This window comes from Scyliorhinus torazame, chromosome 5 (genome assembly GCF_047496885.1).
Source record: "Scyliorhinus torazame isolate Kashiwa2021f chromosome 5, sScyTor2.1, whole genome shotgun sequence".
Lineage (NCBI taxonomy): Eukaryota > Metazoa > Chordata > Chondrichthyes > Carcharhiniformes > Scyliorhinidae > Scyliorhinus > Scyliorhinus torazame.
The window spans coordinates 39,087,691-39,159,298 of NC_092711.1; positions in this window are offsets into that span (position 1 = coordinate 39,087,691).

Here is a 71,608-nt window from a genome sequence, read left to right on the forward strand (position 1 = left end):
CAATTAAAAAGCTGTTTCAGAGACCTCTGTGCTGTATATAGTTAACCATTTACTTCTCAATAAACCCTGGGAGCAGGGGTCAGGCAGTGTGGCCTCGGGAACCCCCAATTGAAAAGCTGTTTCAGAGACCTCTGTGCTGTATATATTTAACCATTTACTGCTCAATAATCCCTGGGAGCAGTGGGCAGGCAGGGTGGCCTCGGGAGCCCCCAATTAAAAAGCTGTTTCAGAGACCTGTGTGCTGTATATAGCTAACCATTTACTGCTCAATAATCCCTGGGAGCAGGGGTCATGCAGTGTGGTCCGGGAGACCCCAATTAAAATGCTGTGTCAGAGACCTCTGTGCTGTATATAGTTAACCATTTACTGCTCAATAATCCCTGGGAGCAGGGAACAGGCAGTGTGGCCTCGGGAGCCCCCAATTAAAAAGCTGTTTCAGAGACCTGTGTGCTGTATATAGCTAACCATTTACTGCTCAATAATCCCTGGGAGGAGGGGTCAGGCTGTGTGGCCGGTGGAGCCGCCAATTAAAAAGTTGTTTCAGAGACCTCTGTGCTGTATATAGTTAACCATTTACTGCTCAATAATCCCTGGGAGCAGGGTAGAGGCAGTGTGGCCTCGGGAGCCCCCAATTAAAAAGCTGTTTCAGAGACGTCTTTGCTGTATATGGTTAACCATTAACTGCTCAATAATCTCTGGGAGCAGGGGGCAGGCAGTGTGGACTCGGGAGCCCCCGATTAAAAGGCTGAGACCTCTGTGCCTGTATGTAGTTAACCATTTACTGCTCAATAAAACCTGGGAGCTGGGGACAGGCAGTGTGGTCCGGGAGCCCACAATTAAAAAGCTGTTTCAGAGGGCTCTGTGCAGTATATAATTAACCATTTACTTCTCAATAATCCCTGGGAGCAGGGGTCAGGCAGTGTGGTCCGTGAGCCCCAATTAAAAAGCTGTTTCAGTGACCTCTGTGCAGTATATAATTAACCATTTACTTCTCAATAATCCCTGGGAGCAGGCAGCAGGCAGTGTGGCTCCAGCTGCCCCCAATTAAAACGCTGTTTCAGAGACCTCTGTGCTGTATATAGTTAACCATTTACTGCTCAATAATCCCTGGGAGCAGGGGACAGGCAGTGTGGCCTCGGGAGCCCCCAATTAAAAAGCTGTTTCAGAGGCCTCTTTGCTGTACGTATTTAACCATTTACTGCTCAATAATCCCTGGGAGCAGGGGACAGGTAGTGTGGCCTCGGGAGCCCCCAGTTAAAAAGGTGTTTCAGATACTCTGTGCTCTATAAAGTTAACCATTTCCTGCTCAATAATCCCTGGGAGCAGGGGACAGACAGTGTGGCTTCGGGAGCCCCCAATTTAAAAAACTGTTTCAGAGGCCTCTGTGCTGTATATAGTTAACCAATTACTGCTCAATAATCCCTGGGAGCAGGGGTAGGCTGTTTGGCCTTGGGAGTCCCCAATTAAAAAGCTGTTTCAGAGACTTTTGTGCCTGTATATAGTTAACCAATTACTGCTCAATAATCCCTGGAAGCAGGGGGAAAGCAGTTTGGCCTCGGGAGCCCCCAATTAAAAAGCTGTTTCAGAGACCTCTATGCTGTATAAAGTGAACCGTGTACTTCCCAATAATCCCTGGGAGCAGGGGACAGGCAGTGTGGCCTCGGGAGCTCCCAATTAAAAAGCTGTTTCAGAGACCTCTGTGCCTGTATATAGTTAACCATTTACTTCTCAATAACCCCTGGCAGCGGGGGACAGCCAGTGAGGCCTTGGGAGACCCCAATTAAAAAGCTGTTTCAGAGACCTATGTGCTGTATATAATTAACCATTTACTTCTCAATAATCCCTGGGAGCAGGGGACAGGCAGTGTGGTCCGGGAGCCCCCAATTAAAAAGCTGTTTCAGTGATCTCTGCGCCTGTATACAGTTAACCATTTACTGCTCAATAATCCCTGGGAGAAGGGACAGGCAGGTTGGCCTCGGGAGCCCCCAATTAAAAAGCTGTTTCAGACATCTCTGTGCCTGTATAGAGTTAACCATTTACTGCTCAGCAATCCCTGGGAACAGGGGTCAGGCAGTGTGGCCTCGGGAGCACCCAATTAATAAGCTGTTTCAGAGACCTCTGTGCCTGTATAGAGTTAACCATTTACTGCTCAATAATCCCTTGGAGCAGGGGACAGGCAGTGTGGCCTCGGGAGCCCCCTATTAAAAGGCCGTTTCAGAGACTTCTGTGCTGTACATAGTTAACCATTTACTGCTCAATAATCCCTGGGAGCAGGGGACAGGCAGTGTGGCCTCTGGAGCCCCCAATTAAAAGGTTGTTTAAGAGACCTCTGTGCTGTATATAGTTAACTATTTACTGCTCAATAATCCCTGGGAGCAGGGGACAGGCAGTTTGGCCTCGGGAGCCCCGAATTAAAAAGCTGTTTCAGAGACCGCTATGCTGTATATAGTGAACCGTGTACTTCCCAATAATCCCTGGGAGCAGGGGACAGGCAGTGTGGCCTCGGGAGCTCCCAATTAAAAAGCTGTTTCAGAGACCTCTGTGCCTGTATATAGTTAACCATTTACTTCTCAATAACCCCTGGCAGCGGGGGACAGCCAGTGAGGCCTTGGGAGCCCCCAATTAAAAAGCTGTTTCAGAGACCTCTGTGCTGTATATAATTAACCATTTACTTCTCAATAATCTCTGGGAGCAGGGGACAGGCAGTGGGGTCCGGGAGCCCCCAATTAAAAAGCTGTTTCAGTGACCTCTGCGCCTGTATACAGTTAACCATTTACTGCTCAATAATCCCTGGGAGAAGGGACAGGCAGGTTGGCCTCGGGAGCCCCCAATTAAAAAGCTGTTTCAGACATCTCTGTGCCTGTATAGAGTTAACCATTTACTGCTCAGCAATCCCTGGGAACAGGGGTCAGGCAGTGTGGCCACGGGAGCCCCCAATTAAAAAGCTGTTTCGGAGACCTCTGTGCCTGTATAGAGTTAACCATTTACTGCTCAATAATCCCTTGGAGCAGGGGACAGGCAGTGTGGCCAAGGGAGCCCCCAATTAAAAGGCTGTTTCAGAGACCTCTGTGCTGTATATAGTTAACCATTTACTGCTCAATAATCCCTGGGAGCAGGGGACAGGCAGTGTGGCCTCTGGAGCCCCCAATTAAAAGGTTGTTTAAGAGACCTCTGTGCTGTATATAGTTAACTATTTACTGCTCAATAATCCCTGGGAGCAGGGGACAGGCAGTTTGGCCTCGGGAGCCCCGAATTAAAAAGCTGTTTCAGAGACCGCTATGCTGTATATAGTGAACCGTGTACTTCCCAATAATCCCTGGGAGCAGGGGACAGGCAGTGTGGCCTCGGGAGCTCCCAATTAAAAAGCTGTTTCAGAGACCTCTGTGCCTGTATATAGTTAACCATTTACTTCTCAATAACCCCTGGCAGCGGGGGACAGCCAGTGAGGCCTTGGGAGCCCCCAATTAAAAAGCTGTTTCAGAGACCTCTGTGCTGTATATAATTAACCATTTACTTCTCAATAATCTCTGGGAGCAGGGGACAGGCAGTGGGGTCCGGGAGCCCCCAATTAAAAAGCTGTTTCAGTGACCTCTGCGCCTGTATACAGTTAACCATTTACTGCTCAATAATCCCTGGGAGAAGGGACAGGCAGGTTGGCCTCGGGAGCCCCCAATTAAAAAGCTGTTTCAGACATCTCTGTGCCTGTATAGAGTTAACCATTTACTGCTCAGCAATCCCTGGGAACAGGGGTCAGGCAGTGTGGCCACGGGAGCCCCCAATTAAAAAGCTGTTTCGGAGACCTCTGTGCCTGTATAGAGTTAACCATTTACTGCTCAATAATCCCTTGGAGCAGGGGACAGGCAGTGTGGCCAAGGGAGCCCCCAATTAAAAGGCTGTTTCAGAGACCTCTGTCTGTATATAGTTAACCATTTACTGCTCAATAATCCCTGGGAGCAGGGGACAGGCAGTGTGGCCTCGGGAGCCCCCAATTAAAAAGCTGTTTCAGAGACATCTGTGCCTGTATATAGTTAACCATTTACTGCTCAATAATCCCTGAGAGCAAGGGTCAGGCAGTGTGGCCTCGGGAACCCCCAATTAAAAAGCTGTTTCAGTGACCTCTGCGCCTGTATATAGTTAACCATTTACTGCTCAATAATCCCTGGGAGCAAGGGACAGGCAGTGTAGCCTCGGGTGCCCCCAATTAAAAAACTGTCTCAGAGACCTCTGTGCTGTACAGAGTTAACCATTTACTGCTCAATAATCCCTGGGAGCAGGGGTCAGGCAGTGTGGCCTCGGGAGCCCCCAGTTAAAAAGCTGTTTCAGTGACCTCTGTGCAGTATATAGTTAACCATTTACTGCTCAACAATCCCTGGGAGCAGGGGACAGGCAGTGTGGCCTGGGGAGCCCCCAATTAAAAAGCTGTTTCAGATACTCTGTGCTGTATATAGTTAACCATTTACTGCTCAATAATCCCTGGGAGCAGGGGACAGGCAGTGTGGCCTCGGGAGCCCCCAGTTAAAAAGGTGTTTCAGAGACCTCTGTGCTGTATATAGTTAACCATTTACTGCTCAATAATCCCTGGGAGCAGGGGACAGGCAGTGAGGCCTCGGGAGCCCCCAATTAAAAAGCTGTTTCAGAGACATCTGTGCTGTATATAGTTAACCATTTACTGCTCAATAATCCCTGGGAGGAGGGGACAGGCAGTGTGGCCTCGGGAGCCCCAATTAAAAGGGTGTTTCAGAGACTTCTGTGCTGTATATAATTAACCATTTACTGCGCAATAATCCCTCTGAGCAGGGGACAGGCAGTGTGGTCTGGGAGCTCCAAATTAAAAAGCTGTTTCAGAGACCTCTGTGCTGTATACAGTTAACCATTTACTGCTCAATAATCCCTGGGAGCAGGGGACAGGCAGTGTGGTTACGGGAGCCCCCAATTCAAAAGCTGTTTCAGAGACCTCTGTGCTGTATATAGTTAACCATTTACTGCTCAATAATCCCTGGGAGCAAGGGACAGGCAGTGTGTTCCGGGAGCACCCATTTAAAAAGCTGTTTCAGAGACCTCTTTGCTGTATATAGTTAACCATTTACTGCTCATTAATCCTTCGGAGCAGGGGACAGGCAGTGTAGCCTCGGTGCTCCCAATTAAAAAGCTGTTTCAGAGACCTCTGTACTGTACATAGTTATCCATTTACTTCTCAATAATCCCTGGGAGAAGGGGGCAGGCAGGTTAGCCTCGGGATCCCCCAATTAAAAAGCTGTTTCCGAGATCTCTGTGCTGTATACAGTTAACCATTTACTGCTCAATAATCCCTGGGAGCAGGGGACAGGCAGTGTGGCCTTGGGAGCCCCCAATTAAAAAGCTGTTTCAGAGGCCTCTGTGCATTTTATAGTTAACCATTTACTGCTCAATAATCCTTCGGAGCATGGGACAGGCAGTGTGGCTCTGGGAGCCCCCAATTAAAAAGCTGTTTCAGATACTCTGTGCTGTATATAGTTAACCATTTACTGATCAATAATCCCTGGGAGCAGGGGACAGGCAGTGTGGCCTCGGGAGCCCCCAGTTAAAAAGGTGTTTCAGAGACCTCTGTGCTGTATATAGTTAACCATTTACTGCTCAATAATCCCTGGGAGGAGGGGACAGGCAGTGTGGCCTCGGGAGCCCCAATTAAAAGGCTGTTTCAGAGATTCTGTGCTGAATATAATTAACCATTTACTGCTCAATAATCCCTCTGAGCAGGGGACAGGCAGTGTGTTCCGGGAGCTCCCAATTAAAAAGCTGTTTCAGAGACCTCTGTGCTGTATATAGTTAACCATTTACTGCTCAATAATCCCTGGGAGCAAGGGACAGGCAGTGTGGTCCGGGAGCACCCATTTAAAAAGCTGTTTCAGAGACCTCTTTGCTGTATATAGTTAACCATTTACTGCTCAATAATCCCTGGGAGCAGGGGACAGGCAGTGTGGCTCCGGGAGCCCCCAATTAAAAAGCTGTTTCAGAGACCTCTGTGCTGTACAGAGTTATCCATTTACTTCTCAATAATCCCTGGGAGAAGGGGGCAGGGAGGTTGGCCTCGGGATCCCCCAATTAAAAAGTTGTTTCCGAGATCTCTGTGCTGTATACAGTTAACCATTTACTGCTAAATAATCCCTGGGAGCAGGGGACAGGCAGTGTGGCTTTGGGAGCCCCCAATTAAAAAGCTGTTTCAGAGACCTCTGTGCTGTATATAGTTAACCAATTACTGCTCAATAATCCCTGGGAGCAGGGGTAGGCTGTTTGGCCTTGGGAGTCCCCAATTAAAAAGCTGTTTCAGAGACCTCTGTGCTGTATATAGTTCACCATTTACTGCTCAATAATCCCTGGGAGCAGGGGACAGGCAGTGTGGCCTCGGGAGCTCCCAATTAAAAAGCTGTTTCAGAGACCTCTGTGCTGTATATAGTTAACCATTTACTGCTCAATAATCCCTGGGAGCAGGGGACAGGCAGTGTGGTCCGGGAGCCCCCAATTAAAAAGCTGTTTCAGTGATCTCTGCGCCTGTATACAGTTAACCATTAACTGCTCAATAATCCCTGGGAGAAGGGACAGGCAGGTTGGCCTTGGGAGCCCCCACTTAAAAAGCTGTTTCAAACATCTCTGTGCCTGTATAGAGTTAACCATTTACTGCTCAGCAATCCCTGGGAACAGGGGTCAGGCACTGTGGCCTCGGGAGCCCCCAATTAAAAAGCTGTTTCAGAGACCTCTGTGCCTGTATAGAGTTAACCATTTACTGCTCAATAATCCCTTGGAGCAGGGGACAGGCAGTGTGGCCTCGGGAGCCCCAATTAAAAGGCCGTTTCAGAGACTTCTGTGCTGTACATAGTTAACCATTTACTGCTCATTAATCCCTGGGAGCAGGGGACAGGCAGTGAGGCCTTGGAAGCCCCCAATTAAAAAGCTGTTTCAGAGACCTCTGTGCTGTATATAATTAACCATTTACTTCTCAATAATCCCTGGGAGCAGGGGACAGGCAGTGTGGTCCGGGAGCCCCCAATTAAAAAGCTGTTTCAGTGATCTCTGCGCCTGTATACAGTTAACCATTTACTGCTCAATAATCCCTGGGAGAAGGGACAGGCAGGTTGGCCTCGGGAGCCCCCAATTAAAAAGCTGTTTCAGACATCTCTGTGCCTGTATAGAGTTAACCATTTACTGCTCAGCAATCCCTGGGAACAGGGGTCAGGCAGTGTGGCCTCGGGAGCCCCCAATTAAAAAGCTGTTTCAGAGACCTCTGTGCCTGTATAGAGTTAACCATTTACTGCTCAATAATCCCTTGGAGCAGGGGACAGGCAGTGTGGCCTCGGGAGCCCCAATTAAAAGGCCGTTTCAGAGACTTCTGTGCTGTACATAGTTAACCATTTACTGCTCAATAATCCCTGGGAGCAGGGGACAGGCAGTGTGGCCTCGGGAGCCCCCAATTAAAAGGTTGTTTCAGAGACCTCTGTGCTGTATATAGTTAACCATTTACTGCTCAATAATCCCTGGGAGCAGGGGACAGGCAGTGTGGCCTCGGGAGCCCCCAATTAAAAAGCTGTTTCAGAGACATCTGTGCCTGTATATAGTTAACCATTTACTGCTCAATAATCCCTGGGAGCAGGGGACAGGCAGTGTGACCTCGGGAGCCCCCAATTAAAAAGCTGTTTCCGAGACCTCTGCGCCTGTATATAGTTAACCATTTAATGCTCAATAATCCCTGGGAGCAAGGGACAGGCAGTGTGGTCCGGGAGCACCCATTTAAAAAAACTGTTTCAGAGGCCTCTGTGCTGTATATAGTTAACCAATTACTGCTCAATAATCCCTGGGAGCAGGGGTAGGCTGTTTGGCCTTGGGAGTCCCCAATTAAAAAGCTGTTTCAGAGACCTCTGTGCTGTATATAGTTAACCGTGTACTTCCCAATAATCCCTGGGAGCAGGGGACAGGCAGTGTGGCCTCGGGAGGTCCCAATTAAAAAGCTGTTTCAGAGACCTCTGTGCCTGTATATAGTTAACCATTTACTTCTCAATAACCCCTGGCAGCGGGGGACAGCCAGTGAGTCCTTGGGAGCCCCCAATTAAAAAGCTGTTTCAGAGACCTCTGTGCTGTATATAATTAACCATTTACTTCTCAATAATCCCTGGGAGCAGGGGACAGGCAGTGTGGTCTGGGAGCCCCCAATTAAAAAGCTGTTTCAGTGATCTCTGCGCCTCTATACAGTTAACCATTTACTGCTCAATAATCCCTGGGAGAAGGGACAGGCAGGTTGGCCTCGGGAGCGCCCAATTAAAAAGCTGTTTCAGACATCTCTGTGCCTGTATAGAGTTAACCATTTACTGCTCAGCAATCCCTGGGAACAGGGGTCAGGCAGTGTGGCCACGGGAGCCCCCAATTAAAAAGCTGTTTCGGAGACCTCTGTGCCTGTATAGAGTTAACCAATTACTGCTCAATAATCCCTTGGAGCAGGGGACAGGCAGTGTGGCCAAGGGAGCCCCCAATTAAAAGGCTGTTTCAGAGACCTCTGTGCTGTATATAGTTAACCATTTACTGCTCAATAATCCCTGGGAGCAGGGGACAGGCAGTGTGGCCTCGGGAGCCCCCAATTAAAAAGCTGTTTCAGAGACATCTGTGCCTGTATATAGTTAACCATTTACTGCTCAATAATCCTTCGGAGCAGGGGACAGGCAGTGTAGCCTCGGGTGCCCCCAATTAAAAATCTGTTTCAGAGACCTCTGTGCTGTACAGAGTTAACCATTTACTGCTCAATAATCCCTGGGAGCAGGGGTCAGGCAGTGTGGCCTCGGTAGCCCCAAGTTAAAAAGCTGTTTCAGTGACCTCTGTGCAGTATATAGTTAACCATTTACTGCTCAACAATCCCTGGGAGCAGGGGACAGGCAGTGTGGCCTGGGGAGCCCCCAATTAAAAAGCTGTTTCAGAGGCCACTGTGCATTGTATAGTTAACCATTTACTGCTCAATAATCCCTGGGAGCAGGGGACAGGCAGTTTGGCCTTATGAGTCACCAATTAAAAAGCTGTTTCAGAGACCTTTGTGCCTGTATATAGTTAACCATTTACTGCTCAATAATCCCTGGGAGCAGGGGACAGGCAGTTTGGCCTCAGGGGCCCCCAATTAAGAAGCTGTTTCAGATACTCTGTGCTGTATATAATTAACCATTTACTGCTCAATAATCCCTGGGAGCAGGGGACAGGCAGTGTGGCCTCGGGAGCCCCCAATTAAAAAGCTGTTTCATATACTCTGTGCTGTATATAGTTAACCATTTACTGCTCAATAATCCCTGGGAGCAGGGGACAGGCAGTGTGGCCTCGGGAGCCCCCAGTTAAAAAGGTGTTTCAGAGACCTCTGTGCTGTATATAGTTAACCATTTACTGCTCAATAATCCCTGGGAGCAGGGGACAGGCAGTGAGGCCTCGGGAGCCCCCAATTAAAAAGCTGTTTCAGAAACATCTGTGCCTGTATATAGTTAACCATTTACTGCTCAATAATCCCTGGGAGGAGGGGACAGGCAGTGTGGCCTCGGTAGCCCCAATTAAAAGGCTGTTTCAGAGACTTCTGTGTTGTATATAATTAACCATTTACTGCTCAATAATCCCTCTGAGCAGGGGACAGGCAGTGTGGTCCGGGAGCTCCCAATTAAAAAGTTGTTTCAGAGACCTCTGTGCTGTATATAGTTAACCATTTACTGCTCAATAATCCCTGGGAGCAGGGGACAGGCAGTGTGGTTACGGGAGCCCCCAATTAAAAAGCTGTTTCAGAGACCTCTGTGCCTGTATATAGTTAACCATTTACTGCTCAATAATCCCTGGGAGCAGGGGCCAGGCAGCGTGGCCTCGGGTGCCTCCAATTAAAAAGCTGTTTCAGTGACCTCTGCGCCTGTATATAGTTAACCATTTACTTCTCAATAATCCCTGGGAGCAGGGCATAGGCAGTGTGGCCTCGGGAGCCCCCAATTCAAAAGCTGTTTCAGAGACCTCTGTGCTGTATATAGTTAACCATTTACTGCTCAATAATCCCTGGGAGCAAGGGACAGGCAGTGTGGTCCGGGAGCACCCATTTAAAAAGCTGTTTCAGAGACCTCTTTGCTGTATATAGTTAACCATTTACTGCTCATTAATCCTTCGGAGCAGGGGACAGGCAGTGTAGCCTCGGGTGCTCCCAATTAAAAAGCTGTTTCAGAGACCTCTGTACTGTACAGAGTTATCCATTTACTTCTCAATAATCCCTGGGAGAAGGGGGCAGGCAGGTTGGCCTCGGGATCCCCCAATTAAAAAGCTGTTTCCGAGATCTCTCTGCTGTATACAGTTAACCATTTACTGCTCAATAATCCCTGGGAGCAGGGGACAGGCAGTGTGGCCTTGGGAGCCCCCAATTAAAAAGCTGTTTCAGAGGCCTCTGTGCATTTTATAGTTAACCATTTACTGCTCAATAATCCTTCGGAGCAGGGGACAGGCAGTGTGGCTCTGGGAGCCCCCAATTAAAATGCTGAATCAGTGACCTCTGTGCTGTATATAGTTAACCATTTACTGCTCAACAATCCCTGGGAGCAGGGGACAGGCAGTGTGGCCTGGGGAGCCCCCAATTAGAAAGCTGTTTGATAGGCCACTGTGCATTATATAGTTAGCCATTTACTGCTCAATAATCCCTGGGAGCAGGGGACAGGCAGTGTGGCCTCGGGACCCCCCAGTTACAAAGTTGTTTCAGAGACCTCTGTGCTGTATATAGTTAACCATTTACTGCTCAATAATCCCTGGGAGCAGGGGACAGGCAGTGTGGCTTCGGCAGCCCCCAATTAAAAAAACTGTTTCAGAGGCCTCTGTGCTGTATATAGTTAACCAATTACTGCTCAATAATCCCTGGGAGCAGGGGTAGGCTGTTTGGCCTTGGGAGACCCCAATTAAAAAGCTGTTTCAGAGACCTCTGTGCTGTATATAGTTAACCGTGTATTTCCCAATAATCCCTGGGAGCAGGGGACAGGCAGTGTGGCCTCGGGAGCTCCCAATTAAAAAGCTGTTTCAGAGACCCCTGTGCCTGTATATAATTAACCATTTACTTCTCAATAATCCCTGGGAGCAGGGGACAGGCAGTGTAGTCTGGGAGCCCCCAATTAAAAAGCTGTTTCAGTGATCTCTGCGCCTCTATACAGTTAACCATTTACTGCTCAATAATCCCTGGGAGAAGGGACAGGCAGGTTGGCCTCGGGAGCCCCCAATTAAAAAGCTGTTTCAGACATCTCTGTGCCTGTATAGAGTTAACCATTTACTGCTCAGCAATCCCTGGGAACAGGGGTCAGGCAGTGTGGCCACGGGAGCCCCCAATTAAAAAGCTGTTTCGGAGACCTCTGTGCCTGTATAGAGTTAACCATTTACTGCTCAATAATCCCTTGGAGCAGGGGACAGGCAGTGTGGCCAAGGGAGCCCCCAATTAAAAGGCTGTTTCAGAGACCTCTGTGCTGTATATAGTTAACCATTTACTGCTCAATAATCCCTGGGAGCAGGGGACAGGCAGTGTGGCCTCGGGAGCCCCCAATTAAAAAGCTGTTTCAGAGACATCTGTGCCTGAATATAGTTAACCATTTACTGCTCACTAATCACTTGGAGCAGGGGACAGGCAGTGTGGCCAAGGGAGCCCCCAATTAAAAGGCTGTTTCAGAGACCTCTGTGCTGTATATAGTTAACCATTTAGTGCTCAATAATTCCTGGGAGCAGGGGACAGGCAGTGTGGCCTCGGGAGCCCCCAATTAAAAAGCTGTTTCAGAGACATCTGTGCCTGTATATAGTTAACCATTTACTGCTCAATAATCCCTGAGAGCAAGGGTCAGGCAGTGTGGCCTCGGGAGCTCCCAATTAAAAAGCTGTTTCAGTGACCTCTGCGCCTGTATATAGTTAACCATTTACTGCTCAATAATCCCTGGGAGCAAGGGACAGGCAGTGTGGTCCGGGAGCACCCATTTAAAAAGCTGTTTCAGAGACTTCTGCGCCTGTATATAGTTAACCATTTACTGCTCAATAATCCTTCGGAGCAGGGGACAGGCAGTGTAGCCTCGGGTGCCCCCAATTAAAAAACTGTTTCAGAGACCTCTGTGCTGTACAGAGTTAACCATTTACTGCTCAATAATCCCTGGGAGCAGGGGTCAGGCAGTGTGGCCTCGGGAGCCCCCAGTTAAAAAGCTGTTTCAGTGACCTCTGTGCAGTATATAGTTAACCATTTACTGCTCAACAATCCCTGGGAGCAGGGGACAGGCAGTGTGGCCTGGGGAGCCCCCAATTAAAAAGCTGTTTCAGAGACCTCTGTGCATTGTATAGTTAACCATTTACTGCTCAATAATCCCTGGGAGCAGGGGACAGGCAGTTTGGCCTCAGGGGCCCCCAATTAAGAAGCTGTTTCAGATACTCTGTGCTGTATATAATTAACCATTTACTGCTCAATAATCCCTGGGAGCAGGGGACAGGCAGTTTGGCCTCGGGAGCCCCCAATTAAAAAGCTGTTTCAGAAACATCTGTGCCTGTATATAGTTAACCATTTACTGCTCAATAATCCCTGGGAGGAGGGGAGAGGCAGTGTGGCTTCGGTAGCCCCAATTAAAAGGCTGTTTCAGAGACTTCTGTGCTGTATATAATTAACCATTTACTGCTCAATAATCCCTCTGAGCAGGGGACAGGCAGTGTGGTCCGGGAGCTCCCAATTAAAAAGCTGTTTCAGAGACCTCTGTGCTGTATATAGTTAACCATTTACTGCTCAAAAATCCCTGGGAGCAGGGGACAGGCAGTGTGGTTACGGGAGCCCCCAATTAAAAAGCTGTTTCAGAGACCTCTGTGCCTGTATATAGTTAACCATTTACTGCTCAATAATCCCTGAGAGCAAGGGTCAGGCACTGTGGCCTCGGGTGCCTCCAATTAAAAAGCTGTTTCAGTGACCTCAGCGCCTGTATATAGTTAACCAATTACTTCTCAATAATCCCTGGGAGCAGGGCACAGGCAGTGTGGCCTCGGGAGCCCCCAATTAAAAAGCTGTTTCAGAGACCTCTGTGCTGTATATAGTTAACCATTTACTGCTCAATAATCCCTGGGTGCAAGGGACAGGCAGTGTGGTCCGGGAGCACCCATTTAAAAAGCTGTTTCAGAGACCTCTTTGCTGTATATAGTTAACCATTTACTGCTCATTAATCCTTCGGATCAGGGGACAGGCAGTGGAGCCTCGGGTGCTCCCAATTAAAAAGCTGTTTCAGAGACCTCTGTACTGTACAGAGTTATCCATTTACTTCTCAATAATCCCTGGGAGAAGGGGGCAGGCAGGTTGGCCTCGGGATCCCCCAATTAAAAAGCTGTTTCCGAGATCTCTCTGCTGTATACAGTTAACCATTTACTGCTCAATAATCCCTGGGAGCAGGGGACAGGCAGTGTGGCCTTGGGAGCCCCCAATTAAAAAGCTGTTTCAGAGGCCTCTGTGCATTTTATAGTTAACCATTTACTGCTCAATAATCCTTCGGAGCAGGGGACAGGCAGTGTGGCTCTGGGAGCCCCCAATTAAAAAGCTGAATCAGTGACCTCTGTGCTGTATATAGTTAACCATTTACTGCTCAACAATCCCTGGGAGCAGGGGACAGGCAGTGTGGCCTGGGGAGCCCCCAATTAGAAAGCTGTTTCAGAGGCCACTGTGCATTATATAGTTAACCATTTACTGCTCAATAATCCCTGGGAGCAGGGGACAGGCAGTGTGGCCTCGGGACCCCCCAGTTACAAAGTTGTTTCAGAGACCTCTGTGCTGTATATAGTTAACCATTTACTGCTCAATAATCCCTGGGAGCAGGGGACAGGCAGTGTGGCTTCGGGAGCCCCCAATTAAAAAAACTGTTTCAGAGGCCTCTGTGCTGTATATAGTTAACCAATTACTGCTCAATAATCCCTGGGAGCAGGGGTAGGCTGTTTGGCCTTGGGAGACCCCAATTAAAAAGCTGTTTCAGAGACCTCTGTGCTGTATATAGTTAACCGTGTATTTCCCAATTATCCCTGGGAGCAGGGGACAGGCAGTGTGGCCTCGGGAGCTCCCAATTAAAAAGCTGTTTCAGAGACCTCTGTGCCTGTATATAGTTAACCATTTACTTCTCAATAACCCCTGGCAGCGGGGGACAGCCAGTGAGGCCTTGGGAGCCCCCAATTAAAAAGCTGTTTCAGAGACCTCTGTGCTGTATATAATTAACCATTTACTTCTCAATAATCCCTGGGAGCAGGGGACAGGCAGTGTAGTCTGGGAGCCCCCAATTAAAAAGCTGTTTCAGTGATCTCTGCGCCTCTATACAGTTAACCATTTACTGCTCAATAATCCCTGGGAGAAGGGACAGGCAGGTTGGCCTCGGGAGCCCCCAATTAAAAAGCTGTTTCAGACATCTCTGTGCCTGTATAGAGTTAACCATTTACTGCTCAGCAATCCCTGGGAACAGGGGTCAGGCAGTGTGGCCACGGGAGCCCCCAATTAAAAAGCTGTTTCGGAGACCTCTGTGCCTGTATAGAGTTAACCATTTACTGCTCAATAATCCCTTGGAGCAGGGGACAGGCAGTGTGGCCAAGGGAGCCCCCAATTAAAAGGCTGATTCAGAGACCTCTGTGCTGTATATAGTTAACCATTTACTGCTCAATAATCCCTGGGAGCAGGGGACAGGCAGTGAGGCCTCGGGAGCCCCCAATTAAAAAGCTGTTTCAGAGACATCTGTGCCTGTATATAGTTAACCATTTACTGCTCAATAATCCCTGAGAGCAAGGGTCAGGCAGTGTGGCCTCGGGAGCTCCCAATTAAAAAGCTGTTTCAGTGACCTCTGCGCCTGTATATAGTTAACCATTTACTGCTCAATAATCCCTGGGAGCAAGGGACAGGCAGTGTGGTCCGGGAGCACCCATTTAAAAAGCTGTTTCAGAGACTTCTGCGCCTGTATATAGTTAACCATTTACTGCTCAATAATCCTTCGGAGCAGGGGACAGGCAGTGTAGCCTCGGGTGCCCCCAATTAAAAAACTGTTTCAGAGACCTCTGTGCTGTACAGAGTTAACCATTTACTGCTCAATAATCCCTGGGAGCAGGGGTCAGGCAGTGTGGCCTCGGGAGCCCCCAGTTAAAAAGCTGTTTCAGTGACCTCTGTGCAGTATATAGTTAACCATTTACTGCTCAACAATCCCTGGGAGCAGGGGACAGGCAGTGTGGCCTGGGGAGCCCCCAATTAAAAAGCTGTTTCAGAGGCCACTGTGCATTGTATAGTTAACCATTTACTGCTCAATAATCCCTGGGAGCAGGGGACAGGCAGTTTGGCCTTATGAGTCACCAATTAAAAAGCTGTTTCAGAGACCTTTGTGCCTGTATATAGTTAACCATTTACTGCTCAATAATCCCTGGGAGCAGGGGACAGGCAGTTTGGCCTCAGTGGCCCCCAATTAAGAAGCTGTTTCAGATACTCTGTGCTGTATATAATTAACCATTTACTGCTCAATAATGCCTGGGAGCAGGGGACAGGCAGTGTGGCCTCGGGAGCCCCCAATTAAAAAGCTGTTTCAGATACTCTGTGCTGTATATAGTTAACCATTTACTGCTCAATAATCCCTGGGAGCAGGGGACAGGCAGTTTGGCCTCGGGAGACCCCAGTTAAAAAAGGAGTTTCAGAGACCTCTGTGCTGTATATAGTTAACCATTTACTGCTCAATAATCCCTGGGAGCAGGGGACAGGCAGTGAGGCCTCGGGAGCCCCCAATTAAAAAGCTGTTTCAGAGACATCTGTGCCTGTATATAGTTAACCATTTACTGCTCAATAATCCCTGGGAGCAGGGGACAGGCAGTGTGGTTACGGGAGCCCCCAATTAAAAAGCTGTTTCAGAGACCTCTTTGCTGTATATAGTTAACCATTTACTGCTCAATAATCCCTGAGAGCAAGGGTCAGGCAGTGTGGCCTCGGGAGCCCCCAATTAAAAAGCTGTTTCAGTGACCTCTGCGCCTGTATATAGTTAACCAATTACTTCTCAATAATCCCTGGGAGCAGGGCACAGGCAGTGTGGCCTCGGGAGCCCCCAATTAAAAAGCTGTTTCAGAGACCTCTGTGCTGTATATAGTTAACCATTTACTGCTCAATAATCCCTAGGAGCAGGGGACAGGCAGTGCGGTCCGGGAGCACCCATTTAAAAAGCTGTTTCAGAGACCTCTTTGCTGTATATAGTTAACCATTTACTGCTCATTAATCCTTCGGAGCAGGGGACAGGCAGTGTAGCCTCGGGTGCTCCCAATTAAAAAGCTGTTTCAGAGACCTCTGTACTGTACAGAGTTGTCCATTTACTTCTCAATAATCCCTGGGAGAAGGGGGCAGGCAGGTTGGCCTCGGGATCCCCCAATTAAAAAGCTGTTTCCGAGATCTCTGTGCTGTATACAGTTAACCATTTACTGCTCAATAATCCATGGGAGCAGGGGACAGGCAGTGTGGCCTTGGGAGCCCCCAATTAAAAAGCTGTTTCAGAGGCCTCTGTGCATTTTATAGTGAACCATTTACTGCTCAATAATCCTTCGGAGCAGGGGACAGGCAGTGTGGCTCTAGGATCCCCCAATTAAAAAGCTGAATCAGTGACCTCTGTGCTGTATATAGTTAACCATTTACTGCTCAACAATCCCTGCGAGCAGGGGACAGGCAGTGTGGCCTGGGGAGCCCCCAATTAAAAAGCTGTTTCAGAGGCCACTGTGCATTATATAGTTAACCATTTACTGCTCAATAATCCCTGGGAGCAGGGGACAGGCAGTGTGGCCTCGGGACCCCCCAGTTAAAAAGCTGTTTCAGAGACCTCTATGCTGTATATAGTTAACCATTTACTGCTCAATAATCCCTGGGAGCAGGGGACAGGCAGTGTGGCTTCGGGAGCCCCGAATTAAAAAAACTGTTTCAGAGGCCTCTGTGCTGTATATAGTTAACCAATTACTGCTCAATAATCCCTGGGAGCAGGGGTAGGCTGTTTGGCCTTGGGAGTCCCCAATTAAAAAGCTGTTTAAGAGACCTCTGTGCTGTATATAGTTAACCATTTACTTCTCAATAATCCCTGGGAGCAGGGGACAGGTTGTGTGGTCTGGGAGCCCCCAATTAAAAAGCTGTTTCAGTGATCTCTGCGCCTCTATACAGTTAACCATTTACTGCTCAATAATCCCTGGGAGAAGGGACAGGCAGGTTGGCCTCGGGAGCCCCCAATTAAAAAGCTGTTTCAGACATCTCTGTGCCTGTGTAGAGTTAACCATTTACTGCTCAGCAATCCCTGGGAACAGGGGTCAGGCAGTGTGGCCACGGGAGCCCCCAATTAAAAAGCTGTTTCGGAGACCTCTGTGCCTGTATTGAGTTAACCATTTACTGCTCAATAATCCCTTGGAGCAGGGGACAGGCAGTGTGGCCAAGGGAGCCCCCAATTAAAAGGCTGTTTCAGAGACCTCTGTGCTGTATATAGTTAACCATTTACTGCTCAATAATCCCTGGGAGCAGGGGACAGGCAGTGTGGCCTCGGGAGCCCCCAATTAAAAGGCTGTTTCAGAGACATCTGTGCCTGTATATAGTTAACCATTTACTGCTCAATAATCCCTGAGAGCAAGGGTCAGGCAGTGTGGCCTCGGGAGCTCCCAATTAAAAAGCTGTTTCAGTGACCTCTGCGCCTGTATATAGTTAACCATTTACTGCTCAATAATCCCTGGGAGCAAGGGACAGGCAGTGTGGTCCGGGAGCACCCATTTAAAAAGCTGTTTCAGAGACTTCTGCGCCTGTATATAGTTAACCATTTACTGCTCAATAATCCTTCGGAGCAGGGGACAGGCAGTGTAGCCTCGGGTGCCCCCAATTAAAAAACTGTTTCAGAGACCTCTGTGCAGTATATAGTTAACCATTTACTGCTCAATAATCCCTGGGAGCAGGGGTCAGGCAGTGTGGCCTCGGGAGCCCCCAATTAAAAAGCTGTTTCAGTGGCCACTGTGCATTGTATAGTTAACCATTTACTGCTCAATAATTCCTGGGAGCAGGGGACAGGCAGTGTGGTCCGGGAGCCCCCAATTAAAAAGCTGTTTCAGATACTCTGTGCTGTATATAGTTAACCATTTACTGCTCAATAATCCCTGGGAGCAGGGGACAGGCAGTTTGGCCTTATGAGTCACCAATTAAAAAGCTGTTTCAGAGACCTTTGTGCCTGTATATAATTAACCATTTACTGCTCAATAATCCCTGGGAGCAGGGGACAGGCAGTTTGGCCTCAGGGGCCCCCAATTAAGAAGCTGTTTCAGATACTCTGTGCTGTATATAATTAACCATTTACTGCTCAATAATCCCTGGGAGCAGGGGACAGGCAGTGTGGCCTCGGGAGCCCCCAATTAAAAAGCTGTTTCAGATACTCTGTGCTGTATATAGTTAACCATTTACTGCTCAATAATCCCTGGGAGCAGGGGACAGGCAGTGTGGCCTCGGGAGCCCCCAGTTAAAAAGGTGTTTCAGAGACCTCTGTGCTGTATATAGTTAACCATTTACTGCTTAATAATCCCTGGGAGCAGGGGACAGGCAGTGAGGCCTCGGGAGCCCCCAATTAAATAGCTGCTTCAGAGACATCTGTGCCTGTATATAGTTAACCATTTACTGCTCAATAATCCCTGGGAGGAGGGGACAGGCAGTGTGGCCTCGGGAGCCCCAATTAAAAGGCTGTTTCAGAGACTTCTGTGCTGTATATAATTAACCATTTACTGCTCAATAATCCCTCTGATCAGGGGACAGGCAGTGTGGTCCGGGAGCTCCCAATTAAAAAGCTGTTTCAGAGACCTCTGTGCTGTATATAGTTAACCATTTACTGCTCAATAATGCCTGAGAGCAAGGGCCAGGCAGCGTGGCCTCGGGTGCCTCCAATTAAAAAGCTGTTTCAGTGACCTCTGCGCCTGTATATAGTTAACCATTTACTGCTCAATAATCCCTGGGAGCAGGGCACAGGCATTGTGGCCTCGGGAGCCCCCAATTAAAAAGCTGTTTCAGAGACCTCTGCGCCTGTATATAGTTAACCATTTACTGCTCAATAATCCCTGGGAGCAAGGGACAGGCAGTGTGGTCCGGGAGCACCCATTTAAAAAGCTGTTTCAGAGACCTCTTTGCTGTATATAGTTAACCATTTACTGCTCATTAATCCTTCGGAGCATGGGAAAGGCAGTGTAGCCTCGTGTGCTCCCAATTAAAAACCTGTTTCAGAGACCTCTGTACTGTACAGAGTTATCCATTTACTTCTCAATAATCCCTGGGAGAAGGGGGCAGGCAGGTTGGCCTCGGGATCCCCCAATTAAAAAGCTGTTTCCGAGATCTCTGTGCTGTATACAGTTAACCATTTACTGCTCAATAATCCCTGGGAGCAGGGGACAGGCAGTGTGGCCTTGGGAGCCCCCAATTAAAAAGCTGTTTCAGAGGCCTCTGTGCATTTTATAGTTAACCATTTACTGCTCAATAATCCTTCTGAGCAGGGGACAGGCAGTGTGGCTCTGGGAGCCCCCAATTAAAAAGCTGAATCAGTGACCTCTGTGCTGTATATAGTTAACCATTTACTGCTCAACAATCCCTGGGAGCAGGGGACAGGCAGTGTGGCCTGGGGAGCCCCCAAATAAAAAGCTGTTTCAGAGGCCACTGTGCATTATATAGTTAACCATTTACTGCTCAATAATCACTGGGAGCAGGGGACAGGCAGTTTGGCCTCAGGGGCCCACAATTAAAAAGTTGTTTCAGATACTCTGTGCTGTATATAGTTAACCATTTACTGCTCAATAATCCCTGGGAGCAGGGGACAGGCAGTGTGGCCTCGGGAGCCCCCAGTTAAAAAGGTGTTTCAGAGACCTCTGTCCTGTATATAGTTAACCATTTACTGCTCAATAATCCCTGGGAGCAGGGGACAGGGTGTGGCCTCGGGAGCCCCCAATTAAAAAGCTGTTTCAGAGACATCTGTGCCTGTACATAGTTAACCATTTACTGCTCAATAATCCCTGGGAGGAGGGGACAGGCAGTGTGCCCTCGGGAGCCCCAATTAAAAGGCTGTTTCAGAGACTTCTGTGCTGTATATAATTAACCATTTACTGCTCAATAATCCCTCTGAGCAGGGGACAGGCAGTGTGGTCCGGGAGCTCCCAATTAAAAAGCTGTTTCAGAGACCTCTGTGCTGTTTATAGTTAACCATTTACTGCTCAATAATCCCTGGGAGCAGGGGACAGGCAGTGTGGTTACGGGAGCACCCAATTAAAAAGCTGTTTCAGAGACCTCTGTGCCTGTATATAGTTAACCATTTACTGCTCAATAATCCCTGGGAGCAGGGGACAGGCAGTGTGGCCTCGGGAGCCTCCAATTAAAAAGCTGTTTCAGTGACCTCTGCGCCTGTATATAGTTAACCATTTACTTCTCAATAATCCCTGGGAGCAGGGCACAGGCAGTGTGGCCTCTGGAGCCCCCAATTAAAAAGCTGTTTCAGAGACCTCTGTGCTGTATATAGTTAACCATTTACTTCTCAATAATCCCTGGGAGCAGGGCACAGGCAGTGTGGCCTCGGGAGCCCCCATTTAAAAAGCTGTTTCAGAGACCTCTTTGCTGTATATAGTTAACCATTTACTGCTCATTAATCCTTCGGAGCAGGGGACAGGCAGTGTAGTCTCGGGTGCTCCCAATTAAAAAGCTGTTTCAGAGACCTCTGTGCTGTATATAGTTAACCATTTACTGCTCAATAATCCCTGGGAGCAAGGGATAGGCAGTGTGGTCCGGGAGCACCCATTTAAAAAGCTGTTTCAGAGACCTCTTTGCTGTATACAGTTAACCATTTACTGCTCAATAATCCCTGGGAGCAGGGGACAGGCAGTTTGGCCTTATGAGTCACCAATTAAAAAGCTGTTTCAGAGACCTTTGTGCCTGTATATAATTAACCATTTACTGCTCAATAATCCCTGGGAGCAAGGGACAGGCAGTTTGGCCTCAGGGGCCCCCAATTAAGAAGCTGTTTCAGATACTCTGTGCTGTATATAATTAACCATTTACTGCTCAATAATCCCTGGGAGCAGGGGACAGGCAGTGTGGCCTCGGGAGCCCCCAATTAAAAAGCTGTTTCAGATACTCTGTGCTGTATATAGTTAACCATTTACTGCTCAATAATCCCTGGGAGCAGGGGACAGGCAGTGTGGCCTCGGGAGCCCCCAGTTAAAAAGGTGTTTCAGAGACCTCTGTGCTGTATATAGTTAACCATTTACTGCTTAATAATCCCTGGGAGCAGGGGACAGGCAGTGAGGCCTCGGGAGCCCCCAATTAAATAGCTGTTTCAGAGACATCTGTGCCTGTATATAGTTAACCATTTACTGCTCAATAATCCCTGGGAGGAGGGGACAGGCAGTGTGGCCTCGGGAGCCCCAATTAAAAGGCTGTTTCAGAGACTTCTGTGCTGTATATAATTAACCATTTACTGCTCAATAATCCCTCTGATCAGGGGACAGGCATTGTGGTCCGGGAGCTCCCAATTAAAAAGCTGTTTCAGAGACCTCTGTGCTGTATATAGTTAACCATTTACTGCTCAATAATGCCTGAGAGCAAGGGCCAGGCAGCGTGGCCTCGGGTGCCTCCAATTAAAAAGCTGCTTCAGTGACCTCTGCGCCTGTATATAGTTAACCATTTACTGCTCAATAATCCCTGGGAGCAGGGCACAGGCATTGTGGCCTCGGGAGCCCCCAATTAAAAAGCTGTTTCAGAGACCTCTGCGCCTGTATATAGTTAACCATTTACTGCTCAATAATCCCTGGGAGCAAGGGACAGGCAGTGTGGTCCGGGAGCACCCATTTAAAAAGCTGTTTCAGAGACCTCTTTGCTGTATATAGTTAACCATTTACTGCTCATTAATCCTTCGGAGCAGGGGACAGGCAGTGTAGCCTCGGGTGCTCCCAATTAAAAACCTGTTTCAGAGACCTCTGTACTGTACAGAGTTATCCATTTACTTCTCAATAATCCCTGGGAGAAGGGGGCAGGCAGGTTGGCCTCGGGATCCCCCAATTAAAAAGCTGTTTCCGAGATCTCTGTGCTGTATACAGTTAACCATTTACTGCTCAATAATCCCTGGGAGCAGGGGACAGGCAGTGTGGCCTTGGGAGCCCCCAATTAAAAAGCTGTTTCAGAGGCCTCTGTGCATTTTATAGTTAACCATTTACTGCTCAATAATCCTTCTGAGCAGGGGACAGGCAGTGTGGCTCTGGGAGCCCCCAATTAAAAAGCTGAATCAGTGACCTCTGTGCTGTATATAGTTAACCATTTACTGCTCAACAATCCCTGGGAGCAGGGGACAGGCAGTGTGGCCTGGGGAGCCCCCAAATAAAAAGCTGTTTCAGAGGCCACTGTGCATTATATAGTTAACCATTTACTGCTCAATAATCACTGGGAGCAGGGGACAGGCAGTTTGGGCTCAGGGGCCCACAATTAAAAATTTGTTTCAGATACTCTGTGCTGTATATAGTTAACCATTTACTGCTCAATAATCCCTGGGAGCAGGGGACAGGCAGTGTGGCCTCGGGAGCCCCCAGTTAAAAAGGTGTTTCAGAGACCTCTGTCCTGTATATAGTTAACCATTTACTGCTCAATAATCCCTGGGAGCAGGGGACAGGCAGTGTGGCCTCGGGAGCCCCCAATTAAAAAGCTGTTTCAGAGACATCTGTGCCTGTACATAGTTAACCATTTACTGCTCAATAATCCCTGGGAGGAGGGGACAGGCAGTGTGCCCTCGGGAGCCCCAATTAAAAGGCTGTTTCAGAGACTTATGTGCTGTATATAATTAACCATTTACTGCTCAATAATCCCTCTGAGCAGGGGACAGGCAGTGTGGTCCGGGAGCTCCCAATTAAAAAGCTGTTTCAGAGACCTCTGTGCTGTTTATAGTTAACCATTTACTGCTCAATAATCCCTGGGAGCAGGGGACAGGCAGTGTGGTTACGGGAGCACCCAATTAAAAAGCTGTTTCAGAGACCTCTGTGCCTGTATATAGTTAACCATTTACTGCTCAATAATCCCTGGGAGCAGGGGACAGGCAGTGTGGCCTCGGGAGCCTCCAATTAAAAAGCTGTTTCAGTGACCTCTGCGCCTGTATATAGTTAACCATTTACTTCTCAATAATCCCTGGGAGCAGGGCACAGGCAGTGTGGCCTCTGGAGCCCCCAATTAAAAAGCTGTTTCAGAGACCTCTGTGCTGTATATAGTTAACCATTTACTTCTCAATAATCCCTGGGAGCAGGGCACAGGCAGTGTGGCCTCGGGAGCCCCCATTTAAAAAGCTGTTTCAGAGACCTCTTTGCTGTATATAGTTAACCATTTACTGCTCATTAATCCTTCGGAGCAGGGGACAGGCAGTGTAGTCTCGGGTGCTCCCAATTAAAAAGCTGTTTCAGAGACCTCTGTGCTGTATATAGTTAACCATTTACTGCTCAATAATCCCTGGGAGCAAGGGATAGGCAGTGTGGTCCGGGAGCACCCATTTAAAAAGCTGTTTCAGAGACCTCTTTGCTGTATACAGTTAACCATTTACTGCTCAATAATCCCTGGGAGCAGGGGACAGGCAGTGTGGCCTCGGGAGCCCCCAGTTAAAAAGGTGTTTCAGAGACCTCTGTGCTGTATATAGTTAACCATTTACTGCTTAATAATCCCTGGGAGCAGGGGACAGGCAGTGAGGCCTCGGGAGCCCCCAATTAAATAGCTGTTTCAGAGACATCAGTGCCTGTATATAGTTAACCATTTACTGCTCAATAATCCCTGGGAGGAGGGGACAGGCAGTGTGGCCTCGGGAGCCCCAATTAAAAGGCTGTTTCAGAGACTTCTGTGCTGTATATAATTAACCATTTACTGCTCAATAATCCCTCTGATCAGGGGACAGGCAGTGTGGTCCGGGAGCTCCCAATTAAAAAGCTGTTTCAGAGACCTCTGTGCTGTATATAGTTAACCATTTACTGCTCAATAATGCCTGAGAGCAAGGGCCAGGCAGCGTGGCCTCGGGTGCCTCCAATTAAAAAGCTGTTTCAGTGACCTCTGCGCCTGTATATAGTTAACCATTTACTGCTCAATAATCCCTGGGAGCAGGGCACAGGCATTGTGGCCTCGGGAGCCCCCAATTAAAAAGCTGTTTCAGAGACCTCTGCGCCTGTATATAGTTAACCATTTACTGCTCAATAATCCCTGGGAGCAAGGGACAGGCAGTGTGGTCCGGGAGCACCCATTTAAAAAGCTGTTTCAGAGACCTCTTTGCTGTATATAGTTAACCATTTACTGCTCATTAATCCTTCGGAGCAGGGGACAGGCAGTGTAGCCTCGGGTGCTCCCAATTAAAAACCTGTTTCAGAGACCTCTGTACTGTACAGAGTTATCCATTTACTTCTCAATAATCCCTGGGAGAAGGGGGCAGGCAGGTTGGCCTCGGGATCCCCCAATTAAAAAGCTGTTTCCGAGATCTCTGTGCTGTATACAGTTAACCATTTACTGCTCAATAATCCCTGGGAGCAGGGGACAGGCAGTGTGGCCTTGGGAGCCCCCAATTAAAAAGCTGTTTCAGAGGCCTCTGTGCATTTTATAGTTAACCATTTACTGCTCAATAATCCTTCTGAGCAGGGGACAGGCAGTGTGGCTCTGGGAGCCCCCAATTAAAAAGCTGAATCAGTGACCTCTGTGCTGTATATAGTTAACCATTTACTGCTCAACAATCCCTGGGAGCAGGGGACAGGCAGTGTGGCCTGGGGAGCCCCCAAATAAAAAGCTGTTTCAGAGGCCACTGTGCATTATATAGTTAACCATTTACTGCTCAATAATCACTGGGAGCAGGGGACAGGCAGTTTGGGCTCAGGGGCCCACAATTAAAAATTTGTTTCAGATACTCTGTGCTGTATATAGTTAACCATTTACTGCTCAATAATCCCTGGGAGCAGGGGACAGGCAGTGTGGCCTCGGGAGCCCCCAGTTAAAAAGGTGTTTCAGAGACCTCTGTCCTGTATATAGTTAACCATTTACTGCTCAATAATCCCTGGGAGCAGGGGACAGGCAGTGTGGCCTCGGGAGCCCCCAATTAAAAAGCTGTTTCAGAGACATCTGTGCCTGTACATAGTTAACCATTTACTGCTCAATAATCCCTGGGAGGAGGGGACAGGCAGTGTGCCCTCGGGAGCCCCAATTAAAAGGCTGTTTCAGAGACTTCTGTGCTGTATATAATTAACCATTTACTGCTCAATAATCCCTCTGAGCAGGGGACAGGCAGTGTGGTCCGGGAGCTCCCAATTAAAAAGCTGTTTCAGAGACCTCTGTGCTGTTTATAGTTAACCATTTACTGCTCAATAATCCCTGGGAGCAGGGGACAGGCAGTGTGGTTACGGGAGCACCCAATTAAAAAGCTGTTTCAGAGACCTCTGTGCCTGTATATAGTTAACCATTTACTGCTCAATAATCCCTGGGAGCAGGGGACAGGCAGTGTGGCCTCGGGAGCCTCCAATTAAAAAGCTGTTTCAGTGACCTCTGCGCCTGTATATAGTTAACCATTTACTTCTCAATAATCCCTGGGAGCAGGGCACAGGCAGTGTGGCCTCTGGAGCCCCCAATTAAAAAGCTGTTTCAGAGACCTCTGTGCTGTATATAGTTAACCATTTACTTCTCAATAATCCCTGGGAGCAGGGCACAGGCAGTGTGGCCTCGGGAGCCCCCATTTAAAAAGCTGTTTCAGAGACCTCTTTGCTGTATATAGTTAACCATTTACTGCTCATTAATCCTTCGGAGCAGTGGACAGGCAGTGTAGTCTCGGGTGCTCCCAATTAAAAAGCTGTTTCAGAGACCTCTGTGCTGTATATAGTTAACCATTTACTGCTCAATAATCCCTGGGAGCAAGGGATAGGCAGTGTGGTCCGGGAGCACCCATTTAAAAAGCTGTTTCAGAGACCTCTTTGCTGTATACAGTTAACCATTTACTGCTCAATAATCCCTGGGAGCAGGGGACAGGCAGTGTTGCTCCGGGAGCCCCCACTTAAAAAGCTGTTTCAGAGACCTCTGTGCTGTACAGAGTTATCCATTTACTTCTCAATAATCCCTGGGAGAAGGGGGCAGGCAGGTTGGCCTCGGGATCCCCCAATTAAAAAGCTGTTTCCGAGATCTCTGTGCTGTATACAGTTAACCATTTACTGCTCAATAATCCCTGGGAGCAGGGGACAGGCAGTGTGGCCTTGGGAGCCCCCAATTAAAAAGCTGTTTCAGAGGCCTCTGTGCTGTATATAGTTAATCATTTACTGCTCAATAATCCTTGGGAGCAGGGGACAGACAGTGTGGCTTCAGGAGCCCCCAATTAAAAAAACTGTTTCAGAGGCCTCTGTGCTGTATATAGTTAACCAATTACTGCTCAATAATACCTGGGAGCAGGGGTAGGCTGTTTGGCCTTGGGAGTCCCCAATTAAAAAGCTGTTTCAGAGACCTTTGTGCCTGTATATAGTTAACCAATTACTGCTCAATAATCCCTGGAAGCAGGGGGAAAGCAGTTTGGCCTCGGGAGCCCCCAATTAAAAAGCTGTTTCAGAGACCTCTATGCTGTATAAAGGGAACCGTGTACTTCCCAATAATCCCTGGGAGCAGGGGACAGGCAGTGTGGCCTCGGGAGCTCCCAATTAAAACGCTGTTTCAGAGACCTCTGTGCCTGTATATAGTTAACCATTTACTTCTCAATAACCCCTGGCAGCGGGGGACAGCCAGTGAGGCCTTGGGAGCCCCCAATTAAAAAGCTGTTTCAGAGACCTCTGTGCTGTATATAATTAACCATTTACTTCTCAATAATCCCTGGGAGCAGGGGACAGGCAGTGTGGTCCGGGAGCCCCCAATTAAAAAGCTGTTTCAGTGATCTCTGCGCCTGTATACAGTTAACCATTTACTGCTCAATAATCCCTGGGAGAAGGGACAGGCAGGTTGGCCTCGGGAGCCCCCAATTAAAAAGCTGTTTCAGACATCTCTGTGCCTGTATAGAGTTAACCATTTACTGCTCAGCAATCCCTGGGAACAGGGGTCAGGCAGTGTGGCCTCGGGAGCCCCCAATTAAAAAGCTGTTTCAGAGACCTCTGTGCCTGTATAGAGTTAACCATTTACTGCTCAATAATCCCTTGGAGCAGGGGACAGGCAGTGTGGCCTCGGGAGCCCCAATTAAAAGGCCGTTTCGGAGACTTCTGTGCTGTACATAGTTAACCATTTACTGCTCAATAATCCCTGGGAGCAGGGGACAGGCAGTGTGGCCTCGGGAGCCCCCAATTAAAAGGTTGTTTCAGAGACCTCTGTGCTGTATATAGTTAACCATTTACTGCTCAATAATCCCTGGGAGCAGGGGACAGGCAGTGTGGCCTCGGGAGCCCCCAATTAAAAAGCTGTTTCAGAGACATCTGTGCCTGTATATAGTTAACCATTTACTGCTCAATAATCCCTGGGAGCAGGGGACAGGCAGTGTGGCCTCGGGAGCCCCCAATTAAAAAGCTGTTTCAGAGACATCTGTGCCTGTATATAGTTAACCATTTACTGCTCAATAATCCCTGGGAGCAGGGGACAGGCATTTTGGCCTCGGGAGCCTCGAATTAAAAAGCTGTTTCAGAGACCTCTATGCTGTATATAGTGAACCGTGTACTTCCCAATAATCCCTGGGAGCAAGGGACAGGCAGTGTGGCCTCGGGAGCTCCCAATTAAAAAGCTGTTTCAGAGACCTCTGTGCCTGTATATAGTTAACCATTTACTTCTCAATAACCCCTGGCAGCGGGGGACAGCCAGTGAGGCCTTGGGAGCCCCCAATTAAAAAGCTGTTTCAGAGACCTCTGTGCTGTATATAATTAACCATTTACTTCTCAATAATCTCTGGGAGCAGGGGACAGGCAGTGGGGTCCGGGAGCCCCCAATTAAAAAGCTGTTTCAGTGATCTCTGCGCCTGTATACAGTTAACCATTTACTGCTCAATAATCCCTGGGAGCAGGGCACAGGCAGGTTGGCCTCGGGAGCCCCCAATTAAAAAGCTGTTTCAGACATCTCTGTGCCTGTATAGAGTTAACCATTTACTGCTCAGCAATCCCTGGGAACAGGGGTCAGGCAGTGTGGCCTCGGGAGCCCCCAATTAAAAAGCTGTTTCGGAGACCTCTGTGCCTGTATAGAGTTAACCATTTACTGCTCAATAATCCCTTGGAGCAGGGGACACGCAGTGTGGCCTCGGGAGCCCCAATTATAAGGCCGTTTCAGAGACTTCTGTGCTGTACATAGTTAACCATTTACTGCTCAATAATCCCTGGGAGCAGGGGACAGGCAGTGTGGCCTCGGGAGCCCCCAATTAAAAAGCTGGTTCAGTGACCTCTGCGCCTGTATATAGTTAACCATTTACTGCTCAATAATCCCTCGGAGCAGGGGACAGGCAGTGTGGTCCGGGAGCCCCCAATTAAAAAGCTGTTTCAGAGACCTCTGTGCTGTATATAGTTAACCATTTACTGCTCAATAATCCCTGGGAGCAGGGGACAGGCAGTGTGGTCCGGGAGCCCCCAATTAAAAAACTGTGTCAGAGAACACTGCGCGTGTATATAGTTAACCATTTACTGCTCAATAATCCCTTGGAGGAGGGTACAGGCAGTGTGGCCTCGCAGCACCCAATGAAAAAGCTGTTTGGGAGACCTCTGTGCTGTATACAGTTAACCATTTACTTCCCAATAATCCCTGGCAGCAGGGGAAAGGCAGTGTGGTTTCAGGAGCCCCCAATTAAATGGCTGTGTCAGAGACCTCTATGCTGTACGTATTTAACCATTTACTGCTCAATAATCCCTGGGAGCAGGGTTCAGGCAGTGTGGCCTCGGGAGCCCCCAGTTAAAAAGTTGTTTCAGATACTCTCTGCTGTATCTAGTTAACCATTTACTGCTCAATAATCCCTGGGAGCAGGGGACAGGCAGTGAGGCCTCGGGAGCTCCCCATAAAAAGCAGTTTCAGAGACCTCTGTGCTATATATAGATAATCATTTACTGCTCAATAATCCCTGGGAGCAGGGGACAGACAGTGTGGCCTCGGGAGCCGCCAATTAAAAAAGCTGTTTCAGTGGCCTCTGTGCTGTATATAGTTAACCAATTACTGCTCAATAATCCCTGGGAGCAGGGGTAGGCTGTTTGGCCTTGGGAGTCCCCAATTAAAAAGCTGTTTCAGAGACATTTGTGCCTGTATATAGTTAACCAATTACTGCTCAATAATCCCTGGAAGCAGGGGACAGGCAGCGTGGCCTCGGGAGCCCCCAATTAAAAAGCTGTTTCAGTGACCTCTGCGCCTGTATATAGTTAACCATTTACTGCTTAATAATCCCTGGGAGCAAGGGGCAGGCAGTGTGGTCCGGGAGCACCCATTTAAAAAGCTATTTCAGAGACCTCTTTGCTGTATATAGTTAACCATTTACTGCTCAATAATCCTTCGGAGCAGGGGACAGGCAGTGTAGCCTCGGGTGCCCCCAATTAAAAAGCTGTTTCAGAGACCTCTGTGCTGTACAGAGTTATCCATTTACTTCTCAATAATCCCTGCGAGCAGGGGACAGGCAGGTTGGCCTCGGGAGCCCCCAATTATTAAGCTGTTTCCGAGATCTCTGTGCTGTATACAGTTAACCATTTACTGCTCAATAATCCCTGGGAGCAGGGGACAGGCAGTGTGGCCTCGGCAGCCCCCAATTAAAAGGCTGTTTCAGAGACCTCTGTGCTGTACATAGTTACCCATTTACTGCTCAATAATCCCTGGGAGCAGGGGACAGGCAGTGTGGCCTCGGGAGCCCCCTATTAAAATGCTGTTTCAGAGACCTCTGTGCCTGTATATAGTTAACCATTTACTGCTCAATAATCCCTGGGAACAGGGGACGGGCAGCGTGGTCTCGGGAGCACACAGTTAAAAAGGAGTTTCAGAGACCTCTGTGCTGTATATAGTTAACCATTTACTGCTCAATAATCCCTGGGAGCAGGGGACAGGCAGGGTGGCCTCGGGAGCCCCCTATTAAAAAGCTGTTTCAGAGGCCTCTATGCTGTATATAGTTAACCGTGTACTTCCCAATAATCCCTGGGAGCAGGGGACAGCCAGTGAGGCCTTGGAGCTCCCAATTAAAAAGCTGTTTCAGAGACCTCTGTGCTGTATATAATTAACCATTTACTTCTCACTAATCCCTGGGAGCAGGGGACAGGCAGTGTGGCCTCGGGAGCCGCCAATTAAAAAAACTGTTTCAGTGGCCTCTGTGCTGTATATAGTTAACCAATTACTGCTCAATAATCCCTGGGAGCAGGGGTAGGCTGTTTGGCCTTGGGAGTCCCCAATTAAAAAGCAGTTTCAGAGACATTTGTGCCTGTATATAGTTAACCAATTACTGCTCAATAATCCCGGGAAGCAGGGGACAGGCAGCGTGGCCTCGGAAGCCCCCAATTAAAAAGCTGTTTCAGTGACCTCTGCGCCTGTATATAGTTAACCATTTACTGCTCAATAATCCCTGGGAGCAAGGGACAGGCAGTGTGGTCCGGGAGCACGCATTTAAAAAGCTGTTTCAGAGACCTCTTTGCTGTATATAGTTAACCATTTACTGCTCAATAATCCTTCGGAGCAGGGGACAGGCAGTGTAGCCTCGGGTGCCCCCAATTAAAAGCTGTTTCATAGACCTCTGTGCAGTACAGAGTTATCCATTTACTTCTCGATAATCCCTGCGAGCAGGGGACAGGCAGGTTGGCCTCGGGAGCCCCCAAATAAAAAGCTGTTTCCGAGATCTCTGTGCTGTATACAGTTAACCATTTACTGCTCAATAATCCCTGGGAGCAGGGGACAGGCAGTGTGGCCTCGGGAGCCCCCAATTAAAAGGCTGTTTCAGAGACCTCTGTGCTGTACATAGTTACCCATTTACTGCTCAATAATCCGTGGGAGCAGGGGACAGGCAGTGTGGCCTCGGGAGCCCCCAATTAAAATGCTGTTTCAGAGACCTCTGTGCCTGTATATAGTTAACCATTTCCTGCTCAATAATCCCTGGGAGCAGGGGACAGGCAGCGTGGCCTCGGGAGCACACAGTTAAAAAGGGGTTTCAGAGACCTCTGTGCTGTATATCGTTAACCATTTACTGCTCAATAATCCCTGGGAGCAGGGGACAGGCAGGGTGGCCTCGGGAGCCCCCAATTAAAAAGCTGTTTCAGAGGCCTCTATGCTGTATATAGTTAACCGTGTACTTCCCAATAATCCCTGGGAGCAGGGGACAGCCAGTGAGGCCTTGGGAGCCCCCAATTAAAAAGCTGTTTCAGAGACTTCTGTGCTGTATATAGTTAACCATTTACTGCTCAATAATCCCTCGGAGCAGGGGACAGGCAGTGTAGCCTCGGGTGCCCCCAATTAAAAAGCGGTTTCTGAGACCTCTGTGCTGTACAGAGTTATCCATTTACTTCTCAATAATCCCTGGGAGAAGGGGACAGGCAGGTTGGCCTCGGGAGCCCAAAATTAAAAAGCTGTTTCCAAGATCTCTGTGCTGTATACAGTTAACCATTTACTGATCAATAACCCCTGGGAGCAGGGGACAGGCAGTGTGGCCTCGGGAGCCCCCAATTAAAAGGCTGTTTCAGAGACCTCTGTGCTGTACATAGTTACCCATTTACTGCTCAATAATCCGTGGGAGCAGGGCTCAGGCAGTGTGGTCTCGAGAGCCCCCAATTAAAAAGCTGTTTCAGAGACCTATGTGCTGTATATAGTTAACCATTTACTGGTCAATAATCCCTGGGAGCAGGGGACAGGCAGCGTGGCCTCGGGAGCACACAGTTAAAAAGGGGTTTCTGAGACCTCTGTGCTGTATATAGTTAACCATTTACTGCTCAATAATCCCTGGGAGCAGGGGACAGGCAGTGTGGCCTCGGGAGCCCCCAATTAAAAGGCTGTTTCAGAGACCTCTGTGCTGTACATAGTTACCCATTTACTGCTCAATAATCCGTGGGAGCAGGGCTCAGGCAGTGTGGTCTCGAGAGCCCCCAATTAAATAGCTGTTTCAGAGACCTATGTGCTGTATATAGTTAACCATTTACTGGTCAATAATCCCTGGGAGCAGGGGACAGGCAGCGTGGCCTCGGGAGCACACAGTTAAAAAGGGGTTTCTGAGACCTCTGTGCTGTATATAGTTAACCATTTACTGCTCTATAATCCCTGGGAGCAGGGGACAGCCAGTGAGGCCTTGGGAGCCCCCAATTAAAAAGCTGTTTCAGAGACCACTGTGCTGTATTTAATTAACCATTTACTTCTCACTAATCCCTGGGAGCAGGGGACAGGCAGTGTGGCCTCGGGAGCCCCCAATTAAAAAGCTGTTTCAGAGACCTCTGTGCTGTATATAGTTAACCATTTACTGCTCAATAATCCCTCGGAGCAGGGGACAGGCAGTGTGGTCTGGGAGACCCCAATTAAATAGCTGTTTCAGAGACCTCTGTGCTGTACAGAGTTATCCATTTACTTCTCAATAATCCCTGGGAGCAGGGGACAGGCAGGTTGGCCTCGGGAGCCCCCAATTAAAAAGCTGTTTCCGAGATCTCTGTGCTGTATACAGTTAACCATTTACTGCTCAATAATCCCTGGGAGCAGGGGACAGGCAGTGTGGCCTCGGGAGCCCCCAATTAAAAGGCTGTTTCAGAGTCCTCTGTGCTGTACATAGTTACCCATTTACTGCTCAATAATCCGTGGGAGCAGGGGTCAGGCAGTGTGGTCTCGATAGCCCCCAATTAAAAAGCTGTTTTAGAGGCCTATGTGCTGTATATAGTTAACCATTTACTGCTCAATAATCCCTGGGAGCAGGGGACAGGCAGTGTGGCCTCGGGAGCACCCAGTTAAAAAGGTGTTTCATATACCTCTGTGCTGTATATAGTTAACCATTTACTGCTCAATAATCCCTGGGAGCAGGGGACAGGCAGTGTGGCTCCGGGAGCACCCAATTAAAATGTTGTTTCAGAGACCTCTGTGCCTGTATATAGTTAACCATTTACTGCTCAATAATCCCTCGGAGCAGGGGACAGGCAGTGTGCTCTGGGAGACACCAATTAAAAAGCTGTTTCAGAGACCTCTGTGCTGTATATAGTTAAGCATTTACTGCTCAATAATCCCTGGGAGCAGGGGACAGGCAGTGTGGTCTGGGAGACACCAATTAAAAAGCTGTTTCAGAGACCTCTGTGCTGTATATAGTTAAGCATTTACTGCTCAATAATCCCTGGGAGCAGGGGACAGGCAGTTTGGCCTTGGGTGTCACCAATTAAAAAGCTGTTTCAGAGACCTTTGTGCCTGTATATAGTTAACCATTTACTGCTCAATAATCCCTGGGAGCAGGGGACAGGCAGTGTGGCCTCGGGGGCCCCCAATTAAAAAGCTGTTTCAGAGAACTCTGTGCTGTATGTAATTAACCATTTACTTCTCAATAATCCCTGGGAGCAGGGGACATGCAGTGTGGCCTCGGGAGCCCCCAATTAAAATGCTGTGTCAGAGAACACTGCGCGTGTATATAGTTAACCATTTACTGCTCAATAATCCCTTGGAGCAGGGGACAGGCAGTGTGGCCTTGGGAACCCCCAATTAAAAAGCTGTTTCAGAGACCTCTGTGCTGTATACAGTTAACCATTTACTTCCCAATAATCCCTGGCAGCAGGGGAAAGGCAGTGTGGTTTCAGGAGCCCCCAATTAAAAAGCTGCTTCAGATACTCTGTGCAGGATATAGTTAACCATTTACTGCTCAATAATCCCTGGGAGCAGGGGACAGGCAGTGTGGTCCGGGAGCCCCCAATTAAAAAGCTGTTTCAGAGACCTCTGTGCTGTATATAGTTAACCATTTACTGCTCAATAATCCCTGGGAGCAGGGGACAGGCAGTGTGGTCCGGGAGCCCCCAATTAAAAAACTGTGTCAGAGAACACTGCGCGTGTATATAGTTAACCATTTACTGCTCAATAATCCCTTGGAGGAGGGTACAGGCAGTGTGGCCTCGCAGCACCCAATGAAAAAGCTGTTTGGGAGACCTCTGTGCTGTATACAGTTAACCATTTTCTTCCCAATAATCCCTGGCAGCAGGGGAAAGGCAGTGTGGTTTCAGGAGCCCCCAATTAAATGGCTGTGTCAGAGACCTCTATGCTGTACGTATTTAACCATTTACTGCTCAATAATCCCTGGGAGCAGGGTTCAGGCAGTGTGGCCTCGGGAGCCCCCAGTTAAAAAGTTGTTTCAGATACTCTCTGCTGTATCTAGTTAACCATTTACTGCTCAATAATCCCTGGGAGCAGGGGACAGGCAGTGAGGCCTCGCGAGCTCCCCATAAAAAGCAGTTTCAGAGACCTCTGTGCTATATATAGATAATCATTTACTGCTCAATAATCCCTGGGAGCAGGGGACAGACAGTGTGGCCTCGGGAGCCGCCAATTAAAAAAGCTGTTTCAGTGGCCTCTGTGCTGTATATAGTTAACCAATTACTGCTCAATAATCCCTGGGAGCAGGGGTAGGCTGTTTGGCCTTGGGAGTCCCCAATTAAAAAGCTGTTTTAGAGACATTTGTGCCTGTATATAGTTAACCAATTACTGCTCAATAAACCCTGGAATTAGGGGACAGGCAGCGTGGCCTCGGGAGCCCCCAATTAAAAAGCTGTTTCAGTGACCTCTGCGCCTGTATATAGTTAACCATTTACTGCTCAATAATCCCTGGGAGCAAGGGGCAGGCAGTGTGGTCCGGGAGCACCCATTTAAAAAGCTATTTCAGAGACCTCTTTGCTGTATATAGTTAACCATTTACTGCTCAATAATCCTTCGGAGCAGGGGACAGGCAGTGTAGCCTCGGGTGCCCCCAATTAAAAAGCTGTTTCAGAGACCTCTGTGCTGTACAGAGTTATCCATTTACTTCGCAATAATCCCTGCGAGCAGGGGACAGGCAGGTTGGCCTCGGGAGCCCCCAATTAAAAAGCTGTTTCCGAGATCTCTGTGCTGTATACAGTTAACCATTTACTGCTCAATAATCCCTGGGAGCAGGGGACAGGCAGTGTGGCCTCGGCAGCACCCAATTAAAAGGCTGTTCCAGAGACCTCTGTGCTGTACATAGTTACCCATTTACTGCTCAATAATCCCTGGGAGCAGGGGACAGGCAGTGTGGCCTCGGGAGCCCCCTATTAAAATGCTGTTTCAGAGACCTCTGTGCCTGTATATAGTTAACCATTTACTGCTCAATAATCCCTGGGAACAGGGGACAGGCAGCGTGGTCTCGGGAGCACACAGTTAAAAAGGAGTTTCAGAGACCTCTGTGCTGTATATAGTTAACCATTTACTGCTCAATAATACCTGGGAGCAGGGGACAGGCAGGGTGGCCTCGGGAGCCCCCAATTAAAAAGCTGTTTCAGAGGCCTCTATGCTGTATATAGTTAACCGTGTACTTCCCAATAATCCCTGGGAGCAGGGGACAGCCAGTGAGGCCTTGGGAGCTCCCAATTAAAAAGCTGTTTCAGAGACCTCTGTGCTGTATATAATTAACCATTTACTTCTCACTAATCCCTGGGAGCAGGGGACAGGCAGTGTGGCCTCGGGAGCCGCCAATTAAAAAAACTGTTTCAGTGGCCTCTGTGCTGTATATAGTTAACCAATTACTGCTCAATAATCCCTGGGAGCAGGGGTAGGCTGTTTGGCCTTGGGAGTCCCCAATTAAAAAGCAGTTTCAGAGACATTTGTGCCTGTATATAGTTAACCAATTACTGCTCAATAATCCCGGGAAGCAGGGGACAGGCAGCGTGGCCTCGGAAGCCCCCAATTAAAAAGCTGTTTCAGTGACCTCTGCGCCTGTATATAGTTAACCATTTACTGCTCAATAATCCCTGGGAGCAAGGGACAGGCAGTGTGGTCCGGGAGCACGCATTTAAAAAGCTGTTTCAGAGACCTCTTTGCTGTATATAGTTAACCATTTACTGCTCAATAATCCTTCGGAGCAGGGGACAGGCAGTGTAGCCTCGGGTGCCCCCAATTAAAAGCTGTTTCATAGACCTCTGTGCAGTACAGAGTTATCCATTTACTTCTCAATAATCCCTGCGAGCAGGGGACAGGCAGGTTGGCCTCGGGAGCCCCCAAATAAAAAGCTGTTTCCGAGATCTCTGTGCTGTATACAGTTAACCATTTACTGCTCAATAATCCCTGGGAGCAGGGGACAGGCAGTGTGGCCTCGGGAGCCCCCAATTAAAAGGCTGTTTCAGAGACCTCTGTGCTGTACATAGTTACCCATTTACTGCTCAATAATCCGTGGGAGCAGGGGACAGGCAGTGTGGCCTCGGGAGCCCCCAATTAAAATGTTGTTTCAGAGACCTCTGTGCCTGTATATAGTTAACCATTTACTGCTCAATAATCCCTGGGAGCAGCGGACAGGCAGCGTGGCCTCGGGAGCACACAGTTAAAAAGGGGTTTCAGAGACCTCTGTGCTGTATATCGTTAACCATTTACTGCTCAATAATCCCTGGGAGCAGGGGACAGGCAGGGTGGCCTCGGGAGCCCCCAATTAAAAAGCTGTTTCAGAGGCCTCTATGCTGTATATAGTTAACCGTGTACTTCCCAATAATCCCTGGGAGCAGGGGACAGCCAGTGAGGCCTTGGGAGCCCCCAATTAAAAAGCTGTTTCAGAGACCTCTGTGCTGTATATAGTTAACCATTTACTGCTCAATAATCCCTCGGAGCAGGGGACAGGCAGTGTAGCCTCGGGTGCCCCCAATTAAAAAGCGGTTTCTGAGACCTCTGTGCTGTACAGAGTTATCCATTTACTTCTCAATAATCCCTGGGAGAAGGGGACAGGCAGGTTGGCCTCGGGAGCCCAAAATTAAAAAGCTGTTTCCAAGATCTCTGTGCTGTATACAGTTAACCATTTACTGATCAATAACTCCTGGGAGCAGGGGACAGGCAGTGTGGCCTCGGGAGCCCCCAATTAAAAGGCTGTTTCAGAGACCTCTGTGCTGTACATAGTTACCCATTTACTGCTCAATAATCCGTGGGAGCAGGGCTCAGGCAGTGTGGTCTCGAGAGCCCCCAATTAAAAAGCTGTTTCAGAGACCTATGTGCTGTATATAGTTAACCATTTACTGCTCAATAATCCCTGGGAGCAAGGGACAGGCAGTGTGGTCCGGGAGCACCCAATTAAAAAGCTGTTTCCGAGATCTCTGTGCTGTTTCCAGTTAACTATTTACCGCTCAATAATCCCTGGGAGCAGGGGACAGGCAGTGTGGCCTCGGGAGCCCCCAATTAAAAGGCTGTTTCAGAGACCTCTGTGCTGTACATAGTTACCCATTTACTGCTCAATAATCCGTGGGAGCAGGGGTCAGGCAGTGTGGTCTCTAGAGCCCCCAATTAAAAAGATGTTTCAGAGACCTATGTGCTGTATATAGTTAACCATTTACTGGTCAATAATCCCTGGGAGCAGGGAACAGGCAGCGTGGCCTCGGGAGCACACAGTTAAAAAGGGGTTTCTGAGACCTCTGTGCAGTATATAGTTAACCATTTACTGCTCAATAATCCCTGGGAGCAGGGGACAGGCAGTTCGGCCTCGGGTGCCCAGAATTAAAAAGCTGTTTCAGAGACCTCTGTGCTGTATATAGTTAACCATTTATTGCTCAATAATCCCTGGGAGCAGGGGACAGGCAGTGAGGCCTCGGGAGCCCCCAATTAAAAAGCTGTTTCAGAGGCCTCTGTGCTGTATATAGTTAACCGTGTACTTCCCAATAATCCCTGGGAGCAGTGGACAGCCAGTGAGGCCGTGGGAGCCCCCAATTAAAAAGCTGTTTCAGAGACCTCTGTGCTGTATATAATTAACCATTTACTTCTCACTAATCCCTGGGAGCAGGGGACAGGCAGTGTGGCCTCGGGAGCCCCCAATTAAAAAGCTGTTTCAGAGACCTCTGTGCTGTATATAATTAACCATTTACTTCTCAATAATCCCTGGGAGCAGGGTACAGGCATTGTGGCCTCGGGAGCCCCCAATTAAAAAGCTGTTTCAGAGACCTCTGTTCCTGTATATAGTTAACCAGTTACTGCTCAATAATCCCTCGGAGCAGGGGACAGGCAGTTTGGTCTTGGGAGCCCCCAATTAAAAAGCTGTTTCAGAGACCTCTGTGCTGTATATTGTTACCCATTTACTGCTCAATAATCCGTGGGAGCAGGGGTCAGGCAGTGTGGTCTCGAGAGCCCCCAATTAAAAAGCTCTTTTAGAGACCTATGTGCTGTATATAGTTAACCATTTACTGCTCAATAATCCCTGGGAGCAGTGGATAGGCAGTGTGGCCTCGGGAGCCCCCAGTTAAAAAGGTGTTTCAGATACCTCTGTGCTGTATATAGTTAACCATTTACTGCTCAATAATCCCTGGGAGCAGGGGACAGGCAGTGTGGCCTCGGGAGCCCCCAATTAAAAAGCTGTTTCAGAGGCCTCTGTGCTGTATATAGTTAACCATTTACTGCTCAATAATCCCTGGGAGCAGGGGTCAGGCAGTGTGGCCTCGGGAGCCCCCGGTTAAAAAGTTTATCAGAGACCTCTGTGCTGTACGTAGTTAACCATTTACTTCCCAATAATCCCTGGGAGCAGGGGACAGGCAGTGTGGCCTCGGGAGCCCCTTGTTAACAAGGTGTTTCAGAGACTTCTGTGCCTGAATATAGTTAACCATTTGCTTCTCAATAATCCCTGGGAACAGCGGACAGGCAGTGTGGCTCCGGGAGCCCCCAATTAAAATGCTGTTTCAGAGACCTCTGTGCCTGTATATAGTTAACCATTTACTGCTCAATAATCCCTGGGAGCAGGGGACAGGCAGTGTGGCTCCGGGAGCCCCCAATTAAAAAGCAGTTTCAGAGACCTCTGTGCTGTATATAGTTAACCATTTACTGCTCAATAATCCCTGGGAGCAGGGGTCAGGCAGTGTGGCCTCAGGAGCCCGCAATTAAAAAGCTGTTTCAGAGACCTCTGTGCTGTATATAATTAACTATTTACTGCTGAATAATCCCTGGGAGCAGGGTACAGGCAGTGTGGCCTCGGGAGCTCCCAATTAAAAAGCTGTTTCAGAGATCTCTGTGCTGTATATACTTAAACATTTACTGCTCAATTATCCCTGGGCGCAGGGGACAGGCAGTGTGGCCTCGGGAGCCCCCAATTAAAAAGCTGTTTCAGAAACCTCTGTGCTGTATATAGTTAACCATTTACTGCTCAATAATCCCTCGGAGCAGGGGACAGGCAGTGTGGTCTGGGAGACCCCAATTAAAAAGCTGTTTCAGAGACCTCTGTGCTGTATATAGTTAAGCATTTACTGCTCAATAATCCCTGGGAGCAGGGGACAGGCAGTTTCGCCTTGGGAGTCACCAATTAAAAAGCTGTTTCAGAGATCTTTGTGCCTCTATATAGTTAACCATATACTGCTCAATAATCCCTGGGAGCAGGGGACAGGCAGTGTGGTCCGGGAGCCCCCAATTAAAAAGCTGTTTCAGAGACCTCTGTGCAGTATATAGTTAACTATTTACTGCTCAATAATCCCTGGGAGCAGGGGTCAGGCAGTGTGGCCTCGGGAGCCCCCAGTTAAAAAGTTGTTTCAGAGACCTCTGTGCTGTACGTAGTTAACCATTTACTTCCCAATAATCCCTGGGAGCAGGGTACAGGCAGTGTGGCCTCGGGAGCCCCCAATTAAAAAGCTGTTTCAGAGACCTCTGTTCCTGTATATAGTTAACCATTTACTGCTCAATAATCCCTCGGAGCAGGGGACAGGCAGTTTGGTCTTGGGAGCCCCCAATTAAAAAGCTGTTTCAGAGACCTCTGTGCTGTATATTGTTAGCCATTCACTGCTCAATAATCCCTGGGAGCAGGGGACAGGCAGTGTGGTCTGGGAGACCCCAATTAAAAAGCTGTTTCAGAGACCTCTGTGCTGTACAGAGTTATCCATTTACTTCTCAATAATCCCTGGGAGAAGGGGACAGGCAGGTTGGCCTCGGGAGCCCCCAATTAAAAAGCTGTTTCCGAGATCTCTGTGGTGTATACAGTTAACCATTTACTGCTCAATAATCCCTGGGAGCAGGGGACAGGCAGTGTGGCCTCGGTAGCCCCCAATTAAAAAGCTGTTTCAGAGTCCTCTGTGCTGTACATAGTTACCCATTTACTGCTCAATAATCCGTGGGAGCAGGGGTCAGGCAGTGTGGTCTCGAGAGCCCCCAATTAAAAAGCTCTTTTAGAGACCTATGTGCTGTATATAGTTAACCATTTACTGCTCAATAATCCCTGGGAGCAGGGGATAGGCAGTGTGGCCTCGGGAGCCCCCAGTTAAAAAGGTGTTTCAGATACCTCTGTGCTGTATATAGTTAACCATTTACTGCTCAATAATCCCTGGGAGCAGGGGACAGGCAGTGTGGCCTCGGGAGCCCCCAATTAAAAAGCTGTTTCAGAGGCCTCTATGCTGTATATAGTTAACCATTTACTGCTCAATAATCCCTGGGAGCAGGGGTCAGGCAGTGTGGCCTCGGGAGCCCCCAGTAAAAAAGTTGTTTCAAAGACCTCTGTGCTGTACGTAGTTAACCATTTACTTCCCAATAATCCCTGGGAGCAGGGGACAGGCAGTGTGGCCTCGGGAGCCCCCAGTTAAAAAGTTGTTTCAGATACTCTGTGCTGTATATAGCTAACCATTTACTTCTCAATAATCCCTGGGAGCAGGGGACAGGCAGTGTGGCTCCGGGAGCCCCCAATTAAAAAGCAGTTTCAGAGACCTCTGTGCTGTATATAGTTAACCATTTACTGCTCAATAATCCCTGGGAGCAGGGGTCAGGCAGTGTGGCCTCAGGAGCCCCCAATTAAAAAGCTGTTTCAGAGACCTCTGTGCTGTATATAATTAACTATTTACTGCTGAATAATCCCTGGGAGCAGGGGACAGGCAGTGTGGCCTCGGGAGCTCCCAATTAAAAAGCTGTTTCAGAGACCTCTGTGCTGTATATAATTAAACATTTACTGCTCAATGATCCCTGGGCGCAGGGGACAGGCAGTGTGGCCTCGGGAGCCCCCAATTAAAAAGCTGTTTCAGAAACATCTGTGCTGTATATAGTTAAGCATTTACTGCTCAATAATCCCTGGGAGCAGGGGACAGGCAGTTTGGCCTTGGGAGTCATCAATTAAAAAGATGTTTCAGAGAACTCTGTGCTGTATGTAATTAACCATTTACTTCTCAATAATCCCTGGGAGCGGGGGACAGGCAGTGTGGCCTCGGGAGCCCCCAATTAAAAAGCTGTTTCAGATACTCTGTGCTGTATATAGTTAACCATTTACTGCTCAATAATCCCTGAGAGCAGGTGACAGGCAGTGTTGTCCGGGAGCCCCCAATTAAAAAGCTGTTTCAGATACTCTGTGCTGTATATAGTTAACCATTTACTGCTCAATCATCCCTGGGAGCAGGGGACAGGCACTGTGGTCCGGGAGCCCCCAGTTAAAATGCTGTGTCAGAGAACACTGCGCGTGTATATAGTTAACCATTTACTGCTCAATAATCCCTTGGAGCAGGGGACAGGCAGTGTGGCCTCGCAGCACCCAATGAAAAAGCTGTTTGGAAGACCTCTGTGCTGTATACAGTTAACCATTTACTTCCCAATAATCCCTGGCAGCAGGGGAAAGGCAGTGTGGCTTCAAGAGCCCGCAATTAAATGGCTGTTTCAGAGACCTCTGTGCTGTACGTACTTAACCATTTACTGCTCAATAATCCCTGGGAGCAGGGGTCAGGCAATGAGGCCTCGGGAGCTCCCAGTTAAAAAGGTGTTTCAGATACTCTGTGCTGTATAGTTAACCATTTACTGCTCAATAATCCCTGGGAGTAGGGGACAGGCAGTGTGGACTCGGGAGCCCCCAATTAAAAAGCTGTTTCTGAGACCTCTGTGCCTGTATAAAGTTAACCATTTACTGCTCAATAAACCCTGGGAGCAGGGGACAGGCAGTGTGGTCCGGGAACCCACAATTAAAAAGCTGCTTCAGAGTCCTCTGTGCAGTATATAATTAATCATTTACTTCTCAATAATCCCTGGGAGCAGGGAGCAGACAGTGTGGCCTCGGGAGCCCCCAATTAAAATGTGTTTCAGAGACCTCTGTGCTGTATATAGTTAACCATTTACTGCTCAATAATCCCTGGGAGCAGGGGACAGACAGTGTGGCTTCGGGAGCCCCCAATTAAAAAGCTGTGTCAGAGACCTCTGTGCTGTATGTAGTTAACCAATTACTGCTCAATAATCCCTGGGAGCAGGGGTAGGCTGTTTGGCCTTGGGAGTCCCCAATTAAAAAGCTGTTTCAGAGACCTTTGTGCTGTATATAGTTAACCAATTACTGCTCAATAATCCCTGGAAGCAGGGGGAAGGCAGTTTGGCCTCGGGAGCCCCCAATTAAATAGCTGTTTCAGAGACCTCTATGCTCTATATAGTTAACCGTGTACTTCCCAATAATCCCTGGGAGCAGGAGACAGGTAGTTTGGCCTCGGGAGCCCCCAATTAAAAAGCTGTTTCAGATACTCTGTGCTGTATATAGTTAACCATCTACTGCTCAATAATTGATGGGAGCAGGGGACAGGCAGTGTGGCCTCGGGAGCCCCAATTAAAAAGCTGTTTCAGAGACTTATGTGCCTGAATATAGTTAACCATTTACTGCTCAATAATCCCTAGGAGCAGGGGACAGGCAGTGTGGCCTCGGGAGCCCTCAATTAAAAAGCTGTTTCAGAGACCTCTGTGCTGTATATAATTAACCATTTACTTCTCAATAATCCCTGGGAGCAGGGGACAGGCAGTGTGGCTCCGGGAGCCCCCAATTAAAATGTTGTTTCAGAGACCTCTGTGCCTGTATATAGTTAACCATTTACTGCTCAATAATCCCTGGGAGAAGGGGACAGGCAGTGTGGCTCCGGGAGCCCCCAATTAAAAAGCTGTTTCAGAGACCTCTGTGCTGTATATAGTGAACCATTTACTGCTCAATAATCCCTGGGAGCAGGGGACAGGCAGTGTGGCCTCGGGAGCCCCCAATTAAAAAGCTGTTTCAGAGACCTCTGTGCTGTATATAGTTAACCATTTACTGCTCAATAATCCCTGGGAGAAGGGGACAGGCAGTGTGGCTCCGGGAGCCCCCAATTAAAAAGCTGTTTCAGAGACCTCTGTGCTGTATATAATTAACCATTTACTGCTCAATTATCCCTGGGCGCAGGGGACAGGCAATGTGGCCTTGGGAGCCCCCAATTAAAAAGCTGTTTCAGAAACCTCTGTGCTGTATGTAATTAACCATTTACTTCTTGTAGCGCACAATGACTTACGAGAGAGACGAGTAGAGATGAAGTCGATGAGGCTTTATTAAGCGAGACTTGTCCCCAGCAGTTCAGCAACTAATGGAGCGGCGGGGAGAAGCTCGTGTCCTTATACTCCCCCTTCAGGGCGGAGCCAGGAGTCAACAGCCAACCAGGACCCGGGATCTGTCAGCCAATAGCATCACGGCTTCACCGTCCCACATGACCCCTAATACATACTACCACATTCACCCCTTGTTAAAAATGAACCCGGCGGGGTGGTGGTTCGCATGGTGGTAGGGGTTTACAAGGCTGGTCCTGGGAGGAAAATTTTGGGCATATCATTACAGTTTTAGCCCTACACTGGGCTATGTACAAGGTTTGTGAAACTATTTCCAATATTAGTAAGTGAAAATGTTTTTGTTACAGTCCAACAACATTCTTGGTGTCACGCCGATGCCACGAGTCGAGCGGGCGGTCTTGTCTTCCTTGTCGATCGCCTCAGCCCCGGTGGTGGTGCAGGTGCTTGTTCCAGCGTTGTCGTCTCCGGGAGCTTTACGGTGTCTGCTTCTGCGTCACTCCTGGTCGGACATGGGAGGAGGACCGATCCTCCCGGGAAGGGGGCGGTTGCGGGGTGCGCCGGTGGCAGGGAGGGGGTGATCGGTGTCGAGGGGGTGTGTGTGTTGCCGGTGGGTGCCAGGTCTCGCAGGGAGACCGTGTCCTGTCGGCCGTCGGGGTACTCCACGTCGGCGTACTGCGGGTTCGCGTGGAGGAGGTGAACCCTCTCGACCAATGGGTCCGATTTGTGAGCCCGCACATGTTTCCGGAGCAAGATGGGTCCTGGGGCCGCCAGCCAGGTCGGCAGCGACGTTCCAGAGGAGGACCTCCTAGGGAAGACAAGGAGGCGCTCATGGGGCATTTGGTTAGTGGTGGTACACAGCAGCGACCGGATGGTGTGGAGATCGTCCGGGAGGACCTCCTGCCACCGTGAAACTGGGAGATCCCTGGACCGTAGGGCCAGTAGGACGCCCTTCCAGACCGTGCCGTTCTCCCTCTCTACTTGCCCGTTCCCCCGGGAGTTGTAGCTGGTCGTCCTGCTCGAGGCTATGCCCTTGCTGAGCAGGAACTGGCGCAGCTCGTCACTCATGAAGGAGGACCCCCTGTCGCTATGGATATATGCGGGGCAACCGAACAGTGTGAATATGGTGCCAAGGGCTTTAATGACTGTGGCCGCTGTCATGTCGGGGCAGGGGATGGCGAAGGGGAAACGGGAGTACTCGTCCACCACGTTCAGGAAGTATGCGTTGCGGTCGGTGGAGGGGAGGGGCCCTTTGAAATCCAGACTGAGGCGTTCAAAGGGACGGGAAGCCTTGATCAGGTGCGCTCTATCCGGCCTGAAAAAGTGCGGTTTGCACTCTGCGCAGATGTGGCAGTTCCTGGTGACTGTACGGACCTCCTCCACAGAGTAGGGGAGGTTGCGGGACTTGATGAAATGGTAGAACCGAGTGACCCCCGGGTGGCAGTGGTCCTCATGGAGGGCTTGGAGACGGTCTATTTGTGCGTTGGCACATGTGCCGCGGGATAGGGCGTCGGACGGCTCGTTCAGCTTTCCGGGACGGTACAAGATCTCGTAGTTGAAGGTGGAGAGCTCGATCCTCCACCTTAAGATCTTGTCATTTTTAATTTTGCCCCGCTGTGCACTATCGAACATGAAAGCTACCGACCGTTGGTCAGTGAGGAGAGTGAATCTCCTGCCAGCCAGGTAATGCCTCCAATGTCGCACAGCTTCCACTGTGGCCTGGGCCTCCTTTTCCACTGAGGAGTGGCGGATTTCTGAGGCGTGGAGGGTTCGGGAGAAAAAGGCCACGGGTCTGCCCGTTTGGTTAAGGGTGGCCGCCAGAGCTACATCAGAGGCGTCGCTCTCGACCTGGAAGGGGAGGGACTCGTCGATGGCGTGCATCGTGGCCTTTGCGATATCCGCTTTGATGCGGCTGAAGGCCTGGCGAGCCTCTGTCGACAGAGGGAAGGTAGTGGTCTGTATTAGGGGGCGGGCCTTGTCTGCATACTGGGGGACCCACTGGGCGTAATATGAAAAGAACCCCAGGCAACGTTTCAGGGCTTTGGAGCAGTGGGGAAGGGGAAATTCCATGAGGGGGCGCATGGGGTCGGGGCCTATTATCCCATTGCGCACTACGTATCCCAGGCTGGCTAGCCGGTTTGTGCTAAAAATGTACTTTTCCTCGTTGTATGTGAGGTTCAAGGCTTTAGCGGTCTGGAGGAATTTTGGAGGTTGGCGTCGTGGTCCTGCTGATCGTGGCCGCAGATGGTTACGTTGTTGAGATACGGGAACGTGGCCTGCAACCCGTGTTGATCAACCATTCGGTCCATCTCCCGTTGGAAGACCGAGACCCCGTTCGTGACACTAAATGTGACCCTTAGGAAGTGGTATAGACGCCCGTCTGCCTCGAAGGCTGTGTACTTGCGGTCACCTGGGCGGATGGGGAGCTGGTGGTAGGCGGACTTGAGGTCCACGGTGGAGAAAACCTTATACTGGGCAATCCGATTTACCATGTCAGATATGCGGGGGAGAGGGTACGCATCTAGCTGTGTGTACCTGTTGATAGTCTATGACCATCCTTTGCTTTTCCCCGGTCTTTACGACTACCACCTGGACTCTCCAGGGACTATTGCTGGCCTGGATTATGCCTTCCTTCAGCAACCGCTGGACTTCGGACCGGATAAATGTCCGGTCCTGGGCGCTGTACCGTCTGCTCCTAGTGGCGACGGGTTTGCAATCCGGGGTGAGGTTTGCAAACAAGGACGGCGGTTCAACCTTGATAGTTGCGAGGCCGCAGATAGTGAGTGGGGGTATGGGGCCGCCGAATTGGAATGTTAGGCTCTGCTGGTTACACTGGAAATCTAATCCCAGTAATGTGGGCGCGCAGAGTTGGGGAAGGACGTAGAGCCTGTAGTTTTTAAACTCCCTCCCTTGCACCGTTAGGTTCGCGATGCAGAACCCTTTGATCTCTACGGAGTGGGATCCTGCAGCTAGGGAAATCTTTTGCGTACTTGGATGGATGGTCAGAAAACAGCGTCTTACCGTGTCGGGGTGGATGAAGCTTTCGGTGTTCCCGGAGTCGATCAGGCATGATGTCTCGTGTCCGTTGATCAGCACCGTTGTTGTCGTCGTCTGGAGCGTCCGGGGCCGTGATTGATCCAGTGTCACCGAAGCCAGTCGTGGTCGAAGTGTCTCAGCGTCTTCTTCGGACCCCGTGGAGCCGTCGATGCTGGGGTCCTTTGTTGTCATCCAAGATGGCGGCGTCCATGAATCGCATGTGGCCGGGGGTGGACAAAATGGCCGCCCCCATGGATCGCACGTGGTCAGGGGTGGACAAAATGGCCGCCCCCATGAATCGCACGTGGCTGGGGAGTCACAAGATGGCAGCGCCCATCCTCCCCTCGTGGTGCCCGGGACCCAAAATGGCGGCGCCCGCGGGTCGCACATGGGGTGCTGGGGGGGGGGTTGGGGAGCGTTTGGGATGCGCTGGGCTTGTTCTTATCCGGGGATTGCGGCGACCCCCCGGGACCGGCACACAGCCGCGTAATGGCCCTTCTTGCCGCAGCTTTTGCAAATAGCTGCACGGGCCGGGCAGCGCTGCCGGGGGTGTTTTGCTTGCCCGCTGAAATAGCAGCGGGCCCCCCGGGATGATCTGGCGCTTTAACCGCGCAAGCCTGTGAGGGAGGGGGGTGGTTTATTGCGACGGGGGTCCACGGAGCCCAAGGGGCTGCCGCGCGGTCGGGGCCGTAGGCGCGGGCGTTTTGTGAGGCCACATCTCGGGAAGCTGCAATGGCCCGTGCCTCTGAGAGTCCTAGCGACTCTCTTTCTAAAAGTCTTTGGCGGATTTGGGGAGAGTTCATATCTGCCACAAACGCATCGCAAATTAACATGTCCTAGTGTTCGATCGCGTTCACCAGCGGGCAGCTGCAGCCCCATCCCAGAATTAGCAGCGCGGCGTAGATTTCCTCTAACAATTCTCCGGGACTTTGCCGTCTCGTTGCGAGTTGGTAGCGCGCGTAGACCTGGTTCACGGGGCGAACGTAGATGCTCTTCAGTGCTGCGAGCGCCGTCTGGAAATCCTCTGCGTCTTCTATGAGAGGGTAAATCTCCGTGCTTACCCTCGAGTGCAGGACCTGCAGTTTCTGGTCTTCTGTGATCCGGCCGGGGGCCGTTCGGAGGTATGCTTCGAAAAAAGTCTGCCAGTGTTTAAATACTGCTGCCGAATTCGCTGCGTGGGGGCTGATCCGCAGGCATTCCAGGGCGATCCGCAGCTCCATAGTCCTTTAAGCTCGCTTAATAAATTGTAGCGCACAATGACTTACGAGAGAGACGAGTAGTGATGAAGTCGATTCAGGCTTTAGTAAGCGAGACTTGTCCCCAGCAGTTCAGCAACATAATGAAGCGGCGGGGAGAAGCTTGGGTTCTTATACTCCGCCTTCAGGGCGGAGCTAGGGGTCAACAGCCAACCAGGACCCGGGATCTGTCAGCCAACAGCATCACGGCTTCACAGTCCCACATGACCCCTAATACATACGACCACACTTCTCAATAATCCCTGGGAGCAGGGGACAGACAGTGTGGCCTCGGGAGCCCCAATTAAAAAGCTGTTTCAGAGACCTCTGTGCTGTATATGGTTAACGATTTACTGCTCAATAATCCCTGGGAGCAGGGGACAGGCAGTGTGGTCCGGGAGCCCACAATTAAAAAGCTGTTTCAGAGAGCTCTGTGCTGTATATAGTTAACCATTTACTGCTCAATAATCACTGGGAGCAGGGGACAGGCAGTGTGGCCTCGGGAGCCCCAATTAAAAAGCTGTTTCAGAGAGCTCTGTGCTGTATATAGTTAACCATTTACTGCTCAATAATCCCTGGGAGCAGGGGACAGGCAGTGTGGCCTCCAATTAAAAAGCTGTTTCAGAGACCTCTGTGCTGTATGTAGTTAACCAGTTAGTTGTCAATAATCTTTGGGAGCAGGGGACAGGCAGTGTGGTCTCGGGAGCCCCAATTAAAAAGCTGTTTCAGAGACCTCTGCGCCTGCATATAGCTAACCATTTACTGCTCAATAATCCCTGGGAGCAGGGCACAGGCAGTGTGGCCTTGGGAGTCCCCAATTAAAAAGCTGTTTCAGAGACCTCTGAGCCTGTATATAATTAACCATTTACTGCTCAATAATCCCTGGAGCAGGGGTCAGGCAGTGTGACCTCGGGAGACCCCAATTAAAAAGCTGTTTCAGAGACCTCTGTGCTGTATATAGTTAACCATTTACTGCTCAATAATCCCTGGGAGCAGGGGACAGGCAGTGTGGCCTCGGGAGCCCCCAATTAAAAAGCTGTTTCAGAGGCCTCTGTGCTGTATATAGTTAACCATTTACTGCTCAATAATCCCTGGGAGCAGGGGACAGGCAGTGTGGCCTCTGGAGCCCCCAATTAAAAAGCTGTTTCAGAGACTTCTGTGCTGTATACAATTAACCATTCACTGCTCAATAATCCCAGGGAGCAGGGGTCAGGCAGTGTGGCCTCCGGAGCCCCCAATTAAAAAGCTGTGTCAGAGACCTCTGTGCTGTATATAGTTAACCATTTACTGCTCAATAATCCCTGGGAGCAGGGGACAGCAGTGTGGCCTCGGGAGCCCCCAATTAAAAAGCTGTTTCAGAGACCTCTGTGCTGTATATAGTTAACCATTTACTGCTCAATAATCCCTGGGAGCAGGGGACAGGCAGTTTGGCCTCGGGAGCTCCCAATTAAAAAGCTGTTTCAGAGACCTCTGTGCTGTATATAGTTAACCATTTACTGCTCAATAATCCCTGGGAGCAGGGGACAGGCAGTGTGGCCTCCGGAGCCCCCAATTAAAAAACTGTTTCAGAGGCCTCTGTGCTGTATATAGTTAACCATTTACTGCTCAATAATCCCTGGGAGCAGGGGACAGGCAGTGTGGCCTTGGGAGCCCCCAATTAAAAAACTGTTTCAGAGGCCTCTGTGCTGTATATAATTAACCATTTACTTCTCAATAATCCCTGGGAGGAGCGGCCGGATTGCAGAAGATCCTCTGGAGCAGCGGCAAGGAAGGGAAGCTCGAAGCAAGATGGCGTCGGAAGGTGGCCGCTTGTTATGGGACCCGGAGCAACAAGAGTTCCTACGGCGCTGTGTGGAAGAGCTGAAGAAGGAGCTGAAGAAGGAGCTGTTGGCCCCGATATTACAGGTGATTGAAGGGCTAAAGGAGGAGCAGAGGACCCAGGAGCTGGAGCTTCGGGTCGTGAAGGCAAAGACTGCTGAAAACGAAGATGAAATACAGGGCCTGGTGGTGAAGACAGAGACGCACGAGGCACAGCACAAAAGGTGTGTGGAGAGGTTGGAAGCACTGGAGAATAATTCGAGGAGGAAGAATGTAAGAGTCCTGGGTCTTCCCGAAGGCGCAGAGGGGGCGGACGTCCGGGCATATGTAAGCACGATGCTTCACTCGCTAATGGGATCGGAGGCCCCGACGGGCCCCTTGGAGGTGGAGGGAGCTTATCGAGTTCTGGCGCGAAGACCAAAGGCTGGAGAAATACCTCGAGCTATAGTGGTGAGGTTTCACCGCTACAACGACAGAGGGACGGTCCTAAGATGGGCCAAGAAAACTCGGGGCTGTAGGTGGGAGAATGCGGTGATCCGCGTATACCAGGATTGGAGTGCGGAGGTGGCGAGAAGGAGGGCAAGTTTCAATCGGGCTAAGGCGGTGCTTCACAAAAAGGTTCAATTTGGAATGCTGCAACCGGCGAGACTGTGGGTCACATACCAAGGGAAGCACCACTACTTTGAGACGGCAGAAGAGGCGTGGACATTCATAGTGGACGAGAAGCTGGAATAGTCTGGCGAGAGAAAGAGCTTCTGGGATAAAGTGGTGGGGTGACTATGTGGGACGAGGAGGGGGAAGGGGGGGAATGATTTTTCAATTTGTTAATTCTTCGACCCTGTAACTTTTCTCTCTTCCCCTCGTTGGGGGTGGGGGGGGGGGTGGGGGGGGGGGGAGTATGAGGAACTGTGGGCGGCGTGGGAAGGAAAGGGGAAGGAGAAGGGAAATGCGCCAGTAGGGGCGGGGCCGAGTGTGAAACGCTGGCTTTGTTCCCGCGCTATGGTAATTGTGGCGGGAACAGGGACGCAGGAAGGAGGGGGCCTCGCACAGTGAGGGGCCGAGGACAAGGGGGGAAGCCGAGGTCAGCCAGAGTTCGCTGACTTCTGGGAGCAACATGGGGGGTGCAACTGCGCTAGAGGGGGATCTAGCGGAGGGGGGGGGGGGGGTAACTGCGTTGCTGCTGCTAAGGAGAAGGGAGAGCTGTTATGGGATGGGGTGGTCGAGGTGGGGGGGCACCGTCGGGGGGATATACAGGTACGTGGGAACCGGGTGAGGAGCTGGGTTAAAAAAGGGGATGGCTAGTCGACAAGGGGGGGGGGGGTAAAGAGCTCCCCAACCCGGCTGATCACGTGGAACGTGAGAGGGCTGAACGGGCCGATTAAAAGGGCACGGGTACTCGCACACCTAAAGAAATTAAAGGCAGATGTGGTTATGTTGCAGGAGACGCATCTGAAACGGATAGACCAGGTCAGACTACGTAAAGGATGGGTGGGACAGGTCTTTCATTCGGGTTTAGATGCGAAGAACAGGGGGGTGGCTATCTTAGTGGGGAAACGGGTACTGTTTGAGGCAAAGACCATAGTGGCGGATAGTGGGGGTAGATACGTGATGGTGAGTGGCAGATTGCAAGGGGAGGCGGTGGTTCTGGTGAACGTATACGCCCCGAACTGGGATGATGCAAATTTTATGAGGCGTATGTTGGGACGTATCCCGGACCTGGAGGCGGGAAAGTTGGTAATGGGGGGAGACTTCAATACAGTGCTTGATCCAGGGCTGGACCGGTCGAGGTCCAGGACCGGGAGGAGGCCGGCAGCGGCCAGGGTGCTCATGGACTTCATGGAGCAGATGGGAGAGGTAGACCCCTGGAGATTTAGTAGGCCTAGGAGTAAGGAGTTCTCATTTTTCTCCCATGTTCACAAGGTATACTCACGGATAGACTTTTTTGTCTTGGGAAGGGCACTGATTCCGAAGGTGACAGGGATGGAGTATACGGCCATAGCCATTTCGGATCACGCTCCACATTGGGTACACCTGGAGGTAGGAGAGGAAAAAGAACAGCACCCACTCTGGAGAATGGATATGGGCTTATTGGCGGATGAGGGGGTATGTCTAAGGGTGAGGGAGTGCATTGAAAGGTACTTAGAGCTTAACGACAACGGAGAAGTTCAGGTGGGAGTGGTCTGGGAGGCGTTGAAGGCAGTGGTCAGAGGGGAACTGATATCCATAAGGGAACATAAAGGGAAGCAAGAGGGTAAAGAAAGGGAGCGATTGTTGAGAGAACTTCTGAGGGTGGACAGGCAATATGCAGAGGCACCGGAGGAGGGACTGTACAGGGAAAGACAAAGGTTACATGTGGAATTTGACCTGCTGACCACGGGTAAGGCAGAGGCACAGTGGAGGAGGGCACATGGTGTACAGTATGAGTATGGAGAGAAGGCGAGTCGGCTACTGGCCCAACAATTGAGGAAGAGGGGAGCGGTGAGGGAGATAGGTGGGGTGAGAGATGAGGAGGGAGAGATGGAACGGGGAGCGGAGAGAGTGAACGGGGTGTTCAAGGCATTCTATGAGAGGTTATATAAGGCTCAGCCCTCTGAAGGGAAGGAGGGAATTATGTGTTTCCTGGATCAGCTGGAATTCCCGAAGGTGGAGGAGCAGGAGAGGGCGGGACTGGGAGCACAGATTGAGATGGAGGAGGTGGTAAAGGGGATTGGGAGCATGCAGGCGGGGAAGGCCCCGGGACCGGATGGGTTCCCGGTGGAATTTTATAGGAAATATATGGACCTACTGGCCCCGCTTTTGACGAGAACCTTTAATGAGGCCAGGGAAAGGGGGAAGTTGCCCCCGACTATGTCGGAGGCGACGATATCGCTCCTTTTGAAGAAGGAAAAAGACCCGCTGCAGTGTGGGTCCTACAGGCCCATTTCCCTTTTGAACGTAGATGCTAAGCTCCTGGCCAAGGTGATGGCGACGAGGATAGAGGATTGTGTCCCGGGGGTGGTCCACGAGGATCAAACTGGGTTCGTTAAGGGGAGACAGCTGAACACGAACATACGGAGGCTGCTAGGGGTGATGATGATGCCCCCACCAGAGGGGGAGGCGGAGATAGTGGTGGCAATGGACGCCGAGAAAGCATTCGACAGAGTGAAGTGGGACTGTCTGTGGGAAGTGTTGAGGCGATTTGGCTTTGGAGAAGGGTTTATTGGATGGGTACAGCTGCTCTCTAGGGCCCCGGTGGCAAGTTTGGTCACGAACAGGCAGAGATCTGACTACTTCCGTCTTTATAGAGGGACGAGACAGGGGTGTCCCCTGTCTCCGTTACTGTTTGCATTGGTGATTGAGCCCCTGGCCATAGCACTGAGGGGCTCCAGGAAGTGGAGGGGAGTGCTCAGGGGAGGAGAAGAACACCGGGTATCTTTGTATGCAGATGGTTTATTGCTGTATGTTGCGGACCCGGTGGAGGGGATGCCTGAGATAATGCAGACGCTCGGGGAGTTTGGGGAATTCTCAGGGTACAAATTGAATATGGGGAAGAGTGAGTTGTTTGTGGTGCATCCGGGGGAGCAGAGCGGGGGAATAGATGATTTACCGCTGAGGAAGGTAACAAGAGATTTCCGGTACTTAGGGATTCAGATAGCCAGGAGTTGGGGAACCTTACATAGGCTTAATCTAACACGATTGGTGGAACAGATGGAGGAGGATTTTAAGCGATGGGACATGGTGCCCCTGTCACTGGTGGGTAGGGTGCAGGCGGTTAAAATGGTAGCCCTCCCGAGATTTCCTTTTGTGTTTCAGTGCCTCCCGGTGATGGTCACGAAGGCCTTTTTCAAGAAAATCGAGAAAAGTGTCATGAGTTTTGTGTGGGCTGGGAAGACCCTGAGAGTGAGGAGGGGGTTTTTGGAGCGTAGCAGGGATAGGGGGGGGGGGACTGGCACTACCGAGCCTAAGTCAATACTACTGGGCCGCCAATATCTCAATGGTGTGTAAGTGGATGGGGGAAGGGGAGGGAGCGGCGTGGAAGAGATTGGAGGTGGCGTCCTGCAAAGGAACCAGCCTAAAAGCACTGGCGACGGCGCCGTTGCCGTTCTCCCCGAAGAAATACACCACAAGTCCAGTGGTGGTGGCAACACTGAAAATTTGGGGGCAGTGGAGGCGACATAGGGGAAGGACGGGAGCCTCGGTGCGGTCCCCGATAAGAAATAATCATAGGTTTGTCCCGGGGAGAATAGACGGGGGATTTGGAGCATGGCAGAGAGCTGGAGTTGTACAACTGAGGGATCTGTTCCTGGACGGGACGTTTGCGAGTCTGGGAGCACTGACGGAAAAATATGGGTTGCCCCAAGGGAATGCATTTCGGTACATGCAACTGAGGGCTTTTGCGAGGCAACAGGGGAGGGAATTTCTGCAGCTCCCGACGCAGGAGATTCAGGATAGAGTGATCTCAGAGACATGGGTGGGGGATGGTAGGGTGTCGGATATATACAGGGAAATGAGGGACGAGGGTGAGATCATGGTGGATGAGCTGAAGGGGAAATGGGAAGAAGAGCTGGGGGAAGAGATTGAAGAGGGGCTGTGGGCAGATGCCCTACGTAGGGTAAACTCATCGTCCTCGTGCGCCAGGCTAAGCCTGATACAATTCAAGGTTTTGCACAGGGCGCATATGACCGGAGCAAGGCTCAGTAAATTTTTTGGGATAGAGGATAGGTGTGGGAGATGCTCGAGAAGCCCAGCGAACCACACCCACATGTTCTGGTCATGCCCGGCACTGCAGGGGTTCTGGGTGGGGGTGGCAAATGTGCTTTCGAAGGTGGTGGGGGTCCGGGTCGAGCCAAGCTGGGGGTTGGCTATATTTGGGGTTGCAGAAGAGCCGGGAGTGCAGGAGGCGAGAGAGGCTGATGTTTTGGCCTTTGCGTCCCTAGTAGCCCGGCGCAGGATACTGTTAATGTGGAAAGAAGCCAAGCCCCCGGGGGTGGAGACCTGGATAAACGACATGGCAGGGTTTATAAAGCTGGAGCGGATAAAGTTCGCACTAAGGGGTTCGGCTCAAGGGTTCACCAGGCGGTGGCAAACTTTCATTGACTACCTCGCAGAACGATAAAGGAAATGGGAAGGTAGCAGCAGCAACCCGGGGGGGAGGGGGGGAAGGTTCGAGCGGGTCCTCAGGGGTGTTTATGTATAGATATTTGTACTTGGTTATGTATATTGGATTGTTTGATTTTATTATTTGGGAGAGTTATTATTTTTATTATGGCAGTTGCCATTTAGTATATATCATATCTACTGATTTGTTAAAAAACGGTTGCTGTTATTTACATTGTTTTGTTGCTGTAAAAAGGGAAAAACCTTTGTACTGTTTTTGGCCGGAAAATTTGAATAAGATATATATATTTTTTTTAAATCCCTGGGAGCAGGGGACAGGCAGCGTGGCCTAAGGCGCCCCCAATTAAAAAGCAGTTTCAGTGACCTCTGTGCTGTATATAGTTAACCAATTACTGCTCAATAATCCCTGGGAGCAGGGGACAGGCAGTGTGGCCTCGGGAGCCCCCAATTAAAAAGCTGTTTCAGAGACCTCTGTGCTGTATATAGTTAACCATTTACTGCTCAATAATCCCTGGGAGCAGGGGACAGGCAGTGTGGCTTCAGGCGCCCCCAATTAAAAAGCAGTTTCAGTGACCTCTGTGCTGTATATAGTTAACCATTTACTTCTCAATAATCCCTGGGAGCAGGGGACAGTCAGTGTGGTCCGGGAGCCCACAATTAAAAAGCTGTTTCAGAGACCTCTGTGCTGTATATAGTTAACCATTTACTGCTCAATAATCCCTGGGAGCAGGGGACAGGCAGTGTGGCCTCGGGAGCCCCCAATTAAAAAGCAGTTTCAGAGACCTCTGTGCCTGTATAGAGTTAACCAATTACTGCTCAATAATCCCTGGGAGCAGGGAACAGGCAGCGTGGCCTCAGGCGCCCCCAATTAAAAAGCAGTTTCAGTGAAATCTGTGCTGTATATAGTTAACCATTTGCTGCTCAATAATCCCTGGGAGCAGGGGACAGGCAGTCTGACTCCGGGAGCCCCCAATTAAAAAGCTGTTTAAGAGACCTCTGTGCTGTATATAGTTAACCATTTACTGCTCAATAATCCCTGGGAGCAGGGTACAGGCAGTGTGGCCTCAGGCGCCCCCAATTAAAAAGCTGTTTCAGAGACCTCTGTGCCTGAATATAGTTAACCATTTACTGCTCAATAATCCCTGGGAGCAGGGGACAGGCAGTGTGGCTCCGGGAGCCCCCAATTAAAAAGCTGTTTCAGAGACCTCTGTGCTGTATATAGTTAACCATTTACTGCTCAATAATCCCTGGGAGCAGGGGACAGGCAGTGTGGCCTCGGGAGCCCCCAATTAGAAAGCTGTTTCAGAGACCTCTGTGCTGTATATAGTTAACCATTTACTGCTCAATAATCCCTGGGAGCAGGGGACAGGCAGTGTGGCCTCGGGAGCCCCCAATTAAAAAGCTGTTTCAGAGACCTCTGTGCTGTATATAGTTAACCATTTACTGCTCAATAATCCCTGGAGCAGGGGACAGGCAGTCTGGCCTCGGGAGCCCCCAATTAAAATGCTGTGTCAGAGACCTCTGTGCTGTATATAGTTAACCATTTACTGCTCAATAATCCCTGGGAGCAGGGGACAGGCAGTGTGTCCTCGGGAGCCGCCAATTAAAAAGCTGTTTCAGAGACCTCTGTGCTGTATATAGTGAACCATTTACTGCTCAATAATCCCTGGGAGCAGGGGACAGGCAGTGTGGCCTCGGGAGCCCCCAATTAAAATGCTGTGTCAGAGACCTCTGTGCTGTATACAGTTAACCATTTACTGCTCAATAATCCCAGGGAGCAGGGGACAGGCAGTGTGGTCCGGGAGCCCCCAATTAAAAAGTTGTTTCAGAGACCTCTGTGCTGTTTATAGTTAACCATTTACTGCTCAATAATCCCTGGGAGCAGGGGACAGGCAGTGTGGCCTCGGGAGCCCCAATTAAAAAGCTGTTTCAGAGACCTCTGTGCTGTATATAGTTAACCATTTACTGCTCAATAATCCCTGGGAGCAGGGGACAGGCAGTGTGGCTCCGGGAGCCCCCAATTAAAAAGCTGTTTCAGAGACCTCTGTGCTGTATATAGTTAACCATTAACTGCTCAATAATCCCTGGGAGCAGGGTACAGGCAGTGTGGCCTCAGGACCCCCCAAATAAAAAGCTGTTTCAGTGACCTCTGTGCTGTATATAGTTAACCATTTACTGCTCAATAATCCCTGGGAGCAGGGGACAGGCAGTGTGGCTCCGGGAGCCCCCAATTAAAAAGCTGTTTCAGAGACCTCTGTGCCTGTATACAGTTAACCATTTACTGCTTATTAATCCCTGGGAGCAGGGGACAGGCAGTGTGGTCCGGGAGCCCCCAATTAAAAAGCTGTTTCAGTGACCTCTGTGCTGTATATAGTTAACCATTTACTTCTCAATAATCCCTGGGAGCAGGGGACAGGCATTGTGTTCAGGGAGCCCCAATTAAAAAGCTGTTTCGGAGACCTCTGTGCTTTATATAGTTAACCATTTACTGCTCAATAATCCCTGGGAGCAGGGGACAGGCAGTGTGGTCAGGGAGCCCCAATTAAAAAGCTGTTTCAGACACCTCTGTGTGGTGGTATGTATTAGGGGTATTGCGGTACCCTGTGATGTCGAGTGGCTATTGGTGGATAGACACTGTGTCCCGAGTGGATCAGCTGCCTACTGGCTCCACCCAGTAAGGCGGAGTATAAGAGCCCGGGGTCTCCCAGCAGCCGCATTCTGTAACTGTGCTGCTGGGGAACAAGTCTGCGTAATAAAGCCATCCATCGACTCCTTCTCTTCTCGTCTCGTGAGTGATTGATTGTGCTGCAATTTATTACGCAGACTTAAAGGACATGGAGCTCTGACTCACTCCGGAGTGTCTGCGAATCAGCCCCCACGCGGCAGACTCAGCGGCGACTTTTAAACACTGGCTAGCGTGGTTCGAAGGATACCTCCGAACGGCCCCTGGCATAGTTACAGAAGACCAGAAACTGCAGGTCCTGCCAGGGTGAGCCCGGAAATCGACACTCTCATAGAGGACGCGGACGATTTCCCGACGGCGATCGCCATGCTGAGAGGAATCTACGTCAGCCCCGTCAACCAGGTCTACACACACCACCAGCTCGCGACGAGACGGCAAATCCCCGGGGAATCGCTGGACGAATTCTACAGTGCGCTGTTAATACTGGGGAGAAACTGCAACTGCCCATCGGTTTCGGCTAACGAACACACAGAGCTGCTGGTCTGAGATGCGTTCGTGGCAGGTATGCTTTCGTCCGAAATTCGCCAGCGCTTGCTGGAAAAAGACACACTAGGCCTCAAAGAGCACGGGCCCTCGCGGCCTCGTTCGATGTGGCATCGCAGAACTCCCGTGCCTACGCCGCCGACCGTGCGGCAGCCCCCCCCCCCCCTCCACAGGCCTGCGCTGCCAGAGCAGCAGATCACCCAGGGGGGCCCCGCTGCTACTTTTGTGGGCAAGGGAAACACCCCCGAATGTGCTGCCCGGCCCGCTCGGCCCCCTGTAAAGGGTGCGGCAAATAGGGGCACTTTTTAGCAGTGTTCCAGGCCCGGGAGGTAGCCGCTATCTCCGGGGGAGAACCCCAAACTCAACCCCCCCCCACCTCCCAGCAATCCATGTGCGGCCAACCGGCGCCGCCATCTTGGGTCCCGGACTCCATGCGGGAGGGATGGGCGCCGCCATTTTGTGCTCCTCCGGCAACGTGCGATCCATGGGCGGCGCCACCTTGTCCACCCCCGACCGTGTGCGACCCGTGGAAGCCACCATCTTGGCTGACGGCTAAGGACCCCGGGATGGACGGCCCCACGGGGCCTGAAGAAAACGCCCCAATGCAGCAACTACGACTGGCTTCTGTGACCCTGGACCAGTCGCGGCCCCGAAGGCTCCAAACAGCAACAACAACAGTATTTATAAACGGGTACGAGACCTGCCTGATCAACTCTGGGAGCACGGAGAGTTTTATACATCCCGATACGGTAAGACGCTGTTTCGATCCACCCGAGTAATCAAAAAAATGTTCTGGCGGCAGGGTCCCATTCCATAGAGATCAAAGGGTTCTACATCGTGAACCTCACGGTGCAGGGGTGGGAGTTCAAGAACTACCAGCTTTACGTCCTTCCCCACCTCTGCGCTGCCTCACTCCTGGGGTTGGATTTTCAGTGTAACCTCCAGAGTTTAACGTTTAAATTCGACGGCCCTATACCCCCACTCACTATCTGCGGCCTCGCGACCCTCAAGGTCGACCCACCATCCCTGTTTGCGAACCTCACCCCGGATTGCAAACCCGTCGCCACTAGGAGCAGACGGTACAGCGCCCAGGACAGGACATTTATCCGGTCAGAGGCCCAGCGGCTGCTGAGGGAAGACATAATCCAGGCCAGCAATAGTCCCTGGAGAGCACAGGTGGTAGTTGTAAAGATCAGGAAGAAGCAGAGGATGGTCGTAGACTATAGTCAAACCATCAATAGATACACGCAGCTGGACGCGTACCCTCTCCCCCGCATGTCCGACATGGTCAATCGGATTGCACAGTACAAGGTCTTTTCCACCGTGGACCTTAAGTCCGCCTACCACCAGCTCCCCATCCGCTCGAGCGACCGCAAATACACTGCTTTTGAAGCGGATGGGCGGCTCTATCACTTTTTAAGGGCTCTATTCGGAGTCACTAACAGGGTCTCGTTCTTCCAACGGGAGATGGACCGAATGGTTGACCGGGACGGTTTGCGGACCATGTTCCCGTACCTCGACAACATCATCATCTGCGGCCACGACCAGCAGGACTACGAGGCCAACCTCCGCAAATTCCTCCAGACCGCAAATGCCCTGAATCTCACATACAACAGGGAGAAACACCAGGTATTAGATTTGGAGGTAGTTGAGCACTTTGGGGACAGTGACCATAATTCGGTGACGTTTACGTTAGTGATGGAAAGGGATAAGTATACCCCGCAGGGCAAGAGTTATAGCTGGGGGAAGCGCAATTATGATGCCATTAGACATGACTTGGGGGGGATAGGTTGGAGAAGTAGGCTGCAAGTGTTGGGCACACTGGAGATGTGGAGATTGTTCAAGGAACAGCTACTGCGTGTTCATGATAAGTACGTACCGATCAGGCAGGGAGGAAGGCGTCGAGCCAGGGAAACGTGGTTTACCAAAGAAGTGGAATCTCTTGTTAAGAGGAATAAGGAGGCCTATGTGAAGATGAAGTGTGACGTTTCAGTTGGGGCGCTTGATAGTTACAAGGTAGCGAGGAAGGATCTAAAGAGAGAGCTAAGACGAGCAAGGGGACATGAGAAGTATTTGGCAGGTAGGATCAAGGGAAACCCAAAAGCTTTCTATAGGTATGTCAGGAATAAAAGAATGACGAGGGAAAGAGTAGGGCCAGTCAAGGACAGGGATGGGAAGTTGTGTGTAGAATCTGAAGAGATAGGAGCGATACTAAATTAATATTTTTCGTCAGTATTCACTCAGGAAAAAGATAATGTTGTGGAGGAGAATGCTGAGACCCAGGCTATTAGAATAGATGGCATTGAGGTACGTAGGGAAGAGGTGTTGGCAATTCTGGACAGGCTGAAAATAGATAAGTCCCCGGGGCCTGATGGGATTTATCCTAGGATTGTCTGGGAGGCCAGGGAAGAGATTGCTGAGCCTTTGGCTTTGATTTTTATGTCATCATTGGCTACAGGAATAGTGCCAGAGGACTGGAGGAAAGCAAAAGTGGTCCCTTTGTTCAAGAAGGGGAGTAGAGACAACCCCGGCAACTATAGACCGGTGAGCCTCACGTCTGTTGTGGGTAAAGTCTTGGAGGGGATTATAAGAGACAAGATTTATAATCATCTAGATAGGAATAATGTGATTAGGGATAGTCAGCATGACTTTGTGAAGGGTAGGTCATGCCTAACAAACCTTATCGAGTTCTTTGAGAAGGTGACTGAACTGGTACAAGAGGGTAGAGCAGTTGATGTGGATTTCAGTAAAGCGTTTGATAAGGTTCCCCACGGTAGGCTATTGCATAAAATACGGAGGCTGGGGATTGAGGGTGATTTAGAGATGTGGATCAGAAATTGGCTAGCTGAAAGAAGACAGAGGGTGGTGGTTGATGGGAAATGTTCAGAATGGAGTTCAGTTACAAGTGGCGTACCACAAGGATCTGTTCTGGGGCCGTTGCTGTTTGTCATTTTTATAAATGACCTAGAGGAAGGCGCAGAAGGGTGGGTGAGTAAATTTGCAGACGACACTAAAGTCGGTGGTGCTGTCGACAGTGCGGAAGGATGTTGCAGGTTACAGAGGGACATAGATAAGCTGCAGAGCTGGGCTGAGAGGTGGCAAATGGAGTTTAATGTAGAGAAGTGTGAGGTGATTCACTTTGGAAGGAATAACAGGAATGCGGAATATTTGGCTAATGGTAAAGTTCTTGGAAGTGTGGATGAGCAGAGGGATCTAGGTGTCCATGTACATAGATCCCTGAAAGTTGCCACCCAGTTTGATAGGGTTGTGAAGAAGGCCTATGGTGTGTTGGCCTTTATTGGTAGAGGGATTGAGTTCCGGAGTCATGAGGTCATGTTGCAGCTGCACAAAACTCTGGTACGGCCGCATTTGGAGTATTGCGTACAGTTCTGGTCACCACATTATAGGAAGGACGTGGAGGCTTTGGAGCGGGTGCAGAGGAGATTTACCAGGATGTTGCCTGGTATGGAGGGAAAATCTTATGAGGAAAGGCTGATGGACTTGAGGTTATTTTTGTTAGAGAGAAGGAGGTTAAGAGGAGACTTAATAGAGGCATACAAAATGATCAGAGGGTTAGATAGGGTGGACAGTGAGAGCCTTCTCCCGCGGATGGAAATGGCTAGCACGAGGGGACATAGCCTTAAACTGAGGGGTAATAGATATAGGACAGAGGTCAGAGGTAGGTTCTTTACGCAAAGAGTGGTGAGGCCGTGGAATGCCCTACCTGCTACAGTAGTGAACTCGCCAACATTGAGGGCATTTAAAAGTTTATTGGATAAGCATATGGATGATAATGGCATAGTGTAGGTTAGATGGCTTTTGTTTTTTGATTTCCCATGTCGGTGCAACATCGTGGGCCGAAGGGCCTGTACTGCGCTGTATCATTCTCTGTTCTATGTTCTAAATGCGTGTTTAGCCCCAACCGTCTAGCCATCCTCGGCTACGTAGTGCGAAATGGAGTGATAGGCCCAGACCCCGAACGCATGCGCCCCCTCATGGAGTTCCCCCTCCCCCACTGCTCCAAGGCCCTGAAACACTGCCTGGGCTTTTTCTCTTGTTACGCCCAGTGGGTCCCCAACTACGCGGACAAGGCCCGTCCGCTAATCCAGTCGACGGTCTTTCCCCTGTCGACAGAGGCCCGCCAGGCCTTCAGCCGCATCAAAGCGGATATCGCAAAGGCCACAATGCACGCGATCGACGAGTCCCTCCCCTTCCAGCTCGAGAGCGACGCATCCGACGTAGCTCTGGAGTCAACACTCAACAAGAGGGCAGACCCGTGGCCTTCTTTTCACGCACCCTCCACGCTTCCGAAATCCGCCACTCCTCAGTGGAAAAGGAGGCCCAGGCCATAGTGGAAGCTGTGCGGCATTGGAGACATTACCTGGCCGGGAGGAGATTCACTCTCCTCACTGACCAACAGTCGGTTGCCTTCATGTTCGATAATGCACAGCGGGGCAAGATCAAGAACGACAAGTTCTTGCCGTGGAGGGTCGAACTCTCCACCTATAACTCCGAGATCTTGTATCGTCCCGGAAAGCTGAACGAGCCGTCTGGACCCCTATCCCACGGCACATGTGCCAACGCACAAGTGAACCGTCTCCGAACCCTCCACGAGGACCTCTGCCACCCGGGGGTCACCCGGTTCTATCACTTCGTAAAGACCCGCAACCTGCCCTACCCCATCGAGGAGGTCGGGACAGCCACCAGGAACTGCCAAATCTGCGCAGTGCGCAAAACACACTTCTCCAGGCCAGAGAAAGCACATGTGATAAAGGCTTCCCGTCCCTTTGAGCGCCTCAGTCTGGACTTCAAAGGCCCCCTCCCCTCTACCCACCGCAACTAGTACTTCCTGAACGTGATTGACAAGTACTCCCTGTTACCATTAGCTATTCCCTGTCCCGAAATGACCGTGGCCACGGTCATTAGAGCCCTCACCACCATCTTTACACTATTCGGTTTCCCCGCCTACATACATAGCGATAGGGGCCCTCCTTCATGAGCTATGAACTGCGTCAATTCCTGCTCTGCATGGGCATCACCTCAAGCAGGCCGACCAGTTACAACCCCCGGGGGACTCGTCAGGTAGAGAGGGAGAACGGAACGGTCTGGAAGACCGTCCTGCTGGCCCTACGGTCCAGGAATCTCCCAGTCTCCCGCTGCAGGAAGTCCTCCCGGACGCCCTCCACTCCACCCGGTCGCTGCTTTGTACAACAACAAATCAAACACCTCAGGGACTCCTCCTTGTCTTCCCTCGGAAGTCCTCCTCCGGAACGTCACTTCCAACCTGGCTGGCAGCCCCGGGACCCATCCTGCTCCGGAAACATGTGCGGACGCACAAAGCGGACACGTTGGTCGAGAGGGTTCATCTCCTCCACGCGAACCCTCAATACGCCTGCGTGGCGTACCCCGACGGCCGACAGGACACGGTCTCCCTGCGGGACCTGGCACCCGTCGGAGCTCCACACACACCCTCCCTCGCACCGGCGCACCCCACAGCCGACCCCTCCGGAGCTGCACACACCCCCCCCAACACCAGTCACCCCCTCTGGAGCTCCACCCCCCACCCCCCCAACACCAATCACCCCTCCCTCCCACTGGCGCACCCCACAGCCGCCCCCTTCCAGGGTGGATCGGTCCTTCCCCCGGCTCCGAATAGGGATATTGGAGCGGGGAGAGGCATTGCGACGTTCCCAGAGACGACGGGGCCCGAACCAGCGTCTGCATCACCACCGGGGCTAAGCCGATCGGTTAGGACGACCAGGGAACCCATTCGAATCATTGACTCAGTATAGTAAAGCAAGAAATCGGAGCATAACCGCCGTGTTAGCGGCATCCTAGGTACCGACTCTGTAAACAACGACCACCATACGGCCCATGACCCCGCCGGGTTCTTTTTCAACAAGGGGTGAATGTGGTGGTATGTATTAGGGGTATTAAGGTACCCTGTGAGGCCGAAAGGCTATTGGTGGATAGACACTGGATCCCGATTGGATCAGCCGCCTGCTGGCTCCACCCAGTAATGCGGAGCATAAGAGCCCGGGTTCTCCCAGCAGCCGCATTCTGGAACTGTGCTGCGGGTGGAACAAGTCAGCGTAATAAAGTCATCGTTCGACTCCTCATCTCCTCTCGTCTCGTGAGTGATTGATTGTGCTGCACTCTGTGACTGTATACAGTTAACCATTTACTGCTCAATAATCCCTGGGAGCAGGAGACAGGCAGTGTGGCCTCGGGAGCCCCAAATTAAAAAGCTGTTTCAGAGATCTCTGTGCTGTGTCTAGTTAATCATTCACTTTTTCTCAATAATCCCCTTTCGTGTGATACAAGATGCCCCTGCAGTGTTGCCTCAAACCCCCGCAGTGTAACGGTCACCATTACTGCGACGGGTTTTTAAATTCCGGATGCAGACCATCCACAGCCTGGTGTCAGGCTCCAGGCCGTGCTGAAGGAGGCGACACCGTTCTGTAACCAGCACCTTGTTGTATCAGATTTGACAGGACCATCCACAGCCTGGTGTCAGGCTCCAGGCCGTGCTGAAGTAGGCGACACCGTTCTGTAACCAGCTTCTTGTTATATCAGATTTGACAGGACCATCCACAGCCTGGTGTCAGGCTCCAGGCCGTGCTGAAGGAGGTGACTCCGTTCTGTAACAAGCACCTTGTTGTATCAGATTTGACAGGACCATCCACAGCCTGGTGTCTGGCTCCAGGCCGTGCTGAAGGAGGCGACACCGTTCTGTAACCAGCTCCTTGTTATATCAGATTTGACAGGACCATCCACAGCCTGGTGTCAGGCTCCAGGCCGTGCTGACGGAGGTGACACCGTTCTGTAACCTGCTCCTTGTTATATCAGATTTGACAGGACCATCCACAGCCTGGTGTCAGGCTCCAGGCCGTGCTGAAGGAGGCGACACCGTTCTGTAACCAGCTCCTTGTTATATCAGATTTGACAGGACCATCCACAGCCTAGTGTCAGGCTCCAGGCCGTGCTGAAGGAGGCGACACCATTCTGTAACCAGCACCTTGTTATATCAGATTTGACAGGACAATCCACAGCCTGGTGTCAGGCTCCAGGCCGTGCTGAAGGAGGCGACACCATTCTGTAACCAGCACCTTGTTGTATCAGATTTGACAGGACCATACACAGCCTGGTGTCAGGCTCCAGGCCGTGCTGAAGGAGGCGACACAGTTCTGTAACCTGCTCCTTGTTATATCAGATTTGACAGGACCATCCACAGCCTGGTGTCAGGCTCCAGGCCGTGCTGAAGGAGGTGACTCCGTTCTGTAACAAGCACCTTGTTGTATCAGATTTGACAGGACCATCCACAGCCTGGTGTCTGGCTCCGGGCCGTGCTGAAGGAGGCGACACCGTTCTGTAACCAGCTCCTTGTTACATCAGATTTGACAGGAGCATCCACAGCCTGGTGTCAGGCTCCAGGCCACGCTGAAGGAGGCGACACCGTTCTGTAACCAGCACCATGTTGTATCAGATTTGACAGGACCATCCACAGCCTGGTGTTAGGGTCCAGGCCGTGCTGAAGGAGGCGACACCGTTCTGTAACCAGCTCCTTGTTATATCAGATTTGACAGGACCATCTACAGCCTGGTGTCAGGCTCCAAGCCGTGCTGAAGGAGGTGACACCGTTCTGTAACCAGCACCTTGTTATATCAGATTTGACAGGACCATCCACAGCCTGGTGTCAGGCTCCAGGCCGTGCTGAAGGAGGCGACACCGTTCTGTAACCAGCTACTTGTTATATCAGATTTGACAGGCCCATCCACAGCCTGGTGTCACGCTCCGGGCCGTGCTGAAGGAGGCGACACCGTTCTGTAACCAGCTCCTTGTTATATCAGATTTGACAGGACCATTCACAGCCTGGTGTCAGGCTCCAGGCCGTGCTGACGGAAGTGACACTGTTCTGTAACCAGCTCCTTGTTATATCAGATTTGACAGGACCATCCACAGCCTGGTGTCAGGCTCCAGGCCGTGCTGAAGGAGGTGACACCGTTCTGTAACCAGCTCCTTGTTGTATCAGATTTGACAGGACCATCCACAGCCTGGTGTCAGGCTCCAGGCCGTGCTGACGGAAGTGACACTGTTCTGTAACCAGCTCCTTGTTGTATCAGATTTGACAGGACCATCCACAGCCTGGTGTCAGGCTCCAGGCCGTGCTGAAGGAGGCGACACCGTTCTGTAACCAGCACCTTGTTATATCAGATTTGACAGGACAATCCACAGCCTGGTGTCAGGATCCAGGCCGTGCTGAAGGAGCCGACACCGTTCTGTAACCAGGTCCTTGTTATATCAGATTTGACAGGACCATCCAAAGCCTGGTGTCAGGCTCCAGGCCGTGCTGAAGGAGGCGACGCCGTTCTGTAACCAGCTCCTTGTTATATCAGATTTGACAGGACCATCCGCAGCCTGGTGTCAGGCTCCAGGCCGTGCTAAAGGAGGCGACACCGTTCTGTAACCAGCACCTTGTTATATCAGATTTGACAGGACCATCCACAGCCTGGTGTCAGGCTCCAGGCCGTGCTGAAGGAGGCGACACCGTTCTGTAACCAGCTCCTTGTTATATCAGACTTGACAGGACCATCCACAGCCTGGTGTCAGGCTCCAGGCCGTGCTGAAGGAGGCGACACCGTTCTGTAACCAGCTCCTTGTTATATCAGATTTACAGGACCATCCACAGCCTGGTGTCAGGCTCCAGGCCGTGCTGAAGGAGGTGACACCGTTCTATAACCAGCTCCTTGTTATATCAGATTTGACAGGACCATCCACAGCCTGGTGTCAGGCTCCAGGCCGTGCTGAAGGAGGCGACTCCGTTCTATAACCAGCTCCTTGTTATATCAGATTTGACAGGACCATCCACAGCCTGGTGTCAGGCTCCAGGCCGTGCTGAAGGAGGCGACACCGTTCTGTAACCAGCACCTTGTTGTATCAGATTTGACAGGACCATCCACAGCCTGGTGTCAGGCTCCAGGCCGTGCTGAAGGAGGCGACACCGTTCTGTAACCAGCTCCTTGTTATATCAGATTTGACAGGACCATCCACAGCCTGGTGTCAGGCTCCAGGCCGTGCTGAAGGAGGCGACACCGTTCTGTAACCAGCACCTTGTTGTATCAGATTTGACAGGACCATCAATAGCCTGGTGTTAGGGTCCAGGCCGTGCTGAGGGAGGCGACACCGTTCTGTAACCAGCACCTTGTTATATCAGGTTTGACAGGACCATCTACAGCATGGTGTCAGGCTCCAGGCCGTGCTGAAGGAGGCGACACCGTTCTGTAACCAGCACCGTGTTATATCAGATTTGACAGGACCATCCACAGCCTGGTGTCAGGCTCCAGGCCGTGCTGAAGGAGGCGACACCGTTCTGTAACCAGCTCCTTGTTATATCAGATTTGACAGGACCATCCACAGCCTGGTGTCAGGCTCCAGGCCGTGCTGAAGGAGGCGACACCGTTCTGTAACCAGCTCCTTGTTATATCAGATTTGACAGGACCATCCACAGCCTGGTGTCAGGCTCCAGGCCGTGCTGAAGGAGGTGACACCGTTCTGTAACCAGCACCTTGTTGTATCAGATTTGACAGGACCATCCACAGCCTGGTGTCAGGCTCCAGGACGTGCTGACGGAAGTGACACTGTTCTGTAACCAGCTCCTTGTTATATCAGATTTGACAGGACCATCCACAGCCTGGTGTCAGGCTCCAGGCCGTGCTGAAGGAGGTGAAACCGTTCTGTAACCTGCTCCTTGTTATATCAGATTTGACAGGACCATCCACAGCCTGGTGTCAGGCTCCAGGCCGTGCTGAAGGAGGCGACACCGTTCTGTAACCAGCACCTTGTTGTATCAGATTTGACAGGACCATCAATAGCCTGGTGTTAGGGTCCAGGCCGTGCTGAGGGAGGCGACACCGTTCAGTAACCAGCACCTTGTTATATCAGATTTGACAGGACCATCTACAGCATGGTGTCAGGCTCCAGGCCGTGCTGAAGGAGGCGACACCGTTCTGTAACCAGCACCGTGTTATATCAGATTTGACAGGACCATCCACAGCCTGGTGTCAGGCTCCAGGCCGTGCTGAAGGAGGCGACACCGTTCTGTAACCAGCTCCTTGTTATATCAGATTTGACAGGACCATCCACAGCCTGGTGTCAGGCTCCAGGCCGTGCTGAAGGAGGCGACACCGTTCTGTAACCAGCTCCTTGTTATATCAGATTTGACAGGACCATCCACAGCCTGGTGTCAGGCTCCAGGCCGTGCTGAAGGAGGTGACACCGTTCTGTAACCAGCACCTTGTTGTATCAGATTTGACAGGACCATCCACAGCCTGGTGTCAGGCTCCAGGACGTGCTGACGGAAGTGACACTGTTCTGTAACCAGCTCCTTGTTATATCAGATTTGACAGGACCATCCACAGCCTGGTGTCAGGCTCCAGGCCGTGCTGAAGGAGGTGAAACCGTTCTGTAACCTGCTCCTTGTTATATCAGATTTGACGGGACCATCCACAGCCTGGTGTCAGGCTCCAGGTCGTTCTGAAGGAGGCGACACCGTTCTGTAACCAGCTCCTTGTTGTATCAGATTAGACAGGACCATCCACAGCCTGGTGTCAGGCTCCAGGCCGTGCTGAAGGAGGCGACACCGTTCTGTAACCTGCTCCTTGTTATATCAGATTTGACAGGACCATCCACAGCCTGGTCTCAGGCTCCAGGCCGTGCTGAAGGAGGCGACACCGTTCTGTAACCAGCTGCTTGTTGTATCAGATTTGACAGGACCATCCACAGCCTGGTGTCAGGCTCCAGGCCATGCTGAAGGAGGCGACACCGTTCTGTAACCAGCACCTTGTTATATCAGATTTGACAGGACAATCCACAGCCTGGTGTCAGGCTCCAGGCCGTGCTGAAGGAGGTGACACCGTTCTGTAACCAGCTCCTTGTTGTATCAGATTTGACAGGACCATCCACAGCCTCTTGTCAGGCTCCAGGCCGTGCTGAAGGAGGCGACATGTTCTGTAACCAGCTCCTTGTTATATCAGATTTGACAGGACAATCCACAGCCTGGTGTCAGGCTCCAGGCCGTGCTGAAGGAGGTGACACCGTTCTGTAACCAGCTCCTTGTTGTATCAGATTTGACAGGACCATACACAGCCTGGTGTCAGGCTCCAGGCCGTGCTGAAGGAGGTGACACTGTTCTATAACCAGCTCCTTGTTATATCAGATTTGACAGGACCATCCACAGCCTGGTGTCAGGCTCCAGGCCGTGCTGAAGGAGGCGACACCGTTCTGTAACCAGCTCCTTGTTATATCAGATTTGACAGGACCATCCACAGCCTGGTGTCAGGCTCCAGGCCGTGCTGAAGGAGGTGACACCGTCCTATAACCAGCTCCTTGTTATATCAGATTTGACAGGACCATCCACAGCCTGGTGTCAGGCTCCAGGCCGTGCTGAAGGAGGTGACACCGTTCTGTAACCAGCTCCTTGTTATATCAGATTTGACAGGACCATCCACAGCCTCGTGTCAGGCTCCAGGCCGTGCTGAAGGAGGCGACACCGTTCTGTAACCAGCTCCTTGTTATATCAGATTTGACAGGACCATCCACAGCCTGGTGTCAGGCTCCAGGCCGTGCTGAAGGAGGCGACACCGTTCTGTAACCAGCTCCTTGTTATATCAGATTTGACAGGACCATCCACAGCCTGGTGTCAGGCTCCAGGCCGTGCTGAAGGATGCGACACCGATCTGTAACCAGCTCCTTGTTATATCAGATTTGACAGGACCATCCACAGCCTGGTGTCAGGCTCCAGGCCGTGCTGAAGGAGGCGACACCGTTCTCTAACCAGCTCCTTGTTATATCAGATTTCACAGGACCATCCACAGCCTGGTGTCAGGCTCCAGGCCGTGCTGAAGGAGGCGACACCGTTCTATAACCAGCTCCTTGTTATATCAGATTTGACAGGACCATCCACAGCCTGGTGTCAGGCTCCAGGCCGTGCTGAAGGAGGCGACACCGTTCTGTAACCAGCACCTTGTTGTATCAGATTTGACAGGACCATCCACAGCCTGGTGTCAGGCTCCAGGCCATGCTGAAGGAGGCGACACCGTTCTGTAACCAGCTCCTTGTTATATCAGATTTGACAGGACCATCCACAGCCTGGTGTCAGGCTCCAGGCCGTGCTGAAGGAGGTGACACCGTTCTGTAACCAGCTCCTTGTTATATCAGATTTGACAGGACCATCCACAGCCTGGTGTCAGGCTCCAGGCCGTGCTGAAGGAGGCGACACCGTTCTGTAACCAGCACCTTGTTATATCAGATTTGACAGGACCATCTACAGCATGGTGTCAGGCTCCAGGCCGTGCTGAAGGAGGCGACACCGTTCTGTAACCAGCTCCTTGTTATATCAGATTTGACAGGACCATCCACAGAATGGTGTCAGGCTCCAGGCCGTGCTGAAGGAGGCGACACCGTTCTGTAACCAGCTCCTTGTTATATCAGATTTGACAGGACCATCCACAGCCTGGTGTCAGGCTCCAGTCCGTGCTGAAGGAGGCGACACCGTTCTGTAACCAGCTCCTTGTTATATCAGATTTGACAGGACCATCCACAGCCTGGTGTCAGGCTCCAGGCCGTGCTGAAGGAGGTGACACCGTTCTGTAACCAGCTCCTTGTTGTATCAGATTTGACAGGACCATCCACAGCCTGGTGTCAGGCTCCAGGCCGTGCTGACGGAAGTGACACTGTTCTGTAACCAGCTCCTTGTTATATCAGATTTGACAGGACCATCCACAGCCTGGTGTCAGGCTCCAGGCCGTGCTGAAGAAGGCGACACCGATATGTAACCAGCACCTTGTTATAACAGATTTGACAGGACCATCCACAGCCTGGTGTCAGGCTCCAGGCCGTGCTGAAGGAGGTGATACCGTTCTGTAGCCAGCTCCTTGTTATATCAGATTTGACAGGACAATCCACAGCCTGGTGTCAGGATCCAGGCTGTGCTGAAGGAGCCGACACCGTTCTGTAACCAGGTCCTTGTTATATCAGATTTGACAGGACCATCCACAGCCTGGTGTCAGGCTCCAGGCCGTGCTGAAGGAGGCGACACCGTTCTGTAACCAGCTGCTTGTTGTATCAGATTTGACAGGACCATCCACAGCCTGGTGTCAGGCTCCAGGCCGTGCTGAAGGAGGCGACACCGTTCTGTAACCAGCACCTTGTTATATCAGATTTGACAGGACAATCCACAGCCTGGTGTCAGGCTCCAGGCCGTGCTGAAGGAGGTGACACCGTTCTGTAACCAGCTCCTTGTTGTATCAGATTTGACAGGACCATCCACAGCCTCTTGTCAGGCTCCAGGCCGTGCTGAAGGAGGCGACACCGATCTGTAACCAGCTCCTTGTTATATCAGATTTGACTGGACCATCCACAGCCTGGTGTCAGGCTCCAGACCGTGCAGAAGAAGGCGACACCGTTCTGTAACCAGCACCTTGTTATATCAGATTTGAGAGGACAATCCACAGCCTGGTGTCAGGATCCATGCCGTGCTGAAGGAGGCGACACCGTTCTGTAACCAGCTCCTTGTTATATCAGATTTGACAGGACCATCCACAGCCTGGTGTCAGGCTCCAGGCCGTGCTGAAGGAGGTGACACCGTCCTATAACCAGCTCCTTGTTATATCAGATTTGACAGGACCATCCACAGCCTGGTGTCAGGCTCCAGGCCGTGCTGAAGGAGGTGACACCGTTCTGTAACCAGCTCCTTGTTATATCAGATTTGACAGGACCATCCACAGTCTGGTGTCAGGCTCCAGGCCGTGCTGAAGGAGGCGACAC